Below are 58531 nucleotides of genomic sequence, written 5' to 3' on the forward strand. Positions count from 1 at the left end.
GGGGGACGTAGACGGGTAAGGGAGGGGACGTAGACGGGCAGGGGGATCACGGGCAGGGGAGGGAGACGTAGATGGGGAGGGGGTCATAGACGGCAGGGGAGGGGGACGTAGATGGGGAGGGGGACGTAGACGGGCAGGGGAGGGGTCGTAGACGGGCAGGGGAGGGGTCGTAGACGGGCAGGGGAGGGGGACGTAGACGGGTAAGGGAGGGGACGTAGACGGGCAGGGGGATCACGGGCAGGGGAGGGAGACGTAGATGGGGAGGGGGTCATAGACGGCAGGGGAGGGGGACGTAGATGGGGAGGGGGACGTAGACGGGCAGGGGAGGGGTCGTAGACGGGCAGGGGAGGGGTCGTAGACGGGCAGGGGAGGGGGACGTAGACGGGTAAGGGAGGGGACGTAGACGGGCAGGGGGATCACGGGCAGGGGAGGGAGACGTAGATGGGGAGGGGGTCATAGACGGCAGGGGAGGGGGACGTAGACGGGCAGGGGAGGGGTCGTAGACGGGCAGGGGAGGGGGACGTAGACGGGCAGGGGAGGGGGTCGTAGACGGGCAGGGGAGGGGGTCGTAGACGGGCAGGGGAGGGGGACGTAGACGGGTAAGGGAGGGGACGTAGACGGGCAGGGGGATCACGGGCAGGGGAGGGAGACGTAGATGGGGAGGGGGTCATAGACGGCAGGGGAGGGGGACGTAGACGGGCAGGGGAGGGGTCGTAGACGGGCAGGGGAGGGGTCGTAGACGGGCAGGGGAGGGGGTCGTAGACGGGCAGGGGAGGGGGTCGTAGACGGGCAGGGGAGGGGGTCGTAGAAGGGCAGGGGAGGGGGTCGTAGACGGGCAGGGGAGGGGACGTAGACGGGCAGGGGAGGGGACGTAGACGGGCAGGGGAGGGGGTCGTAGACGGGCAGGGGAGGGGTCGTAGACGGGCAGGGGAGGGGACGTAGACGGGCAGGGGAGGGGGTCGTAGACGGGCAGGGGAGGGGTCGTAGACGGGCAGGGGAGGGGGTCGTAGACGGGCAGGGGAGGGGACGTAGACGGGCAGGGGAGGGGACGTAGACGGGCAGGGGAGGGGACGTAGACGGGCAGGGGAGGGGGTCGTAGACGGGCAGGGGAGGGGTCGTAGACGGGCAGGGGAGGGGACGTAGACGGGCAGGGGAGGGGGTCGTAGACGGGCAGGGGAGGGGTCGTAGACGGGCAGGGGAGGGGACGTAGACGGGCAGGGGAGGGGTCGTAGACGGGCAGGGGAGGGGACGTAGACGGGCAGGGGAGGGGGTCGTAGACGGGCAGGGGAGGGGTCGTAGACGGGCAGGGGAGGGGGACGTAGACGGGTAAGGGAGGGGACGTAGACGGGCAGGGGGATCACGGGCAGGGGAGGGAGACGTAGATGGGGAGGGGGGTCATAGACGGCAGGGGAGGGGGACGTAGATGGGGAGGGGGACGTAGACGGGCAGGGGAGGGGTCGTAGACGGGCAGGGGAGGGGTCGTAGACGGGCAGGGGAGGGGGACGTAGACGGGTAAGGGAGGGGACGTAGACGGGCAGGGGGATCACGGGCAGGGGAGGGAGACGTAGATGGGGAGGGGGTCATAGACGGCAGGGGAGGGGGACGTAGATGGGGAGGGGGACGTAGACGGGCAGGGGAGGGGTCGTAGACGGGCAGGGGAGGGGTCGTAGACGGGCAGGGGAGGGGGACGTAGACGGGTAAGGGAGGGGACGTAGACGGGCAGGGGGATCACGGGCAGGGGAGGGAGACGTAGATGGGGAGGGGGTCATAGACGGCAGGGGAGGGGGACGTAGACGGGCAGGGGAGGGGTCGTAGACGGGCAGGGGAGGGGGACGTAGACGGGTAAGGGAGGGGACGTAGACGGGCAGGGGGATCACGGGCAGGGGAGGGAGACGTAGATGGGGAGGGGGTCATAGACGGCAGGGGAGGGGGACGTAGATGGGGAGGGGGACGTAGACGGGCAGGGGAGGGGTCGTAGACGGGCAGGGGAGGGGTCGTAGACGGGCAGGGGAGGGGTCGTAGACGGGCAGGGGAGGGGGACGTAGACGGGTAAGGGAGGGGACGTAGACGGGCAGGGGGATCACGGGCAGGGGAGGGAGACGTAGATGGGGAGGGGGTCATAGACGGCAGGGGAGGGGGACGTAGATGGGGAGGGGGACGTAGACGGGCAGGGGAGGGGTCGTAGACGGGCAGGGGAGGGGTTGTAGACGGGCAGGGGAGGGGGACGTAGACGGGTAAGGGAGGGGACGTAGACGGGCAGGGGGATCACGGGCAGGGGAGGGAGACGTAGATGGGGAGGGGGTCATAGACGGCAGGGGAGGGGGACGTAGATGGGGAGGGGGACGTAGACGGGCAGGGGAGGGGTCGTAGACGGGCAGGGGAGGGGTCGTAGACGGGCAGGGGAGGGGGTCGTAGACGGGCAGGGGAGGGGGTCGTAGACGGGCAGGGGAGGGGGTCGTAGAAGGGCAGGGGAGGGGGTCGTAGAAGGGCAGGGGAGGGGGTCGTAGACGGGCAGGGGAGGGGGACATAGACGGGTAAGGGAGGGGACGTAGACGGGCAGGGGAGGGGACCTAGACGGGCAGGGGAGGTGTCGTAGACGGGCAGGGGAGGGGGTCGTAGACGGGCAGGGGAGGGGGTCGTAGACGGGCAGGGGAGGGGGTCGTAGACGGGCAGGGGAGGGGTCGTAGAAGGGCAGGGGAGGGGGTCGTAGAAGGGCAGGGGAGGGGGTCGTAGACGGGCAGGGGAGTGGGTCATAGACGGGCAGGGGAGTGGGTCATAGACGGGAAGGGGGATCACGGGCAGGGGAGGGAGACGTAGATGGGGAGGGGGTCATAGACGGCAGATGATGGGGATTGGGGGGTGGAGGTGGGGAGATGATAGGGGCGGAGGCGGGGAGATGATAGGGGTGGAGGAGGCAAGGAGATGATGGGGATGGAGGGGTGGAGGCGGGGAGATGATGGGGAAGGAGGGGTGGAGGCAGGGAGATGATGGGGAAGGAGGCGGGGAGATGATGGGGAAGGAGGGGTGGAGGCAGGGAGATGATAGGGGTGGAGGAGGCAAGGAGATGATGGGGATGGAGGGTTGGAGGCAGGGAGATGATGGGGATGGAGGGGTGGAGGTGGGGAGATGATGGAGTAACAGAGGCGGGGAGATGATGGGGGTGGAGGTGGGGAGATGATGGAGTGACAGAGGCGGGGAGATGATGGGGATGGAGGGGTGGAGGTGGGGAGATGATGGGGAAGGAGGGGTGGAGGCAGGGAGATGATGGGGAAGGAGGCGGGGAGATGATGGGGAAGGAGGGGTGGAGGCAGGGAGATGATAGGGGTGGAGGAGGCAAGGAGATGATGGGGATGGAGGGGTGGAGGCGGGGAGATGATGGGGAAGGAGGGGTGGAGGCAGGGAGATGATGGGGAAGGAGGCGGGGAGATGATGGGGAAGGAGGGGTGGAGGCAGGGAGATGATAGGGGTGGAGGAGGCAAGGAGATGATGGGGATGGAGGGTTGGAGGCAGGGAGATGATGGGGATGGAGGGGTGGAGGTGGGGAGATGATGGAGTAACAGAGGCGGGGAGATGATGGGGGTGGAGGCGGGGAGATGATGGAGGGGTGGAGGTGGGGGAGATGATGGGGATTGGGGGGTGGAGGTGGGGAGATGATGGAGTGACAGAGGCGGGGAGATGATGGAGGGGTGGAGGCGGGGAGATGATGGGGATGGAGGGGTGGAGGCGGGGAGATGATGGGGATGGAGGGGTGGAGGCAGGGAGATGATGGGTTTGGAGGCAGGGAGATGATGGGGATGGAGGAGTGGAGGCGGGGAGATGATGGTGATTGGGGGGTGGAGGCGGGGAGATGTTAGGGGTGGAGGACGCGGGGAGATGATGGGGATGGAGGGGTGGAGGCGGGGAGATGATGGGGGTGGAGGCGGGGAGATGATGGGGAAGGAGGGGTGGAGGCGGGGAGATGATGGGGAAGGAGGGGTGGAGGCGGGGAGATGATGGGGAAGGAGGGGTGGAGGTGGGGAGATGATGGGGAAGGAGGGGTGGAGGCGGGGAGATGATGGGGAAGGAGGGGTGGAGGCAGGGAGATGATGGGGATGGAGGGTTGGAGGCAGGGAGATGATGGGGGTGGAGGTGGGGAGATGATGGGGAACTAGGGGTGGAGGCAGGGAGATGATAGGGGTGGAGGAGGCAGGGAGATGATGGGGATGGAGGGGTGGAGGCAGGGAGGTGATTGGGGGGTGGAGGCGGGGAGATGATGGGGATGGAGGCGGGGAGATGATGGGGGTGGAGGCGGGGAGATGATGGGGGTGGAGGCGGGGAGATGATGGGGAAGGAGGGGTGGAGGCAGGGAGATGATGGAGTGAAGGAGGCAGGTAGATGATGGGGGTGGAGGTGGGGAGATGATGGGGAAGGAGGGGTGGAGGCGGGGAGATGATAGGGGTGGAGGAGGCAGGGAGATGATGGGGATGGAGGGTTGGAGGCAGGGAGATGATGGGGGTGGAGGTGGGGAGATGATGGGGATGGAGGGGTTGAGGCGGGGAGATGATGGGGATGGAGGGGTGGAGGCGGGGAGCTGATGGGGATGGAGGGGTTGAGGCGGGGAGATGATGGGGAACTAGGGGTGGAGGCAGGGAGATGATAGGGGTGGAGGAGGCAGGGAGATGATGGTGGGGTGGAGGCGGGGAGATGATGGGGATTGGGGAGTGGAGGCGGGGAGATGATGGGTGTGGAGGCGGGGAGATGATGGGGAAGGAGGTGTGGAGGCAGGGAGATGATGGAGTGAAGGAGGCAGGGAGATGATGGGGGTGGAGGTGGGGAGATGGTGGGGTGGAGGCGGGGAGATGATGGGGATTGGGGGGTGGAGGCGGGGAGATGATGGGGGGTGGAGGCGGGGAGATGATGGGGATGGAGTCACAGAGGTGGGGAGATGGTGGGGGTGGAGGCGGGGAGTGGATGGTGATGGAGGCGGGAAGATTATGGTGATGGGCGGGAGAACAATGGGGGGAGGTGTGGCTTGCACAGGGTCAGTGATGTCTCCTGTGATCCTTCTTGCAGGTAATCCTCTCGGAGTGTGTCAGTAAATGTGATCGCTGTCAGTAAATGTGATCGCTGTGCGGAGAGGACCTCTCATAGAGGACCACCATGTCTGGGGCAGGAAGTAAGAGATCAGCGGGGGATGGGGGTGCTGGTCCTTCAGAGAAGAAAGCCAACCATGAAGAGAAGACGCAGACTACACTCATTGAGCCGATCCGCCTGGGAGGAATCTCTTCTACGGTCAGTGCACGGGGGGGGGGGGGGGGGTTGCTGTGTGGGATGTCAGGCACACAATGGGGGGTATAAGGCTGATGGGTACGGGGGGAGAGGTGCTGTGTGGGATGTCGGACAAACTGTGGTGTGTATAAGGATGACAAATACATGGGGAGGTTGGGGAGTGCTGTGTGGGATGTCAGGCATACTATGAGGGGTGTAAGGATGACGGGTACTGGGGGGGGGGTGCTGTGTGTGTGGGGGGGGGGGGAGTGCTGTGTGTGATGTCAGCCCACTATGAGGGGTATAAGGATGATGGGTACGGGGGGGGGGGGTGCTGTGTGTGTGTGTGGGGGGGGAGGGGTGCTGTGTGTGAAGTCAGGCACAAAATGAGGGATATAACGATGACAGGTATGGGGTGGGGGGCTGCTGCGTGGGGCAAAGTGCACAGAGGTATAAGGATGATGGGTACGGGGGGTGGGGTAGCTGTGTGTGTGTGTGGGGGGGGGGTGCTGTGTGTGACGTCAGGCACACTATGAGGGGTATAACGATGATGGGTATGGGGTGGGGGGGGTTGCTGTGTGGGGCAAAGTGCACAGGGGTATAAGGATGACGGGTACGGGGTCATTCTGCTCTCATACTGCCCCCCTCAGGAGGAGATGGATATGAAGGTTCTGCAGTTTAAGAATAAGAAGCTTGCGGAACGGCTGGAGCAGCGGCAGGGATTTGAGGACGAGCTGCGGGAGAAGATAGAGAAGTTGGAGAAGAGACAGGCCACTGATGACGCCACTCTGCTCATCGTCAACCGATACTGGAGCCGGGTACGTGCAGCGCCTGCGAGGAGGGATCACTGACCAAATTCTCCCTTCTCTGACCCAATACTCTCCCTTCTCTGACCCAATACTCTCCCTTCTCTGACCCAATACTCTTCCTTCTCTGACCCAATACTCTCCCTACTCTGACCCAATACTCTCCCTACTCTGACCCAATACTCTCCGTACTCTGACCCAATACTCTCCGTACTCTGACCCAATACTCTCCCTTCTCTGACCCAATACTCTCCGTACTCTGACCCAATACTCTCCCTACTCTGACCCAATACTCTCCGTACTCTGACCCAATACTCTCCGTACTCTGACCCAATACTCTCCGTACTCTGACCCAATACTCTCCGTACTCTGACCCAATACTCTCCGTACTCTGACCCAATACTCTCCGTACTCTGACCCAATACTCTCCCTACTCTGACCCAATACTCTCCGTACTCTGACCCAATACTCTCCGTACTCTGACCCAATACTCTCCGTACTCTGACCCAATACTCTCCGTACTCTGACCAATACTCTCCCTACTCTGACCCAATAATCTCCCTACTCTGACCCAATAATCTCCCTACTCTGACCCAATAATCTCCCTACTCTGACCCAATAATCTCCCTACTCTGACCCAATACTCTCCCTACTCTGACCCAATACTCTCCCTACTCTGACCCAATACTCTCCCTACTCTGACCCAATAATCTCCCTTCTCTAACCCAATAATCTCCCTACTCTGACCCAATACTCCCTACACTGACCCTTTACTCCCTACTCTGACCCTATACTCTCCCTACTCTGACCCTATACTCTCCCTACTCTGACCCAATACTCTCCCTACTCTGACCCAATAATCTCCCTTCTCTGACCCAATAATCTCCCTACTCTGACCCAATACTCTCCCTACTCTGACCCAATACTCCCTACACTGACCCTTTACTCCCTACTCTGACCCTATACTCTCCCTACTCTGACCCTATACTCTCCCTACTCTGACCCTATACTCTCCCTACTTTGACCCTATACTCTCCCTACTTTGACCCTATACTCTCCCTACTCTGACCCTATACTCTCCCTACTCTGACCCTATACTCTCCCTACTTTGACCCTTTACTCTCCCTACTTTGACCCTATACTCTCCCTACTTTGACCCTATACTCTCCCTACTCTGACCCTATACTCTCCCTACTCTGACCCAATGCTCCTTACACCGACCCAGTATTCCCTACACCCACTGTAACGGATCCGCGACCCACACTGTGTTTGTGGGCTTCCGTCAGTGTTGAACATATATAGAGATTCCAGTCGCCCCCCCATACAAAGCTTGCCGACAACTTAGCTTGTATGTGTCTGAAAACAACAACTCCTTTATTGAACAAGAAACAGACTTTTTATATACTTGAGAATTATGTCAGTCACTACAGCCGAATATTTACCCAAAACATCACACAATGGTTCAATAACGAGGTACAGCTGACTCATGGCTAATCCCATCTAGACAAGGTTATCATTAACATGCTAATTAACTCAGCGTACTTATACCAGCCTGGAGGACCAGACTGCCGGCACCAAGGCTAAAACAAAATACAAAATTACACATTATTATAAGTATAAACACAGAACATCCTATTACACAGACAATAGGAAAAGACCACCAGTGACAGACTGTCCGTCTCCTACATTGAAGTACATGGAATCATGGAATACACATCTAAGCATTGCTTTGAATATTTAGGAGTCAGACTTCATGGCAACACGCTATAGGTCTCACAGTGTAAAGTGGGAATAAATCTGCATAGTTCTTGAGAGATATTGTTGATAAATATTACTCTCCCATTTGAGTAATCCAAACCATATTCTCATGAAGTCCATCATTTCCTTGGTCACCCTGTTTTCGGTGTCCTTAATAGACACAGAGTGACTTACACATAAGAGGGGGCTGACACAGGGATTTCTCAACCCCTCTAAGGTAATCTGGGTTCCACAGGCCCCCCAACCAAAGTGACTCCCGTTACATCCCATACGTCCTCTGTCCATACAGGTCAGTCTATGGTCCCATGCGTCCTCTGTCCATACAGGTCAGTCTATGGTCCCATACGTCCTCTGTCCATACAGGTCAGTCTATGGTCCCATACGTCCTCTGTCCATACAGGTCAGTCCCATACGTCCTCGGTGACCTCTTCCTGAACTCGTTGTCCTTTTCTCTCCTCTCAGTTAGATGAGAATGTGCAGCTCCTGTTAAATCGGTATGATAATGAGCCGCCACCCCCCCAGCCCGGGGCCCCGGAGGAGAAGGAGGAGCCAAAGGAGAGCCATGCTGGAGCTGAGGGCCCCCAGGCCACAGAGGAGACTGACCGTAAAGGTAATGGGGGATTGGAGGCGGAGCCCACTGTCTGTAGTCGATGTTATGGGGGGCAGAGTGATTGGAGGCGGAGCCCACTGTGTGTAATACATTTTATGGGGGGGTGGGTGATTGAAGGCGGAGCCTGCTGTTAGTAGTACATGCTATGGGGGGGCGGGGTGATTGGAGGCGGAGCCTGTTGCGTGTATTACATTTTTATAGGGGGCGGTGGGGTTAGAGGAGGAGCCCGCTGTTTGTAGTACATGTTATGGGGGCGGGGTGATTGGAGGCGGAGCCTACTGTTTGTAGTACATATTATGAGGGGTAGGGTGATTGGAGGCGGGGCCCGCTGTGTGTAGTTCATATTATGGGGGTGGGGTGATTGGAGGCGGGGTCTGTTGTGTGTAATACATGTTATGGGGGCGGGCTGATTGGAGGCGACCGCTATGTGTAAAACATGTTATGGTACATTGGGTGATTGGAGGCGGAGCCTGCTGTTTTTAGTTGTAACAGAACAGCGACCCACACTTTGTTTGTGGGCTTCCGTCAGTATACGGCTTCCTGCAGTCTGAACATAGATATCAGATATACCAGCCGCCCTACATACAAAACTAGCCAACAACTTAGCTTGTATGTATCTGAAAACATCAACTCCTTTATTGAACAGTCTCTCTCAGAATATATACTCACAGGAGGACCCCCCTCCTGATCAAACTACCCCATCAGGTCACGTGCCTGATTACATTATCATATGCAGATGAAATTGTATACAGAGATAGAATTAACCTGAACTAATTATCTAACCATCTGGACAGAAACAATAGGTGAGTTCATTAACAATGGGACAGACAGGCTTAACAGAATCCACATCACACCTTAATATACAGACAATAGGAAGAGACCACCAGTGACAGACTGTCCGTCTCTGACATTGAAGAACATGGAACAGAGGCCAATGTGATTGGCTCTTTCAATGAACATGTTCAGAATCAAATCGGCCAGGAATATTCTTCATATATTTCTTGAGATATATGGATGATAAATATTATTGTCCCATTTGAAGTAATCCAAACCATATTCTCAGTGTCCATTAAGTACCTGTCCATCATTTCCTTACACATAGGAGGGGCTTAGGGGGCAGAGACAGGGATTTCCCAACCTCTCTAAGGTAAGCAGTGTTCCACAGACCCCCAACCAAAGTGACTCCCATCACATCTCTCCCCTTTCCAAACGCAGGAGGAGACCCCAAACGGGTTGACTTCGAAGTTAGTCCATAGTTCCCATCCCCCAATGTCTGCACCCACACAGTACTCCAAACAAATTGTCCCAAACACAGCGTTACTCACCCAGCCAACCTCTGCCTCTCTCGTAGATTATACCCGCCGCTGGGGAGAAGCGTGGACTGGCCCTTCCCCTGGGAGTCTATTCAGCTGCTGGAGAGAGGACAGGGTGGCTGGGCTCACTCCCTCAGGCTGTTGGGGATCTGGACTGACTGCCCAGCATCTCTGGGATATAAAGGCAGAGTCTGCAGTCCCATCCACTTTCTCAGGAAACCCATCCTTTGTTAGTTGAGGGCAGAGCTCAGTGATATACGGCCCTGATGCCCGCTGTGCCGCAGGGAAGTAAATTGAAAAGTCAGTGGCCTTGCACACATCTTCCTGGGTCACCGATTATTGCAGGCAGAGGTCAGCAGTGCTAGGCCTGGATGCCGCTCTTCTCCTGTAGGCTCCCTGGGATGTTCCTCCTCAGCAGAAAAGTCTATTATATCCTCAGTCTCTGGGATTGCTGAAAGTCCAGGGCACAGGCAGGTGGCACTCGGGCTCAGTGCCAACACTTTGGCAGGTGATTTATCATCCATATCATGAAAAGTCAGGTAAATCTGTAATCCGTGGCTGGGGCTGGGTAGGGGGACCAACCATCTCCACCCCCAGTGCTGTTGGCTGTTGCTGGGATGAGGGACCTACAATCTCCTCTTCCGGTAACACTGGTTGGTGCTGAGCAGAGTCTAGCAGCCATCTGTAGGCGATCTCCCATTCCTGAATGGCCAGAAACTCCAAATCTTCCAGTGCCCAGAGAACTTCCGAGATGTTCAGAATCTTTTCTCTGGAATCCATCATTTCCTCTAACCGCCACTCCAAATCCCTCCCAAAGTTGGGGTCCTCTGACCATTTCTCTAATGACAGTCCCAGGCCGCCATAGCCAAAGCCTTCCATTGGGCTGTCGTCCGCTGTCCATGGGCACACTTGTGTCACATACCAGCAGAGAGCTCTATAGCTCCCGTCCAATCGTATCTCCTCCTAGACAAGCCGGCTTAACTCAGCTTTCCATTCCTTGTGCGGTTTATCTCCCAAATCCAGCGCCCACAATCCATACTGGGACCAGTACCCACAATCCATACTGGGACCAGCACCCACAATCCATACTGGGACCAGCACCCACAATCCATACTGGGACCAGCACCCACAATCCATACTGCGACCAGCACCCCCAATCCATACTGCGACCAGCACCCACAATCCATACTGCGACCAGCACCCACAATCCATACTGGGACCAGCACCCACAATCCATACTGGGACCAGCACCCCCAATCCATACTGGGACCAGCACCCCCAATCCATACTGGGACCAGCACCCCCAATCCATACTGGGACCAGCACCCCCAATCCATACTGGGACCAGCACCCACAATCCATACTGGGACCAGCACCCACAATCCATACTGCGACCAGTACCCACAATCCATACTGCGACCAGCACCCACAATCCATACTGGGACCAGTACCCCCAATCCATACTGCGACCAGTACCCACAATCCATACTGGGACCAGCACCCACAATCCATACTGCGACCAGTACCCACAATCCATACTGGGACCAGCACCCACAATCCATACTGCGACCAGCACCCACAATCCATACTGGGACCAGTACCCACAATCCATACTGCGACCAGCACCCACAATCCATACTGCGACCAGCACCCACAATCCATACTGCGACCAGTACCCCCAATCCATACTGCGACCAGCACCCCCAATCCATACTGCGACCAGCACCCACAATCCATACTGCGACCAGCACCCCCAATCCATACTGCGACCAGCACCCACAATCCATACTGGGACCAGCACCCCCAATCCATACTGCGACCAGCACCCCCAATCCATACTGCGACCAGCACCCCCAATCCATACTGCGACCAGTACCCACAATCCATACTGCGACCAGCACCCACAATCCATACTGCGACCAGTACCCACAATCCATACTGGGACCAGCACCCCCAATCCATACTGGGACCAGCACCCCCAATCCATACTGGGACCAGCACCCCCAATCCATACTGCGACCAGCACCCCCAATCCATACTGGGACCAGCACCCCCAATCCATACTGGGACCAGCACCCCCAATCCATACTGAGACCAGCACCCGCAATCCATACTGGGACCAGCACCCGCAATCCATACTGGGACCAGCACCCGCAATCCATACTGGGACCAGCACCCGCAATCCATACTGGGACCAGCACCCGCAATCCATACTGGGACCAGCACCCGCAATCCATACTGGGACCAGCACCCGCAATCCATACTGGGACCAGCACCCGCAATCCATACTGGGACCAGCACCCCCAATCCATACTGGGACCAGCACCCCCAATCCATACTGGGACCAGCACCCCCAATCCATACTGCGACCAGCACCCACAATCCATACTGGGACCAGCACCCACAATCCATACTGCGACCAGTACCTTTCCTGGAAGGAGGAGAGGATTCTTCCCTTCTCTGACACCGGTCCCCTGTGCTGAGGACCTTCTCTGACACTGGTCCCCTGTGCTGAGGACCTTCTCTGACACCGGTCCCCTGTGCTGAGGACCTTCTCTGACACCGGTCCCCTGTGCTGAGGACCTTCTCTGACACCGGTCCCCTGTGCTGAGGACCTTCTCTGACACCGGTCCCCTGTGCTGAGGACCTTCTCTGACACCGATCCCCTGTGCTGAGGACCTTCTCTGACACCGGTCCCCTGTGCTGAGGACCTTCTCTGACACCGGTCCCCTGTGCTGAGGACCTTCTCTGACACCGGTCCCCTGTGCTGAGGACCTTCTCTGACACCGGTCCCCTGTGCTGAGGACCTTCTCTGACACCGGTCCCCTGTGCTGAGGACCTTCTCTGACACCGGTCCCCTGTGCTGAGGACCTTCTCTGACACCGGTCCCCTGTGCTGAGGACCTTCTCTGACACCGGTCCCCTGTGCTGAGGACCTTCTCTGACACCGGTCCCCTGTGCTGAGGACCTTCTCTGACACCGGTCCCCTGTGCTGAGGACCTTCTCTGACACCGGTCCCCTGTGCTGAGGACCTTCTGACACCGGTCCCCTGTGCTGAGGACCTTCTCTGACATTGGCCCCCTGTACTGTATCCGCATCTCTCGCAGCCTCCTTAAGAATTCCTCTTCCATGGCGGCTGATATCTGTACCTCTCCTCTTCTGCAACCCTGGATCCTGGTGGAGGTTTGGATGTCCCAGACTGCAGGAAGCATCCCACCGCTGCCACCAATGTAACAGAACAGCGACCTGGCTTCCTACAGTCTGAACATAGATATCAGATATTCCAGCTGCCCCCATACAAAGCTAGCCGACAACTTAGCTTGTATATATCTGAAAACATCAACTCCTTTATTGACAGTCTCGCACAGAATATATACACACATGAGGACCCCCCCCCCCCCTCCTGATCAAACTACCCCATCAGCTCAGGTGCCTGATTACATTATCAAATGCAGATGACATTGTATACAGAAATGGAATTAACCTGAACTAATTATCTAACCATCTGGATATAAACAATATGTGAGTTCATTAACAATGGGACAGACAGGCTTACCACAATCCACATCCCACCTCAATACACAGACAATAGGAAGAGACCACCAGTGACAGACTGTCCGTCTCTGACACTGAAGAACATGGAACAGAGGCCAATGTGATTGGCTCTTTCAATGAACATGTTCAGAATCAAATCGGCCAGGAATATTCTTCATATATTTCTTGAGATATATGGTTGATAAATATCACTGTCCCATTTGAAGTAATCCAAACCATATTCTCAGTGTCCAGTACGTAGCTGTCCATTTTCCCGGTCACGCTGTGCCCCTAATAGACACAGGGTGACTTACACATAAGAGGGGCCTAGGGGGCTGAGCGAGGGATTTCCCAACCTCTCTAAGGTAAGCTGGGTTCCACGGGCCCCCAACCAAAGTGACTTCCATCCCAGTAGTACATGTTATGGGGGGGGGGGTGATTGGAGACGGAGCCTGCTGTTTGTAGTAAATGTAATAGGGGAGAGGAGCCCCCTGTGTGTGATGCATGTTAACGGGGGCGGGGTAATTGGAGGCGGAGCCTGCTGTTTGTAGTTTGTTATGGGGGGCGGAGTGATTGGAGGCGGAGCTTGCTGTTGTACATGTTATGGGGGGTGGGGTGATTGGAGGCGGAGCCTGCTGTTTGTAGTAAATGTAATGGGGGGAGGAGCCCCCTGTGTGTGATACATGTTATCGGGGGCGGGGTAATTGGAGGCGGAGCCTGCTGTTTGTAGTATGTTATGGGGGAGCGGAGTAATTGGAGGCGGAGCTTGCTGTTTGTAGTACATATTATGGGGGCGGGGTGATTGGAGGCGGAGCCTGCTGTTTGTAGTACATGTTGCGTTCTTTCCAGCTCTCAGTTCCTTCCTTCCATCCTTGCAGACACCCCCGCACCTCCAGCTGTTCCCTCGACACCCGAACCCTCCGGATCGCTCCCAGAATCCTCTCTGAACTTCCTGGCTACACTTGCCTGCAGTACTCCTGAGGAGATCGAGCTGCAGCTACAAGAACGCATGGAGTTCAGTAAGAGAGCCGTGTCCTGGGTCCTAGAGACCTCTAGCAAACTGCACCGCCGGGTGCAGGAACTGTGTGAGCGCATTCACAGCAGAGGTAAGGCACTGACGGAAGCTGGGATTGGGTTCTGTGGTCAGACGTGGGCGGGGCAGACAAACATTTATAATGAGCTACTCATTACTCTCCCTCAGTATAGAGTATGTGTGAAATATAAGGGGGACCCCCCCCATACACACAATGCTGCATGACCGACCCCCATATGTCACTGAGGTGGAGCCCAGGGGAAGGCGTGGCTAACCTCTGACCTATAAGTGGGGGTTGCTGTGACGTAATATGTACTTTTCAGTGACAGGTTCTCTTTCACAGCATTACGATATACTCACAGTACACCAAACATGGGGGGCGGTAATTCCAGATTCCTCCAGAAATAATCGCTGGACACCTGACTTCACTGACCTGGTACAAGCATGTAGCCAGTGACGTCACTGACCTGGTACAATGGTACAAGAATGTAGCCTGGGTTGTCACTGACCTGGTACAAGCATGTAGCCAGTGACGTCACTGACCTGGTACAAGAATGTAGCCAGTGATGTAAGTCAAGTGGCTGTCCTATGTACCCCCCCCCCCGTATGTGTATGATGGGTCTCCCCTCCCCCTGGTTTAGCAGTACCCCGGGCTGAGGACACTGGAGGGGAGTTATATTTAGGAGGGGGAGGGGCTCTTCATGTCATGTGACTCCTCTCTCATGTCTCTCTGAGCAGCGCCTGAGCAGCTGGATGAATCCCTGCGCAGCCTCAACAAGGAGCTGATCACAGAGAACCACAGACTGCAGGACCTGGCCATCGTCCTGCAGGAGAAGCACCATCGGATCTCCCTGCAGGTGAGAGTCCCCTTCCATAATGACACACGGTGGGGGGGGGCATCCCCTTCCATAATGACACACGGGGGGGGGGGGCGTCGCCTTCCATAATGACACACGGCGGGGGGGGGGGCGTCCCCTTCCATAATGGCACACGGTGGGGGGGGGCGTCCCCTTCCATAATGACACACGGTGGGGGGGCGTCCCCTTCCATAATGACACACGGCGGGGGGGGGCGTCCCCTTCCACAATGACACACGGCGGGGGGCATCCCCTTCCATAATGACACACGGCGGGGGGGGGGCCTCCCCTTCCATAATGACACACGGCGGGGGGCATCCTCTTCCATAATGACACACGGTGGGGGGGCGTCCCCTTCCATAATGACACACGGCGGGGGGGGTGTCCCCTTCCATAATGACACACGGCGGGGGGGGCATCCCATTCCATAATTACACACGGCGGGGGGCATCCCCTTCCATAATGACACACGGCGGGGGGGGGCGTCCCCTTCCATAATGACACACGGCGGGGGGCATCCTCTTCCATAATGACACACGGTGGGGGGGGCGTCCCCTTCCACAATGACACACGGCGGGGGCGTCCCCTTCCATAATAACACACGGCGGGGGGGGCATCCTCTTCCATAATGACACACGGTGGGGGGGGCGTCCCCTTCCACAATGACACACGGCGGGGGCGTCCCCTTCCATAATAACACACGGCGGGGGGGGCGTCCCCTTCCATAATGACACACGGCGGGGGGCATCCCCTTCCATAATGACACACGGCGGGGGGCATCCCCTTCCATAATGACACACGCCGGGTGGGGTGTCCCCTTCCATAATGACACACGGCGGGGGGGGGCGTCCCCTTCCATAATGACACACGGCGGGGGGGGCGTCCCCTTCCATAATGACACACGGCGGGGGGGGTGTCCCCTTCCACAATGACACACGGCGGGGGGGGGTGTCCCCTTCCATAATGACACACGGCGGGGGGGGGCGTCCCCTTCCACAATGACACACGGCGGGGGGCGTCCCCTTCCATAATGACACACGGCGGGGGGGGGGCGTCCCCTTTCATAATGACACACGGCGGGGGGGGGGCGTCCCCTTTCATAATGACACACGGCGGGGGGGCGCCCCCTTCCATAAAGACACACGGCGGGGGGTGGTGCATCCCCTTCCATAATGACACGGCGGGGGGGGGGTGTCCCCTTCCACTGTGATACCCAGGACGGTGGGTGGGGCGTCCTGTTCCGCTATGATACCCGGAAGGGTGGGGGGGGGTCCCTCTTTCGCTGTGATACCTGGGACGGGGGGTCTCCTTCTGTTTTGATACCCACGACGGGGGAGAGGTGCCCCCTTCCACCATCACACAGGGGGGTGAAGGGGGTGTGGGACAGAGAGCCTGAGCACTGTAATGCAGCAGTCAATACAGACTGGGGGTTTAGCAGAGAGGGGGAGCCCATGGCTAGGATTGGCAGAGCAGTGCAGGGAAGCATACTTTTGTTTACTGCTCTGTCCCCCACAGGTCCTCCTCTTCTATTCCAGGCTCTTCTATGTGATATCACCTGGGATGGACGAGAGGAGAGCTAGTGGAGATCAAGGGGAAAAGTTTGTTACAACAGCAGCTTCCCTGCGCTGCTCCTCTGATCAGACCCAATGTTCCATGAGCTGTAGATGTGAAAATTTTATTCAGGGCGTCCCCGAGATCTCAAACTCTCTGCCAAGGGTTCCTCCAAGGTAAAAAGGTTGAGAAACGGATTTAATTCATTGGTTGTGTCCCCCACCAGCACCATGAGCTCCAGGACCGCGCCGTCTCCTCCGAAACCAAAGTGTCTGAGATGGAGAGGAGCATCGAAGATCTGCAGTGGGACATCGAGAAGCTGAGGAAACACGAGCAGAAGCTGAACCGGCACCTGGCTGAGGCCCTGGAACAGGTTGGTGGCAAAGCATGGGAATTACTGTAATGCCCAGACCGGCCCTCAACTCTGCTCATTATAAACCTTTTCTCCTGCAGCTGAACTCCGGATGTCACATCTCAGGAAGTTCTGGAGGTTTCCAGGGAGGACAAACCACGCTGACAGTGCAGAAGGTGATGTCATCCATATTGTCTCCACTCTGACCCCAGTCACTGGCTATCCTCCGACCCCCCCCCCCCCCCCCAACGCGTCTTCCCTCTGACCCCCCCTCCCCTCACGTGTCTCCCCTCCGACCACCCCTTCCCTCACGCATCTCCCCTCCCTCATGCGTCTTCCCCTCCGCCCCCCCCCCTCCCCCTCCCCTCACGCGTCTTCCCCCTCCGACCCCCCCCCCCCTCCCCTCACGTGTCTTCCCCTCCGACCCCCCTCCCCCTCCCCTCACGCGTCTTCCCCTCCGACCCCCCCCCCCTCACGCATCCTCCCCTCCAACCCCTCACGTGTCTTCCCCTCCGACCCCCCTCACACGTCTTACCCTCCGACCCCCTCTCCCCCTCACGCTTCTTCCCTCCGACCCCCTCTCCCCCTCACGCGTCTTCCCTCCGACCCCCCTCTCCCCCTCACACGTCTTCCCTCCGACCCCCCCCACCCTCACGCGTCCTCCCCTTCAACCCTTCACGCATCTCCCCACCGACCCTCCCCCATGCATCCCCCCCCACGCGCCCCCCCCCTCACGCATCTCCCCTCGGACCCTCTCACGCGTCTCCTCTCCCAACCCCCCCCCCTGCTCATGCGTCTCCTCTCCCACCCCTCACACGTCTTCCTTCCACAGTTTGAGATGCTGAACGCAGAGCTGGAGGAGAACCAGGAACTGGCCAACAGTCGCCTGTGTGAGCTGGAGAAGCTGCAGAACGAGTTACAGGCGGCCGTACGGCTCAAGGAGAAGCTGAAGGTATATAGAAGTGTGGTGAGCAGAGGATGTCTGTTGTAGGTATAGCTCTACGTAAGGCTGAAGGTACAGTTGTGCTTAAAAGTTTGCATCCCCAGGCAGAAATAGTGAAAATTTGGCATTGATATGGAAAATAGGACCGATCATGCCAAAACACTTGGGGAACAGAAAAGAACTGTCAAAAGACCTGTGTAACAAGGTAATGGAGCTTTATAATGATGAAGAACATTTTAAAAAACATTTTTAAAAAGAAATCCAAAGATTTGTATATGTCAGTCAGTACTGTTCAATCGCTTATTAGGAAGTGGAAAATTCGGGGATCTTTTGATATTAAGCCAAGGTCAGGTAGACCAAGAAAGACTGTTCCTCTGGCAGTTGTGGCTGCAAAGAAAACGCCACAGGTAACTTCCGGAGACATATAGGCTGCTCTGGAAAAAGACGGTGTGGTTGTTATAAGGAGCACAATTTGAAAATACTGGAACAAAAATGACCTGCATCGTTGAGTTGGCCAAGCTGACCCTTCAGCACGACAATGACCCCAAGCACAGGGCCAAGCTGACCCTTCAGCAGGACAATGACCCCATGCACAGGGCCAAGCTGACCCTTCAGCAGGACAATGACCCCATGCACAAGGCCAAGCTGACCCTTCAGCAGGACAATGACCCCAAGCACAGGGTCAAGCTGACCCTTCAGCAGGACAATGACCCCAAGCACAGGGCCAAGCTGACCCTTCAGCAGGACAATGACCCCAAGCACAGGGCCAAGCTGACCCTTCAGCAGGACAATGACCCCAAGCACAGGGCCAAGCTGACCGTTCAGCAGGACTATGACCCCAAGCACAAGGCCAAGCTGACCCTTCAGCAGCACAATGACCCCAAGCACAAGGCCAAGCTGACCCTTCAGCAGGACAATGACCCCAAGCACGGGGCCAAGCTGACCCTCCAGCAGGACAATGACCCCAAGCATGGGGCCAGGTTGACCCTCCAGCAGGACTGTGATGGGAGTCACTTTGGTTGGGGGGCCTGTGGAACCCAGCTTACCTTAGGTAAGTCAGCCTGTGTCTATTAGGGGCCCATGGTGACCAAGGAAATTATGGACTTAATGGACACAGAATATGGTTTGGATTACTCAAATAGGACGGTAATAATTATCAACAATATATCTCAAGAACTATGAAGATTTAATCCTACTTTACACTGGGAGACCTATAGACTGTTGTAGACCATTGCCATGAAGTCTGTGACTGACGGACAGACTGATACTGGGGTCTCTTCTTATTGTAACATAGTAGTTGAGGTTGAATAAAGACAACAGTCCATCCAGTTCCCCCTGTGTAGGTGTGTGTGGCTGTAATCATCTCTCATACCCCTGAATGTTCTGATCCTGAGATGTACGTCCTAAGAGTTTTTTTAGAAGTAGCCATACTCCCCACAGATGCAACCATTTGTGGCAGAGAATTCCACAATCTTGTAGCCCTTGCTGTAAAGAACCTCCCACGTTGCCTGAGGTTAAATCTCTTCTCCTCTAATCGCATTGTACGGCCTCGTGTCCTCCTACATTCTTTGCGACTGAATAATTTTTTTTTTTTTTTTCTGTGTTGATATCACCATTGAGGTATTTATAAATTGCTATCATGTCCCCTCTCAGGCGTCTCTTCTCCAGGGAGAATAAATCAAGCGATTGCAGCCGCTCTTCATAACTAAGGTCCTCCAATCCCCTAATCAGTTTAGTTGCCCTTCGCTGGACTCTCTCCAGCTCCAATAATAAGGTGTTCTGTTTTTATACTCCTAAATAATGTGTAATTTTGTTTTACCTTTGGTGCCGGCAGTCTGGTCCTCCAGGCTGGTATAAGTGCGCTGAGTTAATTAGCATGTGAATGATAACCTTGTCTAGATGGGATTAGCCAGGAGTCAGCTGTACCTCGTTATCTAACCATTGTGTGATGTTTTGGGTAAATATTCGGCTCATTCTTTATGTAGTGCAAACAATAAACAAACACAGGGGTGCACGGGCCTAGTGCATTATCCTTTGATTGGTTTATTAAAAGAAAAAAGATTAAAAATACTCACAAACGAGTTCTTGGTTAAAAGCATGTCACATAAGGAGCGCAGTCCTCAGTTGTGTGATCCGAGGGTAAGTTGTCCCTTGAATTCGTAATGGCTAACGCGTTTCGAGGCTTAGCCTCTTCCTCAGAGCCTAGAAAGGCATGTCTAAGCCCTTGCTTAAATACTATACAATGATATTTGAAACAAAGACACATATTGGGGTCAGACCCTCCTCCTGTGGGGCGTGTACAAAAAACGCCCACCCACCTCGTCAATGCATTGTGATCATCTAGAGACATTTTTGGGTCAAAGCAATACCTGATGTATATATTAAAAAAAAAAAAATATATATATATATAGTGGAAAGACCCTAATAAGGAGGACTAGCAACTACACCCCTCTGAGCGCAGGGAACTGGTGCCTTGTACCAAAAAATTCTTATTGTTCATGTAGTGACTGACATACTTCTCAAGTGTATAAAAGTCCTGTAACGGAAGTGTAGCTGGGACAGAACGGAGAGCAGGAATGCCAACAAAGCCTTTTATTGAACGGTAGCGGGTAGGCTCACAAAGATGTAAAGGCATCGGTGTTGGCATGGCTTCACCTGACACACACCAAATGGAATAACACACCGCTTACTGACATTGTCTTACCGATCACAGGTAGTCCCTGACATTGACCTGAATGCGTGGCATCGATCTCCCCCTATATGCTTGAACAATTTATATAGAGGTGACACCCTGAAACCCTTCCTGATGCTTGCGGAGGAACTACACCTAGACCACAAGGAATGGTTCAGATCTAGTCAAATCACCTCCTGTCTCCGCCATAACCCGCAACTACGAGCTAAAATCCCTGTGAGAGCCTGGCATTATCTAACCACGCCCCACCAAACAGCTAAAGGCATATCGTTTTTTTACCCCCCTACTAGGTGAAAAAGACACGTTTACCAAAATCCACCCTATCACAAAATGGGAAGAAGATCTGGGGGAAACCTTTTCCCCGTCCCAGTGGAAAAAGGCATTAGTATCAAGCTATAAGGCCACGCATCTCTGAGAGAACTTCACCTCAAATTATTCCTCAGGTGGTCTCACGCCATGCGGGACCCCGAAATTTGCCCCCCTCAGCCCCATCCACTTGTTGGAGAGGTTGCGGAGCACAGGGCACTCTTAAACACATCATGTGGGCGTGCCCTCCCATCCTTGCTTAATGGGAGGAACTGTTTGCACTGATTTCCAAAATTAAGATTCTAATATTACCACCCCCTGCCTTAGCTCTGCTTCACCTGTCAATTGACCAAATCCCGATAACGTTCCGTAAACTAGTGATTAACATACTACTAGCTACCAAAATCAACATCGATGGAAAGATGCACAACCACCGTCCCTCATTGAGGTGATACACACCACCCAACTGCACACCACCCAACTGCACACCACCCAACTGCACACCACCCGACTGCACACCACCCGACTGCACACCACCCAACTGCACACCACCCAACTGCACACCACCCAATTACACACCACCCAATTACACACCACCCAACTACACACCACCCAATTACACACCACCCAACTGCACACCACCCAATTACACACCACCCAATTACACACCACCCAATTACACACCACCCGACTGCACACCACCCGACTGCACACCACCCAACTACACACCACCCAACTGCACACCACCCAACTACACACCACCCGACTGCACACCACTCAATTACACACCACCCAACTGCACACCACCCAACTACACACCACCCGACTGCACACCACCCAATTACACACCACCCAATTACACACCACCCGACTGCACACCACCCGACTGCACACCACCCGACTGCACACCACCCAACTACACACCACCCAACTGCACACCACCCAACTACACACCACCCGACTGCACACCACTCAATTACACACCACCCAACTGCACACCACCCAACTACACACCACCCGACTGCACACCACCCAATTACACACCACCCAATTACACACCACCCAACTGCACACCACCCAACTACACACCACCCAATTACACACCACCCACCTACACACCACCCGACTGCACACCACCCGACTGCACACCACCCGACTACACACCACCCAATTACACACCACCCAATTACACACCACCCAATTACACACCACCCAACTGCACACCACCCACCTACACACCACCCACCTACACACCACCCACCTACACACCACCCGACTGCACACCACCCGACTACACACCACCCAACTACACACCACCCAACTACAAACCACCCAACTGCATAAAACATTTGAACTACTAATGGCTCCTTCCCATGAGCGGTACCAAAGAGAGCTACTTTGGTGGAATCCATGGAAACAATGATACTCTACGTACCTAGCCCCATGACTTAATAATCTGTAGACAATACTATGTTATACCACTAGATGGCACTATGGGTGTTTGAATCCTAATATGAGAAATGTTGATACTGACTCTTGCAGATACTGTTAAGGGAATGCATAGTTATGTATTATGCCTGCATATTTTCTTTTCTTTCTGTTACCGTTTGACAAAGCGCAATAAAAACTATTTGAACGAGGTAGGCTCACAAAGAAAGGGGCCAAACAAAGGTGCCCAGGGTCAGACCCAACGTGGGTAGGACAGAGTTCCAGATAACAGGGGTAGTCCGCAACAGGGGCTCCCGATAGAAGGGGCAAAGTCCTGGCCAGTGAGGGATTGGGCCACACACGGATCGGAGCAAACAAGGAGGTGACAAAGTCCAGGCAGAGTTTTGGTAGGCCCAGGGTTAATCCACTCACCAGCAGGCAGGGACGGGGTAAATCCACACTCCAGGTTGTAGGAAGGGATGGGGTAAACCCACACTCCAGGTTGTAGGAGGGGACGGGGTAAACCCACACTCCAGGTTGTAGGAAGGGACGGGGTAAACCCACACTCCAGGTTGTAGGAAGGGACGGGGTAAATCCACACTCCAGGTTGTAGGAGGGGACGGGGTAAATCCACACTCCAGGTTGTAGGAAGGGACGGGGTAAATCCACACTCCAGGTTGTAGGAAGGGACGGGGTAAATCCCCACTCCAGGTTGTAGGAGGGGACGGGGTAAATCCCCACTCCAGGTTGTAGGAAGGGACGGGGTAAACCCACACTCCAGGTTGTAGGAGGGGACGGGGTAAATCCACACTCCAGGTTGTAGGAAGGGACGGGGTAAACCCACACTCCAGGGTGTAGGAAGGGACGGGGTTAACCCCCACTCTGGGTTGTAGGAAGGGACAGGGTAAATCCACACTCCAGGTTGTAGGAAGGGACGGGGTAAATCCACACTCCGGGTTGTAGGAAGGGACGGGGTAAATCCACACTCCAGGTTGTAGGAAGGGACGGGGTAAATCCACACTCCAGGTTGGCAGGCAGGTTTGAAGAGGCCCGCAGGAACCAGTGGGGGAGTCTGTGTTGTCCGGCCGCAGCCGAGGGACACAGTCTTACAAGCAGCAGAGATGAACAACCCAGGAGGGATATGTTGTATGATGTATGAAATATGTTGTATGATGTATGAAATATGTTGTATGATGTATGAAATATGTTGTATGATGTATGTACAGCTGTAGGAGAGGCTGACGGTACAGTAAACCCCCCTCCATTGCGGGGGTTACGTTCCGGACCCAGCCGCGAAAAGTGAAATTCCGCAAAATAGAAAAACCCTATTGAAATGCATTGTAGGCGGGGTTTATTTTACTGTCACTGTACGTGTAGAAGCATTTTAAGGTCTTTAAACACACTTTTAAAACAATAGAAACTCATTTAAACACATAAAAGATACTGAGAGACAGAGCAAGAGCCATGGAAACACAAAAATATTTCATTTTTAATGATTTATATAGTAAAATAACATTACAAAAAAAGCCGCGAATTACCGGGACCGCAAAAACTGAACCGCGATGGAGCGGGGGATTACTGTATATAGAGGTGTGGTGGTCAGAGGAGACGGTGGTTGTATGATGTATGTTGTATGATGTATGTTGTATGATGTGTGGTGTCTTCTAGCTGGATCTGCGGACCCTCCCGGAGGAGGCTGTGAGGGGCACACAGGACTTCCGCTGCCTGCAATCTCAGTTCTCACTCCTCTACAATGAATCCTTACAAGTCAAGACCCAGCTGGATGAGGCCCGAGCTCACCTCCTCAACACGAAGAACAGTCACCTGCGACAGATCGAACGCATGGAGGTCAGTGACACCCCCCCCCCCTTCTCACACTTCTCTCTTCTATAATCCTGCAGACTACCCCCACCCCCCAGTCAGAGGAGATGGTGCTGTATTGCCCCGGATCTTCCCGCCCCTGTGCTGTATTGGCCCGGGTCTTCCCACCCCTGTGCTGTATTGGCCCGGCTCTTCCCGCCCCTGTGCTGTATTGGCCCGGGTCTTCCCGCCCCTGTGCTGTATTGGCCCCGGGTCTTCCCGCCCCTGTGCTGTATTGGCCCCAGGTCTTCCCGCCCCTGTGCTGTATTGGCCTGGGTCTTCCCGCCCCTGTGCTGTATTGCCCTGGGTCTTCCCGCCCCTGGGCTGTATTGCCCCGGGTCTTCTGCCCCTGGGCTGTATTGCCCCCCCCCACGGGTATTCTCCGCCCCTGTGCTGTATTGCCCCCCGGATCTTCCCGCCCCTGTACTGTATTGCCCCGGGTCTTCCGCCCCTGGGCTGTATTGCCCCCCCCCCACGACTTCGCCGCCCCTGGGCTGTATTGCCCCCCCGGATCTTCCCGCCCCCGTGCTGTATTGCCCCCCCCCAGGTCTTCCTGCCCCTGTTTCTGTATTTGGGAGGCCCCGTGTACTAGGACTGCTTTGTCTCTTGCAGAGTGAGGAGCTGTCTGTGCAGAAGAAGCTGAGGACGGAGGTGATCCAGCTGGAGGACACCTTGGCTCAGGTGCGGAAGGAGTATGAGATGCTGAGGATCGAGTTTGAGCAGAATCTGGCCGCCAACGAGCAGGCAGGTGAGGAGAGACCGAGGAAGTACCGGGGGGGGGGGGGCGACAGGTGAGGAGAGACCGAGGAAGTACCGGGGGGGGCGACAGGTGAGGAGAGACCGAGGAAGTACCGGGGGGGGGGGGGGGGCGGCAGGTGAGGAGAGACTGAGGAAGTACCAGGGGGGGAGGGCGGCAGATGAGGAGAGACCGAGGAAGTCCTGGGGGGGGGGCGGCAGGTGAGGAGAGACCGAGGAAGTACCGGGGGGGGCGACAGGTGAGGAGAGACCGAGGAAGTACCGGAGGGGGGAGGGCGGCAGGTGAGGATAGAACGGGGAAGTACCGGGGGGGGAGGGTGGCAGGTGAGGATAGAACGGGGAAGTACCGGAGGGTGGCAGGTGAGGATAGAACGGGGAAGTACCGGAGGGGGGAGGGCGGCAGGTGAGGATAGAACGGGGAAGTACCGGAGGGGGGGAGGGTGGCCTCGTCTCAGGGAAATCTCACTTCCTTTCTGTTCCTAGGGCCGATTAATCGTGAGATGCGACATTTGATTGGAAGTCTGCAGAACCACAACCACCAGCTGAAGGGAGACGTCCAACGCTATAAACGCAAGGTGCGAGACGCCCAGGGAGAGGTGAGCAAGGTGAGGGAGACTCCCAAACAAAGTCCTAATATTTTCCCTCACCTTCCATATCCTGTACAGCCAACCTCAGTCCTGGACACCGCATAGTCCTGACTGAGGACTAGGACCAAAGTTCTCCTCACTGAAGATGAGGACCTAGGACCCCACCTCAGACCAGAACACAGCATTCTCCTGACTAAGGACTAGGGCCTAGGACTACACCTCACACCCGGATGTAGCAGTCCCCTGACATGACCAGGACCACACCTTAAACCCAGGCTGCAGCATTCTCCTGAGGACCAGGACCTAGGACCCCACCTCAGACCATGATGCAACATTCTCATGACTGTGGACAAGGGCCTATAACCCTTCCTCAGACCAGGACATTGCGTTCTCCCGACTGAGGAGCAGGACCTGACGTTCTCCTGACTGAGGAGCAGGACCCGACGTTCTCCCGACTGAGGAGCAGGACCTGACGTTCTCCTGACTGAGGAGCAGGACCTGACGTTCTCCTGACTGAGGAGCAGGACCCGACGTTCTCCTGACTGAGGAGCAGGACCCGACGTTCTCCTGACTGAGGAGCAGGACCTGACGTTCTCCTGACTGAGGAGCAGGACCCGACGTTCTCCTGACTGAGGAGCAGGACCCGACGTTCTCCTGACTGAGGAGCAGGACCTGACGTTCTCCTGACTGAGGAGCAGGACCTGACGTTCTCCTGACTGAGGAGCAGGACCTGACGTTCTCCTGACTGAGGAGCAGGACCTGACGTTCTCCTGACTGAGGAGCAGGACCTGACGTTCTCCTGACTGAGGAGCAGGACCTGACGTTCTCCTGACTGAGGAGCAGGACCTGACGTTCTCCTGACTGAGGAGCAGGACCTGACGTTCTCCTGACTGAGGAGCAGGACCTGACGTTCTCCTGACTGAGGAGCAGGACCTGACGTTCTCCTGACTGAGGAGCAGGACCTGACGTTCTCCTGACTGAGGAGCAGGACCTGACGTTCTCCTGACTGAGGAGCAGGACCTGACGTTCTCCTGACTGAGGAGCAGGACCTGACGTTCTCCTGACTGAGGAGCAGGACCGACGTTCTCCCGACTGAGGAGCAGGACCCGACGTTCTCCCGACTGAGGAGCAGGACCTGACGTTCTCCTGACTGAGGAGCAGGACCCGACGTTCTCCTGACTGAGGAGCAGGACCCGACGTTCTCCTGACTGAGGAGCAGGACCCGACGTTCTCCTGACTGAGGAGCAGGACCCGACGTTCTCCTGACTGAGGAGCAGGACCCGACGTTCTCCTGACTGAGGAGCAGGACCCGACGTTCTCCTGACTGAGGAGCAGGACCTGACGTTCTCCTGACTGAGGAGCAGGACCTGACGTTCTCCTGACTGAGGAGCAGGACCTGACGTTCTCCTGACTGAGGAGCAGGACCTGACGTTCTCCTGACTGAGGAGCAGGACCTGACGTTCTCCTGACTGAGGAGCAGGACCTGACGTTCTCCTGACTGAGGAGCAGGACCTGACGTTCTCCTGACTGAGGAGCAGGACCTGACGTTCTCCTGACTGAGGAGCAGGACCTGACGTTCTCCTGACTGAGGAGCAGGACCTGACGTTCTCCTGACTGAGGAGCAGGACCTGACGTTCTCCTGACTGAGGAGCAGGACCTGACGTTCTCCTGACTGAGGAGCAGGACCTGACATTCTCCTGACTGATGTAAGGACTATGGGTATACCCCCCGGACAGCGTCTGGTGATCATCGCTGACCTCTGCTTTTCCTCTATAGATTCGTTTATCAGCTGGAGCCCCCCCAGGCCCCCCACCCAGTGTCTCCAGTACTGAAGTGCCGTCCACACCAGTAAAAGAGGAGGAGGTAGAAGTGAAGAAGGAGCCGCCCCCCACCCCAGTACGTGACCCTGAGACCCCTACTACACCAGAGGTGAAGAAAGAGGAGGAGGAGCCAAAGAAGGAACCAGAGAGAAGTAAAACGCGTGACCGGGAGATAGATAGGGACCGGGAGAAGGAGCGGGACCGGGAGAAGGAGCGGGACCGGGACAGGGACAAGCAGAAGACCGACGACAGCAAGAGGAAGGATGCGGACATCCTCAAACCACTGCGGACAGAACTCAAGTGAGATCAACCATTCGTTTCCATTTGTTTGGTCATTGTCAGCCCCACCCCCATCCAACTTCTTCCTTGTCCCCTCCCCTGAGCTCCTGGACTCCATTGTCAGCCCCACCCAACTTCTGCTTTATCACCTCCCCTGAGCTCCTGTACTCCATTGTCAGCCCCACCCCCATCCAACTTCTGCCTTATCCCTCCCCTGAGCTCCTGTACTCCATTGTCAGCCCCACCCCCACCCAACTTCTGCCTTCTCACCTCCCTGAGCTAGTGTACTCCATTGTCAGCCCCACCCCCATCCAACTTCTGCCTTGTCCCCTCCCCTGAGCTCCTGTACTCCATTGTCAGCCCCACCCCTATCCAACTTCTGTGGTGTCCCCTCCCCTGAGCTCCTGTACTCCATTGTCAGCCCCACCCCCATCCAACTTCTGCCTTGTCCCCTCCCCTGAGCTCCTGTACTCCATTGTCAGCCCCACCCCTATCCAACTTCTGTGGTGTCCCCTCCCCTGAGCTCCTGTACTCCATTGTCAGCCCCACCCCCATCCAACTTCTGCCTTGTCCCCTCCTCTAAGCTCCTGTACTCCATTGTCAGCCCCACCCCCATCCAACTTCTGCCTTATCACCTCCCACCAGCTCCTGTACTCCATTGTCAGCCCCACCCAACTTCTGCCTGATCACCTCCCCTGAGCTCCTGTACTCCATTGTCAGCCCCACCCCCATCCAACTTCTGCCTTGTCCCTTCCCTGAGCTCCTGTACTCCATTGTCAGCCCCACCCCTATCCAACTTCTGCCTTATCACCTCCCACGAGCTCCTGTACTCCATTGTCAGCGCCACCCAACTTCTGCCTTGTCCCCTCCCCCGAGCTCCTGTACTCCATTGTTGGTCTCTCTCCCCTCCCCCAAGCTCCTGTACTCCATTGTTGGTCTCTCTCCCCTCCCCCGTGCTCCTGTACTCCATTGTTGGTCTCTCTCCCCTCCCCCGAGCTCCTGTACTCCATTGTTGGTCTCTCTCCCCTCCCCCGAGCTCCTGTACTCCATTGTTGGTCTCTCTCCCCTCCCCCGAGCTCCTGTACTCCATTGTTGGTCTCTCTCCCCTCCCCCGAGCTCCTGTACTCCATTGTTGGTCTCTCTCCCCTCCCCCGAGCTCCTGTACTCCATTGTTGGTCTCTCTCTCTTCCAGGAAGGCTCAGGAGAGTCAGAAAGAGATGAAATTATTGCTGGATATGTATAAGTCCGCCCCCAAGGAGCAACGAGACAAAGTGCAGCTCATGGCAGCCGAGAGGAAGACCAAAGCTGAGGTGTCTGTCTGCAGTGTTCTGTGTCTGTCACACGGGGGGTCTGTCTGCAGTGTTCTGTCTGTCACACGGGGGATCTGTCTGCATTGTTCTCTGTCTGTCACAGGGGGGATCCGTCTGCAGTGTTCTGTGTCTGTCACACGGGGGATTTGTCTGCAGTGTTCTGTGTCTGTCACACGGGGGATCTGTCTGCAGTGTTCTGTGTCTGTCACACGGGGGATCCGTCTGCAGTGTTCTGTGTCTGTCACACGGGGGATCCGTCTGCAGTGTTCTGTGTCTGTCACACGGGGGATTTGTCTGCAGTGTTCTGTCTGTCACACGGGGGATCTGTCTGCAGTGTTCTGTGTCTGTCACACGGGGGATCTGTCTGCAGTGTTCTGTGTCTGTCACACGGGGGATTTGTCTGCAGTGTTCTGTGTCTGTCACACGGGGGATCTGTCTGCAGTGTTCTGTCTGTCACACGGGGGATCTGTCTGCAGTGTTCTGTCTGTCACACGGGGGATCTGTCTGCAGTGTTCTGTGTCTGTCACACGGGGGATCTGTCTGCAGTGTTCTGTGTCTGTCACACGGGGGATCTGTCTGCAGTGTTCTGTGTCTGTCACACGGGGGATCTGTCTGCAGTGTTCTGTGTCTGTCACACGGGGGATTTGTCTGCAGTGTTCTGTGTCTGTCACACGGGGGATCTGTCTGCAGTGTTCTGTCTGTCACACGGGGGATCTGTCTGCAGTGTTCTATGTCTGTCACACGGGGGATCTGTCTGCAGTGTTCTATGTCTGTCACACGGGGGATCTGTCTGCAGTGTTCTGTGTCTGTCACATGGGGGATCTGTCTGCAGTGTTCTGTGTCTGTCACACGGGGGGTCTGTCTGCAGTGTTCTGTGTCTGTCACACGGGGGAACTGTCTGCAGTGTTCTGTGTCTGTCACACGGGGGCGCTGTCACACTTGTTTCATACCTGCAATCCGATGTATCCCAGGTGGAGGAGCTGCGGGTACGGGTGCAGGCTCTTGAAGAGAAGGATCGTAGGGAGCGGAAGAAGTTGGCGGATGAGGAAGCTCTGCGGAAGATAAAGATTGCAGAGGAACAGATTGAACATTTACAGAGAAAACTCAGCGCCACCAAGCAGGTGAGTCTTCCCCTGTCATAGCGCCTCCTTCCCTCTGGGGGGCCATAGAGGTCACTGGGGGGCTGTACAGACCCTGCTGGGGTATTAGTAGTGTTCAGTCTTCTCCTGGATATATCGGGGGGTATAGAGGGGGTCTCTGGGGTGTATTAGTAGTATACATTCTTAATGGTATGGAGGGGTCCCGCTGGGGTATAATAAGGGGGGGGGGGGGGTATAGAGGCTTCTTTCTCTGGGGTATACATTTATGGAGGGGTTTCTCTGGGGTAAAATGCGGGGGGGGGGGTGGAATAGAGGTTTCTTCCTCTGGGGTATACATTTATGGAGGGGTCCCTCTGGGGTATAATGGGGGGACATGGAGGGGTATGTTAGGGGCACACAGTCCTGTGTGGGGTATAATGGGGGGACATGGAGGGGTATGTTAAGGGCACACAGTCCTGTGTGGGGTATAATGGGGGGACATGGAGGGGTATGTTAGGGGCACACAGTGCTGTGTGGGGTATCATGGAGGGGTATGTTAGGGGCACACAGTCCTGTGTGAGGTATAATGGGGGGACATGGAGGGGTATGTTAGGGGCACACAGTCCTGTGTGAGGTATAATGGGGGGACATGGAGGGGTATGTTAGGGGCACACAGTCCTGTGTGGGGTATAATGGGGGGACATGGAGGGGTATGTTAGGGGCACACAGTCCTGTGTGGGGTATAATGGGGGGACATGAAGGGGTATGTTAGGGGCACACAGTCCTGTGTGAGGTATAATGGGGGGACATGGAGGGGTATGTTAGGGGCACACAGTCCTGTGTGAGGTATAATGGGGGGACATGGAGGGGTATGTTAGGGGCACACAGTCCTGTGTGGGATATAATGGGGGGACATGGAGGGGTATGTTAGGGGCACACAGTCCTGTGTGGGGTATAATGGGGGGACATGGAGGGGTATGTTAGGGGCACACAGTCCTGTGTGGGGTATAATGGGGGGACATGGAGGGGTATGTTAGGGGCACACAGTCCTGTGTGGGGTATAATGGGGGGACATGGAGGGGTACCCCGGTACTCACGGGGAGTGTGTGCATCATATAAGCTTCCCTTGCTCAGTAACAGAACGATCCAAGATCCCGTATCCCATCCAGTCACTTGTCAGGACACCGCGTAGGGGGTGTAAAACAGCAACTGTTTATTGAAACACAGGTATAAGGAGATCTACACTCTAGGACAATCCCCCCCCCCCCTTCTTTGCATAATGACACAGGGCGGGGTAAACTGTACATCCAATAACATGAGACACAGGGCGGGGTAAACTGTACATCCAATAACATGAGACACAGGGCGGGGTAACCTGTACATTCAATAACATGAGACACAGGGCGGGGTAACCTGTACATCCAATAACATGAGACAGGGCGGGGTAACCTGTACATTCAATAACATGAGACACAGGGCGGGGTAACCTGTACATCCAATCACATGAGACAGGGCGGGGTAACCTGTACATCCAATCACATGAGACATGGCGGGGTAACCTGTACATCCAATCACATGAGACACAACTAATAGCTGACAGTAATATAATATATAATTATCGGATTTCACTCATTTTCTGATTTTATTGAGGACACGGAGGCGAATATTATGTTTAATCTCTTTCTTTATTCCTCAGCAGCAAAGAAATGATATTGTAAATATTAAAAAAGAAAACAAAAAGCAGAATGTACCCAAAAGGGTTAACCACATGTAACATGTTATCCAATGAGAGTGTTCCTAGTACAATAAAGCCCCATGTGACCTTAAGCCACGCCTCTTTCTTGATGGTGCCAATGAACATCCCAATAGACTGAAGAACATATGACCACTTAGATGTGCAGAGCAGCGACTTCGGAAACCTCCGGAGAAACTGGCCATCACCCGCTTGAACTTGGTATGGACTGACATGGACCAGTGTGCTAACCAATCAGGAGGCTGGAAGAGACAGAGAACCAAATGGCCAAATATGTTCCTGCATAATAAATTCCACCTCCACAGTGTAATAGTAATCATAATATGTACATTTATACAAAAAAACATCAATAATATCAACAGTAACCATCGACCAGATGAATGCCCAACATTACCATGAGGACTGTACACCCATTACATGTAAATATTCCCAGGAGGGCGGAACATACCTGGACTGGGCGGGATAATACTCGCCTCCATGTCCTTATCAAATCATCACTTTACCTCGAGAAATTAGTAAAATCCGGTAATTTTATTACAGGACATGGAGGCAGGTATTATACTAGTTCAAAACTGTGCAATCACTGTAGGAAGTCTTCCAGTCTGCACCCCAAGGAGAAAGCTTTGGGTGCCATAGCACCCTGAGCAGAATGGGCTCCGTACGTGGAAGTGTCAGCTGACGCCATGATCCATTTAACCCAACGAGATAAGGTAACTGTAGAAACCTGATGATGTGGATGTCTAATCGCTGGAAACCGATCCGGATACCTGAGATCTCGAACTGAAGAGGTCCTTGCTTCATATTCCATGAGACAGGCCACTGGACATAGGTTAACGTTATGTGGAAAAACTGGATAAAAATACTGATGTAATGGATGTCTTCGTACGTCTCGATATATCGAAGGAAACGCCCCTTGGCGTAAATTATCGTGTTGTAAGGTCCAGTGCAAAAACATCTGAGACACGTTTACAGGAGATTGGATAAAACAGCATAACCAGTTTAGCAGTGAGTTGCTTGATTGAAAGGTCCTAATTCTTTGGTCAATTTTCAAAAAATCGGAGAATGAAGCCAACATCCTTATAGTGAGAAATATTTAGGACGTGGTGGATGTGCAGATCTGTTGCCACGCTGGAGTCGGCACACCAATGGATGTTTACCTGCTTAAAGACCGTTCCAGCCTTGGTGACCTGCTGAGATCGCTAATCTATATAAATTATTTGTATGATAGGCTAGGCCATGTTCGAAAAGTGAAGCAAGGAACCTCAAAACATGACTCAGGTGCAGATATGGGATCACGGGTTGTTCCATGCACCAACCAGTCCATGAGTTCCAGGCATGTAGGTAGGATTTTCTTGTTCCTGGAGCCCAAGCTCTCACCAGAAGGTCTAGAGTTGCTTGTGGAACATTTGGGATGAAACAGAGTCCCCAGGGAAGAGCCATGCCAATAGCTTGAGATGTCCCTGGAGTAGAAGGGGATGGGAGTTCCAGTTGGGGTCCAGTAAAAGGTCGGAAAATACTGGTAGTAACCTCGGGAAGTCTATGGACATTTCCATGAGTTTAGGGAACCATGGTTGAGTCCTCCAGAAAGGATATGAGGATCAAGGAGATTCGGTAACGCTTGAGATGTAATAGAGTCCAAACAATGAGAGAGAAAGGGGGAAAGGCGTAATGGCGAGCATTCAGCCACGGTTGAAGAAAATAATCTCATGCTGGAGCTTCTGGATCTGGTCTCCAGCTGAAGAACTTTGGTCGTTGGGAGTTTAAACGTAATGCGAAACGGCCGATATTTAAGGGGCCCCAAAGTGACTGTAAACCGCTGAAGATGGAAGTGTTCAGTCATCAATCGCTGGTATCTAGTAGGTGTCTGTAATTCCAATCCGCCACTAGGTTGGACATCCCCGGAATGTACTCCGCCTGTACCGAAATATTGCAATCCAGGCAGAATTGCCAAAATTCCTTCCCCAGATCCGCTAAGACTGTTGACTTTGTGCCCCCGAGATGGTTGATGTAACAAACCACTGATACATTGTCCAATGCGTAACAGGATGTAGCAGTTGGTTGATACACCTAAAGCCCTGTACACACGAGTCGCAATTCGGCCGGGAATTTTCTTCCGACCGATCTGCCGATTTTCGGCTTGTTAGTATGGTGCTTCCGACAACCGACTCCGACTTTTCGGCCGAAAAAATCCTGGTGTGCAGGCTATATAATTTTTGTCGACCATCAAAACACGTCCGATTTTCGTCTCATTAGTACAGATTTAGATGGGGAAAAATCTTATGAGCAAGACTAGGCATGCTCAGAGATGAAAGAACACATAGAAAGCAATCCAACACATCACTTCTGAAGTAGAATTTTGTCGTAAGGGAAAATTTGTGTGCAGTCTAGGCACATTCCAACCAACAGACACCACTCTGGACAAAAGACGGACGACCGGTCGGCGGAAATTCGTTGCATGTGTACGAGGCTTTAGAGGCTTCATAGGGCAAATGAGCCTGCTAGCAGTTTGAGGCAATTGATATCTAGTTCCTGTTCTTCCAGGGACCATTTTCCCCCGGTGGAGGTAGGCCCGCAGCGCGCACCCCACCTGAGCATACTTGCATCCGATTCCACTACGAAGTCTGGGGGGGTTCCGAAGATAGCTCGCCTGTTCCATGCCTCCATGTGTTGTAGCCTTCATGAGTTCTTCTTTGGCTGTGCAGTTGAGAGGAACAGAGTCTGAATAAGAGTGACCCAAGCAAAGGTACTTGGCCTTCAGAAGTTGTAGTGCAGGGGGCCGGGAAATATAGCTTGGATTGATGCTGAGAAAAGGCCAATTAATCCTGGCCAGCTTCCTCAGGGTAAGAACAGGACGTGTTAACGTCCGGCGGATTTCCTTTTTGATGGACTTGACTTTGGATGTTGGCAGTAGGAGTGCTCTATTCACTGAGTCTATGGTGAATCCTAGAAATTCTATTGCAGTAGGAGTGCTCTGTTCACGGAGTCTATGGTGAATCCTAGAAATTCTATTGCAGTAGGAGTGCTCTGTTCACGGAGTCTATGGTGAATCCTAGAAATTCTATTGCAGTAGGAGTGCTCTGTTCACGGAGTCTATGGTGAATCCTAGAAATTCTATTGCAGTAGGAGTGCTCTGTTCACGGAGTCTATGATGAATCCTAGAAATTCTATTGCAGTAGGAGTGCTCTGTTCATGGAGTCTATGGTGAATCCTAGAAATTCTATTGATCGAGAGGGTTCGATGACTGACTTTTCCCAAGTGATTAGGAAACCCATGTTGTCCAGCAGAGTCCTTGTCCAAGACAGGTGTTCACGGAGCAGGTGAGGATCCTGTGCCATGATGAGGATATAGTCCAAATATATTATGAGTCGAACTCCTCTGCTGCAAAGAAGGACAACCACTGGTTTCATGAGCTTTGTGAATCCCCAACCTGCCAAAAAGAGACCGAACGGATAGCATTTGAACCGCCACATGGTCTCCTCCCACTGAAATTGTTAGCAATGTTCGGCTATCGAAAAACAGTGAGGTACGCGTCCTTCAGGTCGAGTTTGACCATCCAGTCCCCTGAGAGCAAAAGGTCCCGAAGAGAGTATATACCTTCCATCTTGAAATGGTGGTATGTGACAAAAGCGTTTAGGGGCCGTAAGTTGATGACCGGTCAAACGCCTCCACCTTCCTTGGGGACCACAAAGAGGTTGCTTAGGAAACCTGGAGTGTGAGGGTGAATTGCTATGATTGCGCCCTTGGAGGCTAAGGATTGTATTTCCTTTGTCACCAGGTATAGATTGTGTGTGGAAAACACAATGCGGTTGAAGAATTGCATTTGAACAGGGTGTTGCATAAAATCTATAGAGTAACCCAGGACAGTGTGGAGGACCCAAGTATCTGCAGTGAGCTAGCATCAATAAAATGACAGTCTGCCCCTCACTGTTGTTATAGAGGACCGGTGGTATGAAATGGAACTTACCATAAGGCTGTTGGCCATATGAAGAACCTCTGGGTCCAGGAGACTGCCAAGGCCCACCCCTAACTGGGAAGAACGGTGACGCGGACTCGGGCGCTGGAAACCTGGAGTGGATGGAGCCTCGAGAAGCTTGGTATGAGCCCCAGGATGAACGGCCAGGCAGACGGCCCTGATAATCTGCCAGCCCTGCCAAAAACTTTGTGAGAACACTCGTTTCATGATGGCTCGCGCCTTATCAAGTGCCATAAAGGTACCTACATATGTGCCCATGCAAAGAAAGAGGCGTGGCTCTCATTGGATAACATGTTATATGTTGTTAACCCTTTTGGGTACATTCTGCTTTTTGTTTTTCTATGAATATCTACAATATAATTTCTTTGCTGCTGAGTAATAAAGAAAGACATAATACTCGCCTCCGTGTCCTGTAATATAAATTTTCCCCATGCTAGGTGCTCCTCTCTCTGTGTTCCTTCCTGTTTTCAGAGCGCAACTCGGCTGTCACGTGACCCGCTGCCTCTCTCCTCTCCCCGCCTGACAGCTGCAGTGGGCGGGGCCGAGATTCCCCTGCTGACGTCAGTGAGGAGAGAGTCGGCTGGTCACGGCGCTCTGAAAACAGGTAGAAACTGCATTTAAGAAAAAACACATACAGGAGCACCTAACATTGGGGGGAAAAAAAGGATTATTTAAGATATTAAAAGGTTTTTCTGCAGCAGAAGGGGAGGGGGCGAGCACCTGACACAGGACACAGGCAGAGAGAGGAGGGGGCCAACACTGACACAGGAGACGGGTAAAGAGGGGCGGGCACCTGACACAGGTTGAGAGGGGAGGGGGCGGGGAGCTGACACAGGCAGGGAAGGGAGGGGGCCAACACTGACATAGGAGACGGGTAGAAAGGGGAGGGGGCGGGCACCTGACACAGGCAGGGATGGGAGGGGGCCAACACTGACACAGGAGACAGGTAGAGAGGGAAAGGGGGCGGGGAGCTGACACAGCAGACAGGGAGGGAGGAGGCAGACACCTGACACAGGAGACAAGCAGGGAGGGAGCAGGCACCTGACACAGCAGTCAGGCAGGGAGGGGGCGGCACCTGACACAGGAGACAGGCAGGGAGGGGAGGGGGCGGACACCTGACACAGGACCGGGGAGGGGACAGGCACCTGACAAATGAGCAGGGAGGGGAAGGGGCAGGCATCTGAGACAGGCAGGGAGGGGAGGGGGCAGGCACCTGACACAGGAGGGGAGGGGGCAGACACCTGAGACAGGCAGGGAGGGGGCGGGTACCTGACACAGGAGGGGAGGGGGCAGACACCTGAGACAGGCAGAGAGGGGAGGGGGTGGGCACCTGACACAGCAGGGAGGGGAGAGGGGGGGGGAACCTGACACAGCACCGGGGAGCAGACAGGCACCTGACAAATGAGCAGGGAGGGGAAGGGGCGGGCACCTGACACAGGAGCAGGGAGGGGCGGACACCTGACACAGGAGCAGGGAGGGGAGGGGGCGGGCACTGACACAGCAGAGAGGGGAGGGGGCAGGCACTGACACAGCAGACAGGGAGGGGAGGGGCGGGCACTGATACAGGAGACAGGCGGGGAGGGGGCGGGCACTGACAGGAGACAGGGAGGGGAGAGCGCAGACACTGACACAGGAGACAGGCGGGGAGGGGGCGGGCACCTGACACACCAGACAGGCAGGGAGCGGAGGGGGCAGGCACCTTACACAGCAGACAGGCAGGAATGGAACGGGCACCTGACACAGCAGCGAGGGGAGGGGGCGGGCACTGACACAGCAGACAGGCAGAGAGGGGAGGGGGCGGGCAATTGACACAGCAGACTGGCAGGAATGGGAGGGGGTGGGCACTAGCACAGCAGACAGGGAGGGGGGCGGGCACTAGCACAGCAGACAGGGAGGGGGGCGGGCACTGACACAGCAGACAGGGAGGGGGCGGGCACTAGCACAGCAGACAGGCAGGGATGGGGCAGGCACTCACGGCAGGGAGGGGGCGGGCACTCACGGCAGGGAGGGGGCGGGCACTGACAGCAGACAGGCAGGGAGGTGAGGGGAAGGGAGACAGAGGAGGACAGGAGGGCTGCAGATGATGGAGACATGTATGCTGACCACGGTGTCAGGGCTCAGCAGCCATGATATACCGTGGTCAGTGTACAGGGGGAGGATAGAAACTGGCAGGATTAGACGGGTATTTTATGTGATAGAAGGGGCCAAATTACACAGCACAAGCACTATGTCGTATAACACGCTTTGAATGAACAGGATCTTTATTTTTTATTTTATTTTGGGGGTAACAAACGCTTTAAACCAGCCAAGGTGACCAGACCATTCGGCACCTACAACCCTGAATACAAAGTACTAAAATAGACATTATTACAAGTATAAACACATAGATGACAAGACAAAAAATAGGGGGTCCAATTAACAGTGGGAGATACATATCAAAACTCACCCCACCCCACCCCACCTCACCCCATCCCACCTCACCTATATTGGAGGGGTATGTTGGGAGCGCACAGTCCTGTGTGGGGTAAAATGGAGGGGTATGTTGGGGGCGCACAGTTCTTTATGGAGTATAACGGCGGACATGGAGGGGTATGTTGGGGGCGCACAGTCCTGCACGGGGTGTAATAGAGGGGTATGTTGGAGGCACAGGGTGTAACAGGTCCCCGTTGCCATCCCCCAGGAGGAGGAAGCCCTGTTGTCGGAGATGGATGTCACCAGGCAGGCCTTTGAGGACATTGAGGGGTATGTTGGGGGCACACAGTCCTGTACAGGGTATAATGGAGGGGTATGTTAGGTGCGCACAGTTCTGCATGAGGTATAATGGAGGGGTATGTTGGGGGTGCACAGTCCGGCATGGGGTATAATGGAGGGGTATGTTGGGGCACACAGTCCTGCACGGGGTATAATGGAGGTGTATGTTGGGGGTGCACAGTCCAGTGTGGGGTATATTGGGGGACATAGTGGAGTATGATTGGGGCGCACAGTCCTGCACAGGGTATATTGAAGGGGTATATTGGGGGCGCACAGTCCTGCAAGGGGTGTAACGTGTCTCTGTTGCCGCCCCCCAGGAGGAGGAGGCCCTGTTGTCAGAGTTGGATGTCACTGGGCAGACCTTTGAGGACATGGAGGGGTATGTTGGGGGCACGCAGTCCTGCACGGGGTATAATGGAGGTGTATGTTGGGGGCACACAGTCCTGCACGGGGTGTAACAGGTCCCATTGCCATCTCCCAGGAGGAGGAGGCCCTTTTGTCGGAGATGGATGTCACCTGGCAGGCCTTTGAGGACATGGAGAGGTATGTTGGGGGCACACAGTCCTGCACGGGGTATAATGGAGGGGTATGTTAGGGGCACACAGTCCTGCATGGGGTATAATGGAGGGGTATGTTGGGGGTACATAGTCCTGCACGGGGTGTAACGGGTCCCCGTTGCTGTCCCCAGGAGGAGGAGGAGGCCCTGTTATTGGAGGTGGATGTCACTGGGCAGGCCTTAGAGAACATGGAGGGGTATGTTGGGGGCACACAGTCCTGTGTGGGGTATAATGGGGGCACACAGTCCTGCACGGGGTGTAACGGGTCCCCATTGCGGTCCCCCAGGAGGAGGAGGCCCTGTTGTCGGAGATGGATGTCACTGGGCAGGCCTTCGAGGACATGCAGGAACAGAACATCCGGCTGATGCAGCAGTTGCGGGAGAAGGACGACGCCAACTTCAAGCTGATGTCCGAGAGAATCAAATCCAACCAGATCCACAAACTGCTGAGAGAGGAGAAGGAGGAGCTAGCCGACCAGGTGCAGGGCCTGAAGACTCAGGTACACCAATCACAGGGTATCCCCCCCTCATTCTTCTTCACTTCTCTCTTCTCTGATTGGCTGCTTGGTGTGTGAGAGCAGAATCCGCATTGATGTCACAGATCCATTCATAGGGGTGTGAGAGTGACAGAGTGGTCCTCTGAGGGCCGAACATCACCCCGGGTGACTGGTGCAGGAGGACGTTCGCTGTGTGTGGTGCAGGAGGACGTTTGCTGTGTTAGGTGCAGGGCGCTCGCTGTGTAAGTCTCTGTAGCTGGGGTGACTGTGGTGCTCGCTGTGTGGGTCTCTGTATCTGGGGGTGACTGTGTGGGTCTCTGTATCTGGGGGTGACTGTGGTATGCTCTGTGGTGCAGGTGGACGCACAGCTGCTGCAGGTACAGAAGTTGGAGGAGAGGGAGCGGGTGCTGCTCGCTGTGTGGGTCTCTGTATCTGGGGGTGACTGTGGTGTGCTCTGTGGTTCAGGTGGACGCACAGCTGCTGCAGGTACAGAAGTTGGAGGAGAGGGAGCGGGTGCTGCACGCTGTGTGGGTCTCTGTATCTGGGGGTGACTGTGGTGTGCTCTGTGGTGCAGGTGGACGCACAGCTGCTGCAGGTACAGAAGTTGGAGGAGAGGGAGCGGGTGCTGCACGGCTCTCTGGCGGGGATAGAGAAGGAATTGACGCTCCGCATTCAGTCTCTGGAGATACAGAAGAGGAAGGTGAGTGGCTGCCAGATGCAGATAGATGGGAAGGAGGCGGAGTCTGATAAGTCGCATGATAATGTGAGATTGGATTGGTTGCAGGCAGTGGAGGCGGCTCAGCTGTCGGAGGATCTGAAGGTTCAGGTGGAGCAGATTGTCAGCACGCTGCGTGACACCCAGAGCCTGGTGTGTGACAACCGAAGCGCCAAGGAGAAGGAGTCCTTCAGCCTCAAACGTGCACAGGTACTGTGACTACTGTCTCCCCCCCCCGTGTGACTACAGCCCCCCCTCTGTGTGACTACAGTCCTCCCCCCCCCCGTGTGACTTTAGTCCCCTCCCCCCCTCTGTGTGACTACAGCCCCCCCTGTGTGACTACAGCCCCCCCCCTGTGTGACTACAGCCCCCCCCCTGTGTGACTACAGCCCCCCCCCTGTGTGACTACAGCCCCCCCTCTGTGTGACTACAGCCCCCCCTCTGTGTGACTACAGCCCCCCCTCTGTGTGACTACAGCCCCCCCCTCTGTGTGACTACAGCCCCCCCCTCTGTGTGACTATAGCCCCCCCCCTGTGTGTGACTATAGCCCCCCCGTGTGTGACTACAGCCCCCCCCCCCCGTGTGACTACAGTCCCGTCCCCCTCTCTGTGACCACAGTCCTTGTCCCCTGTATGACTACAGTTCCCCCGTGTGACTACAGTCCTCCTCTCTGTCTGCGCGGCGCTCCTCTCAGTGGCTGTCAGTGGGGCGCTCCTCTGGGTGTCGGTGCGGTGCTCCTCTGGGTGTCGGTGGGGTGCTTCTCTCGGTGTCGGTGGGTCGTTCCTCTGGGTGTCGGCGGGGCGTTCCTCTGGGTGTCGGCGGGGCGTTCCTCTGGGTGTCGGCGGGGCGTTCCTCTGGGTGTCGGCGGGGCGTTCCTCTGGGTGTCGGCGGGGCGTTCCTCTGGGTGTCGGCGGGGCGTTCCTCTGGGTGTCGGCGCGGCGCTCCTCTCAGTGGCTGTCAGTTGGGCGCTCCTCTGGGTGTCGGTGCGGTGCTCCTCTGGGTGTCGGTGGGGTGCTTCTCTCTGTGTCGGTGGGGCGTTCCTCTGGGTGTCGGTGGGGCGTTCCTCTGGGTGTCGGCACGGCGCTTCTCTGGGTGTCGGTGGGGCTTTCCTCTGGGTGTCGGCGCGGCGCTCCTCCGGGTGTCGGCGCGGCGCTCCTCCGGGTGTCGGTGCGGTGCTCCTCTGGGTGTCGGTGGGGTGCTTCTCTCGGTGTCGGTGGGGCATTCCTCTGGGTGTCGGTGGGGCGTTCCTCTGGGTGTCGGTGGGGCTCTCCTCTGGGTGGCGGTGGGGCGCTCCTTTGGGTGTCGGCGCTCCTCTGGGTGTCGGCGCGTTGCTTCTCTCGGTGTCGGCGCGTTGCTCCTCTGGGTGTCGGCACGGCGCTTCTCTGGGTGTCGGTGGGGCGTTCCTCTGGGTGTCGGCGGGGCGTTCCTCTGGGTGTCGGCGGGTCGTTCCTCTGGGTGTCGGCGGGTCGTTCCTCTGGGTGTCGGCGGGTCGTTCCTCTGGGTGTCGGCGGGGCGTTCCTCTGGGTGTCGGCGGGGCGTTCCTCTGGGTGTCGGCGGGGCGTTCCTCTGGGTGTCGGCGGGGCGTTCCTCTGGGTGTCGGCGGGGCGCTCCTCTGGGTGTCGGCGCGGCGCTCCTCTGGGTGTCGGCGCGGCGCTCTTCTGGGTGTCGGCGCGGTGCTTCTCTCGGTGTCGGTGGGGCGCTTCTCTGGGTGTCGGCGCTTCTCTGGGAGTCGGCGCATTGCTCCTCTGGGTAAAAGAAAAGGAATTGGCAGCACTCCAGGTTGAGTCAAAATCCAGATTTATTGACTGGACATCCAAATAGGACAATCGTGACAAGGTAGACGCGTTTCACACACTGACTGTGTGCTTAATCATTATGATTAAGCACACAGTCAGTGTGTGAAACGCGTCTACCTTGTCACGATTGTCCTATTTGGATGTCCAGTCAATAAATCTGGATTTTGACTCAACCTGGAGTGCTGCCAATTCCTTTTCTTTTATCAAGTTTCCACGGAGACGAGCCGGGGCATGCACCGGTGTGAGTCATCAGGCAATTACACCACCTTGAGCAGTGAGTTCTTGTCTCTTCAATTGCAGCTCCTCTGGGTGTTAGTGCGGCGCTCCTCTGGGTGTCAGTAACGGATCAACTGGCACCCCGACTGGGTGCCTCCATTGACGGATGCTCCTAGTGCTTCCCGAGGGCTCCAAGCACTCCACCAGACACCATAACCACTTCAGACCCCACGAACCCCTGCAGCTTGGTTGGGGTCTCGCCGTCTCCTACCCACCCTGGACCTCAAGGCTCCAGGTTCCCGTGGGTGAACCTCTCTTTCCCCAAGAGCTTAGTGATTATCTAAGGGAGTATGGAAGACATAGCAATCCCTTGTAGCATATTCTCCCAACGAGAGACAGAACTCTAGATTGAGGGTGAACAAACTCTACTTTCTTGAACAAGAAACAGACTTTTATACAGTTTTCCCCCACAAGGTTACCGCCCAGGTGGACCTTGTTGAAAACCGGCCCTGACATTCACAATCCAATGAAAACAGAGTTTTACACTCCCATACAGTGTACACTGTGGGACAATCCCCCCTCCCCCTTAGCAGCCAATCCACATACACATATACATCCCATAATAAGCTTATCTTAAGGCAGACAGAACAATGTGAGGTCATTAACATTTAACAATGGGACAGGCACAATCCACATTCCCTCCCAATACACAAACAATAGGGAAGTCTGCCAATGACAGTCTTTGTGTCTCTCTCACAGACAAGCATGGCATACACTGTATAAGGTGGTATTAAATCTTCATATTTCTACATGAAGATATTGCTGACAAATATGATCGTCCCATCTGAAGCATTAATTATCTGCTCCTCACCTCCAGTGACGGTGAATACCATCACAGTGTCGGTGCGGCGCTCCTCTCTGTGTCAATGCGGCGCTCCTGTCGGTGGCGGTGCTCCTCTCGGTGTCGTAGGCGGCGCTCCTCTGGATGTCGGTGCTCCTCTTGGTGGCGGTGCTCCTCTGGGTGGCGGCGCTCCTCTGGGTGGCGGCGCTCCTCTGGGTGGCGGCGCTCCTCTGGGTGTCAGTGCTCCCCCCTCATGCAGTGATTGTGTTGCTCTTCAGGAGGAGATCTCGCGGTTGCGGAGGAAGTTGGAGAAGCAGAAGAAGATGGAAGTTTATGCCGATGCCGACCAAATCCTGCAGGAGGAGATCAAAGAATATCGGGTACGAGGGGGCGGTGCTGGCTGTAGTATGTGGGGGAGGTGCTGTGTGGTTACCGTGGAGATAGCAGAATAAACATTCACAGGAGCAAATAATACGATCCCTATATCCGAGACTGAAGGGGAGGGGGTGAGGGATCTAAAGGTGTGTGTGTGTGTGGGGGGGGGGGTGATGAGGAAACTGATGGTGTGGGGGGGGGGTGATGAGGAAACTGATGGTGTGGGGGGGGGGGGTGATGAGGAAACTGATGGTGTGGGGGGGAGATGAGGGATCTGATGGTGTGGGGAAGAGGGGTAATGGGGGATCTGGTGGTGTGGGGGAGAGGGGTAATGGGGGATCTGGTGGTGTGGGGGAGAGGGGGGATCTGGTGGTATGTCAGACGTCCTCCTGTGATATCGGGGGGAGGGGGGATCTGGGGGTATGTCAGTCGTCCTGTGATATAGGGGGGGGGGGAGATATGGTGGTATGTCAGTCGTCCTCCTGTGATAGCGGAGGTTGCTCAGTGATTGTGTCTCTCTCTATCTCCCCTCCCCCAGGCCCGGCTGACCTGCCCGTGCTGTAACACCCGGAGGAAGGACGCCGTGCTCACAAAGTGTTTCCACGTGTTTTGCTTCGATTGTGTGAAGACGCGATACGATACCCGGCAGCGCAAATGTCCCAAATGTAACGCCGCCTTCGGAGCGCACGACTTCCACCGAATCTACATCAACTGATGGGACACAGCGGGGACCGCCCACTGAGGGGGCGGAGATGTGGACGTGGCTGGACATTAAGGAGACCAGCGCCATGGCGAGGTCATGTGACCACATCAGACTTTACTCCCCCCAACTACAGCAGAGCCGCCATTGGCTCTCCCCTGATGGCGCCCGGGTGTGCGGGTCTGTGGGAAGTGCTGGGTGTGTGAGGTCATACATGGTGATGTCACAGATGTGCGATGATATTTTTATTTTGGGGAGATGAATACAGACGGCTTCGGATTGGACCTGAGGGGGGCGCTGTATTTATCTCCAGAGATCAGAGAGACCTCAGCCAGTAATAAAGGAGAGTTTGTCTAATTCTGGGTGGAGTCAGTCTCTCTGTAATCTACAATAAGCCTAAACTCCTCCCACCACAGGATTGCAGAATGTGATTGGATGAAGTGGACAACGTAGACTGTTCTTGGCCCCTCAGTCCCATCCTGGCTTGAGTGCTAGCCCCCTCCCGCCTGTCCCATCCTGACTTGAATGCCCCCCCTCGCCAGTCCCATCCTGGCCTGAGTGTGCTCCCCCACCGCCAGTCCCATCCTGGCCTGAGTGTGCCCCCCCCACCCGCCAGTCCCATCCTGGCCTGAGTGTGCCCCACCCGCCAGTCCCATCCTGGCCTGAGTGTGTCCCCCGCCAGTCCCATCCTGGCCTGAGTGTGTCCCCCGCCAGTCCCATCCTGGCCTGAGTGTGTCCCCCGCCAGTCCCATCCTGGCCTGAGTGTGCCCCCCCGCCAGTCCCATCCTGGCCTGAGTGTGCCCCCCCGCCAGTCCCATCCTGGCCTGAGTGTGCCTCCCCCCTAGTCCCATCCTGGCCTGAGTGCCCCCCCCCCCACCAGTCCCATCTTGGCCTGAGTGTGCCCTCCCGCCAGTCCCATCCTGGCCTGAGTGTGCCCCCCCCCCCGCCAGTCCCATCCTGGTCTCAGTGTGCCCCCCGCCACTCCCATCCTGGCCTGAGTGCTCACCCCCGCCAGTCCCATCCTGGCTTGTGTGCCCCCCCGCCAGTCCTATCCTGGCTTGAGTGTGCCCCCCCCGCCAGTCCTATCCTGGCTTGAGTGTGCCCCCCGCCAGTCCTATCCTGGCCTGAGTGCTCCCCCCCAGTCCCATCCTGACCTGCTCACCTGAGTGTGCCCCCCCCCCGCCAGTCCCATCCTGGCCTGTGTCCCCCCCGCCAGTCCCATCCTGGCCTGTGTCCCCCCCGCCAGTCCCATCCTGGCCTGAGTATGCCCCCGCCAGTCCTATCCTGGCCTAAGTGTGCCCCCCGCCAGTCGCATCCTGGGGCCTGAGTGTAGTGTACCCCTGCCAGTCCCACCCTGACCTGAATGCTTCCCCCCCGCTAGTCCCATCCTGGCCTGAGTGCTCACCTCCCCAAGTCCTCTCCTTGCCTGATTGTGCCCTCCCCTCCCCCAGTCCCATCCTGGCCTGAGTGTGCCGCCACCCCCCAGTCCCTTCCTGGCCTGAGTGTGCCCCCCCGCCAGTCCCATCCTGGCCTCAGTGCCCCCCCGCCAGTCCCATCCTGGCCTGTGTCCCCTCCGCCAGTCCCATCCTGGCCTGTGTCCCCCCCGCCAGTCCTATCCTGGCCTGAGTGTGCCCCCCCACCAGTCCCATCCTGGCCTGAGTGCTCACCTCCCCAAGTCCCGTCCTTGCCTGAGTGTGCCCTCCCCTCCCATCAGTCACATCCTAGCCTAAGTGTGCCTCCCCCCACCACCAGTCCCATCCTGGCCTGGTTGTGCCCCCCCTCCTCCGCCAGTCCCATCCTGGCCTGAGTATCCCCCCCCCAGTCCCATCCTGACCTGAGTTTGCCTCTCCCCCCCCGCCAGTCACATCCTGGCCTGGCCTGGCCTGAGTGTGCCCCCTCCCCTGCCAGTCCCATCCTGGCCTAAATGTGCCCCCCTGGCCAGTCCCCTCCTGGCCTGAGTGTGCCCTCCCCTCCCGCCAGTCCCAGCCTAGCCTAGGTGTGCCGTTCTGGCCTGAATGTGCCCCCCTGCCAGTTCCGTCCTGGCCTGAGTGCTCTCCCCCACTGCCAGTCCGACCCCGCCCTGAGTGTGCCTCCCCCCCCCGCCAGTCCCATCTTTGCTTGAGCGTGCCCCCCCAGTACCATCCTGGCCTGAGTGTGCCCCCCCCCCGCCAGTCACATCCTGGCCCGAGTGCTCCCCCCCAGTCCCATCCTGACCTGCTGACCTGAGTGTGCATCCCCACCTCGCCAGTCCCATTCTGGCCTGAGTGCTCCCCCCCTAGTCCTATCCTGAGTGCCCCCCCACGCCAGTCCCATCCTGGCTTGAGTGTGCCCTCCCCTCCCGCCAGTCCCATCCTGGCTTGAGTGTGCCCTCCCCTCCCGCCAGTCCCATCCTAATTAGAATGCTCTCCCCCGCCAGTCCCATCCTGGCCTGAGTGTGCCCCCCCACCAGTCCTATTTTGGCCTGAGTGCTCCCCCCCCATTCCCGCCAGTCCCATCCTGGCCTGAGTGTGCCCCCCGCCAGTCACATCCTGGCCGGAGTGTGCCCTCCCCTCCCACCAGTCCCATCCTGGCCTGAGTGCTCCCCCCCACCACCAGTCCCATCCTGACCTGAGCGTGCCCTCCAATTCCGCCAGTCCCATCCTGGCCTGAGTGTTCCCCCCCCCCCCCCCCCCCGCCAGTCACATCCTGGCCTGAGTGTGCCCCCCGCCAGTCACATCCTGGCCTGAGTGTGCCCCCCGGCCAGTCCCATCCTGGCCTGAGTGTGCCCTCCTGCTAGTCCCATCCTAACCTGAATGCTCCCCCCCCCCCCGCTCTGCAGTCCCATCCTGACCTGAGTGTCCCCCCCCCCCCCTGCTTGTCCTATCCTGGCCTGAGTGCTCGCCCCCCCCACAAGTCCTATCCTGGCCTGAGTGCTCCCCCGCCAGTCCCATCCTGGCCTGAATGTGCCCCCCTGGCCAGTCCCGTTCTGGCCGGAGTGTGCCCTCCCCTCCCACCAGTCCCATCCTAGCCTAGGTATGCCTCCCCTCCACCAGTCCTATTCCGGCCTGGGTGTGCCCCTCCCTTGCCAGTCCCATCCCGGCCTGGGTGTGCCCCTCCCTTGCCAGTCCCATCCCGGCCTGGGTGTGCCCCCCACCAGTCCCATCCCGGCCTGAGTGTGCCCCCCTCCGCCAGTCCCATCCTGGCCTGACTGTGCCTCCCCCCCGCCAATCCCATCCTGGCCAGATTGCCCCCCCTAGTCCCATCCTGGCCAGAGTTCCCCCCCCAGTCCCATCCTGGCCAGAGTGCACCCCCAGTCCCATCCTGGCCAGAGTGCCCCCCCAGTCCCATCCTGGCCAGAGTGCCCCCCCAGTCCCATCCTGGCCAGAGTGCCCCCCCAGTCCCATCCTGGCCAGAGTGCCCCCCCAGTCCCATCCTGGCCAGAGTGCTCCCCCCCGCTCCGCCAGTCCCATCCTGACCTGAGTGTTCCGCCCCCCCCCCCTGCTTGTCCTATCCTGGCCTGAGTGCTCGCCCCCCCCCCCCCAAGTCCTATCCTGGCCTGAGTGCTCCCCCGCCAGTCCCATCCTGGCCTGAATGTGCCCCCCTGGCCAGTCCGTCCTGGCCGGAGTGTACCCTCCCCTCGCACCAGTCCCATCCTAGCCTAGGTATGCCCCCCCCCCCACCAGTCTTATCCCGGCCTGGGTGTGCCCTCCTGGCCGGAGTGTGCCCTCCCCTCGCACCAGTCCCATCCTAGCCTAGGTATGCCCCCCCCCACCAGTCTTATCCCGGCCTGGGTGTGCCCCCCTTGCCAGTCCCATCCCGGCCTGGGTGTGCCCCCCTCCGCCAGTCCCATCCCGGCCTGAGTGTGCCCCCCTCCGCCAGTCCCATCCCGGCCTGACTGTGCCTCCCCCCGCCAGTCCCATCCTGGCCAGATTGCTCCCCCCAGTCCCATCCTGGCCAGATTGCTCCCCCCAGTCCCATCCTGGCCAGATTGCTCCCCCCAGTCCCATCCTGGCCAGATTGCTCCCCCCAGTCCCATCCTGGCCAGAGTGCCCCCCAGTCCCATCCTGGCCTGAGTGTTCCCCCCCGCCAGTCCCATCCTGGCCGGAGTGTGCCCCCCTGCCAGTCCCATCCTGCCTGGCCTGAGTTTGCCCCCCCCCCCCGCCAGTCCCATCCTTTCCTGAGTTTGCCCCCCCCCCCCCCGCCAGTCCCATCCTGGCCTGAGCATGCATCCCCCCCCCCCCCCGCAGTCCTATCCTGGCCTGAGCATGCGTCCCCCCCCAGCAGTCCTATCCTGGCCTGAGTGCTCCCCCTCCCCTGCCAGTCCCATCCTGGCCTGAGTGTGGACCTCCCCAGACCCAATTCCCACCTGGGGCTGAGTGCGCCCACGCACTGGTCCCATCCTGGTTTGTGTGTAGGAGAATGGGCTATGCTATAGAGCTGATTGATTGGCTACACCTCCGCTCCCTTCCATTAACAGGCCACACCTCATCTGCTTCAAACATGATCCGTCTGCCAATCAATGTTTTGGCTCCGCCCTACCATCTCGCCTCTTCTGCCTACGAGACCCTCTGCAGGTAGTGGGGGGAGGGGCTGTGTGTGCTTCGGGTCTTGGTTCTCTGCTCAGCTCATCTCTAGGACTCTGAGCTCCTCGTCTCTCTGGCGGAGGACCCCCCCCCCCCCCCCCGCTCTCTGCTCATAGTCCTGGAGGAAGAAGTTCCCTGCAGTGAGGAGTAACCCTTCCCCACTCACCCTTCTACAATCATCCTTCAATCACCTCCCTCCACCCACTCCCACCTCTCCACTCCCCCTCCCTACCTTCACTCACCCTACACTCCTTCACTCCTGTCACCCTCCCTCCGCATACCCTACTTGAATCCCCTTCACTCCACTTCCCTCTGCTCACCCTCCTCCAATCCCCTTCCCTCCGCTCGCCCTCGCCTTACCCCACTCCACTCGCCCTGACTCTGCTTGGCCTCCCTCCCTCCACTCGCCTCTACTCACCCTCCCTCCACTCGCCTCTACTTACCCTCCCTCCACTCGCTTTCCCTCCACTCCCGCCCCTCCTTTCACCTTCCATCTGCTCCCCCCTCCTCCGCTCGCCTCTACTCTGCTCACCCTCCCTTCGCTAACCCCCCTCCACTTTCCTTCCCTCTGTTCTCCTCCTCCGCTTGCCTTTCCTCCTCTCCCTCTCCTCCACTCGCCCTCCCTCCCTCCGCTCGCCTTCCCTCCGCTCACCCTCCTCCACTTCCTCACTCACCCTCCCCTCACTCCGCTCTCCTCTACTCACCCTCCCTCCCCTAACCCTTCTTCACTTGCCTTCCCTCCGCTTGCTTTTCCTCTGCCCTTTCTCCCTCTGCTCGCGTCCCCTCCACTCGTCATCCTCCACTTGCCTTCCCCCCAATCACCTTCTGTCACTCACCCAAAAGCCTGCTCACTTTAGGCCCTATCTCTCTGATTGAAGCCTAATTTGGAGTCCTGAAGTGGGTGGAGTCAGAGTTCAGAAGGGAACAGGGTGACACCCTGACTCATTTTACCGCCCCCCTCCTCCCCATACTTGCCCCCCAATATGTTCCCTCCCATACACGTTCTCAATATCTGTCCTCTTCCCCTTCATATACCTCTTCAGTATCTGTCCCCTCCCCCCATACCGGTCACCTATGACGGAATCTGGACACCCGCGTTGGGTATCTCCGCCAAGAAGCTGCTTCCTAAGCTCTGGAACACGAGATCCATGAATCTGGCTATAGTTACCCCAAGAACTAGACAGTACAAGTTTTGGAGTCAACCAGAATCAAACTGTTTATTGAAACACAGGCACAAAGAGATATACACTGTGGGACAATCCCCCCTCCCCCTAGCAGCCAATCCACATACACATACACATCCCATAATAGGTCGATCTTAAAGCGGAGTTCCAGCCATTTCACTCACCTGTCCAAAGGTCCAGGGATGCGGCCGCCCGAAGTCTCGATCCTCTCCCTCGGCGCTGGCATCACTGCTGTGGGCACCCGGCTGTGACAGTTTGCGGCTTCACAGCCGGGTACCCACTGCGCATGCGCGAGTCGCGCTGCGCGTCGTGATTGGCCGGCAATCTTCTGGGACCTCTGACATGTCCCAGAAGATTGAAGGGAGGGAGGGGGAGAGGAGAACCTCCGTTCAGGGTGCCGCGGCGCTCCGAGCGGAAGTGGGAGCTGGTACCTGTCAAAACTAGGTACCCGCTCCCCCCCAAACAAATGACATGCCAAATGTGGCATGTCAGGGGGTTAGAATACTTAAAGCGGAAGTTCCACTTTTGGGTGGAACTCCACTTTAAGGCAGACAGAAACAATAGAACAATGGGATACAGGTGAATAATAGTGAAAAATAAACCACTAGCTGCGCACATATAATTAATCAAAAATAGTGACGTGTGTATAAATACATGTTCAATCAAAATAACATGAGATATTGAATTGTGGTGCATAAAAAAAGTCCAATTCCACTGTGAATAACTCAACAGGAGAAAAAAAGAAACCGTCCACAAAAAATCTGAAAAGTGATAATAAGATGATCCGGTGAGATTCCAGTGCCCACTGAATGGAGAAACACCCAGAAGATCCGCCACCTCTGTGCTCCACTCCCCTCAGCCAAGTCACTCACCCCCACTTATTGCCCTCCACTCTCATGGACCGGGCTAATAGCGCTCAGATATTCCACCACGGCAAACAGGATGCAGATGATAATAGGTCCCTGGTAACTAGGCAGCCTCCCTTCCGCTCAAAGCATGTAAAAACAGAAGAGCCCCACTAGTGCAATAACGTAAAAGACCTTTAATTCGACCAAACATCCACTAAAATACACGTACATGAAAAAATACTTGAAAAGCACATCAATCAATCAATCAAAGATGCAATATAAGTGGGGATTGGGGTGCTCACTTTGGCCCTTATGCCGTGGCGTTGTAATGGTGTAATGCTGGAACCCAGGAGACACCTCCGCTCACCCGACCGATTCTCCGGTACGTCGTGTGGCCACGCCACTGACGCGTTTCGTCACTTCCTGACTTTATCAAAGGGGGTCTTTTTCTTTGAATATCTGAGCGCTATTAGTCCGGTCCATGAGAGTGGAGGGCAATAAGTGGGGGTGAGTGGCTTGGCTGAGGGGAGTGGAGCACAGAGGTGGCGGATCTTCTGGGTGTTTCTCCATTCAGTGGGCACTGGAATCTCACCGGATCATCTTATTATGACTATTCTTTTCAGATTTTTTGTGGACTGTTTCTTTTTTCTCCTGTTGAGTTATTCACAGTGGAATTGGACTTTTTTATGCACCACAATTCAATATCTCATGTTATTTTGATTGAACATGTATTTATACACACGTCACTATGTTTGATTAATTATATGGGCGCGGCTAGTGGTTTATTTTTCACTATTAGGCTCCTTTCACACACTCCGTCCGTTGGACGGAGTCCGTTTTTCTCAGCGGGGGATCGAGCCGCCGATCCCCCGCTGAGCAGCAGGAGGACAGCTGTGTCTCCGCGCTGTGTGCAGAGACACAGCTGTCAGTTCCCCATGCAGCTCTATGGGGGAAATCGTTTCCATCCGTCCAGATTTGACGGATCGGATCGGGTGTCAGCGGACATGTCTCCGCTGACATCCGATCCCCCATAGAGATGCATGGGGGGACCGTTCAGATCCGCCAAAAAAACAGACAGGCGGATCTGAACGGTCCACCTGTGTGAAAGGGGCCTTACTCACAGGTTATATTGGTTCAAGTTGCAGCACATTCATTCATTTATTTATTTGCTTCATTTTGTCACGATTTTGGAGCAGGAATTGTCTTTTAAGTGCGAGAACCTGCCATAAATTGAATGGGATACAGGTACTTAACAATAACAACCCCCACCCCACCTCACTATCTAGCAAGAGTCTATGAGACTCTCCTACAATATTCTATCAATCTGAAAAAACAATCTGTTCATCTTCATATATTTCCAGAAATATTATTGTCCCAAGTGAAAGAGGCCCTTCATTCTTTCAACACAAACCACACATATAGAACCCAGGATAACCGGGGTAACAGGAAATGGTGAGTCCGGTGTGGTTGTACAGCGAGTCTGATTAGTGCAGACCAGACTGGGGTTCTTGGTCACCCTGTGCCCCTAATAGACACAGGGGACTTACATATAAGAGGGGGCCGGGAAGCTGGACAAGGAGTTTCCTGACCTCTCTAAAGTAATCTGGGTTCCACAAGCCCCCCAACCAAAGTGACTCCCATCACATATCTTCCCTTTCGACAGGAGACTAACACAGAAGAAGACCCCAAACGACTTGACTTCGAAGGTAGTTCAGAGTTCCAGTCCCCCAATGTCTGTACCCACACAGTACCCCAAACAAATTCTCTGGAACAGATCGTTACTCACCCAGCCATTCTCTGCCTCTCTCATAGAACATAACCCCTGTTGGGGAGAAGTGTAGACTGGTCTCCTCCCTGGAGTCTATTTAGCCGCTGGAGAGTAGACATGATAGCGATTTACAAATACCTCAACGGTGATCTCAGCATAGAAAAAAAACTATTCAGTCGCAAGGAATGCATGAGGACACGAGGCCATACAATGCGATTAGAGGTGAAGAGATTTAACCTCAGGCTACGCAGGGGGTGCTTTACAGTAAGGGCAATAAGATTGTGGAACTCTCTACCACAAATTGTAGTTACTGCGGTGAGTATGGCTACTTTTAAAAGACTTGGACATACATCTCCAAGATCAAAACATTCAGGGGTATGGGAGGTGAATACGTCCACACACACCTACACAGGTTGTCCACACATACCTACACAGGTTGAACTGGATGGACTATTGTCTTTATTCAACCTCAACTACTATGTAACTATGTAACAAGGCTGACGTCCTCCTGTCCCAATGCCAGACCTTTTTCTGGGGTTGTGTTAGTGGAAACCAAAGTCCAATCCGCTGCCACAGGAAATCCATCTGCTGTAAGTTGGGGACAGAGGCCAGCAGCACTCTGCCCTGTTGCCAGCTCTTCTGCTAGATTGCTGTCAGTGAATACCGCAGTCCTATCCACCAATATCAGCTCAAGTTGCAGTTGTGAGGGGCTGATTGCTTTCTCTCCCTGGAGCTCCTGCAGAGTTGATTGTTGTGGGCAGAGGCCAGTAGCGTTCTGCCCAGCTGCCAGCTGTTCCACTGGGAAGTAAATTGAAACATCGTTGGCCTTGCACACATCCTTCAGGGCCACGGATTGTTGTATGCAGAGGTTAACAGCGCCATGCTCTGAAGTCAGCTCTTCTGCTGGGTTGCTGTCAGTGAATACCGCAGTCCCATCCACCGATATCAGCTCCAATGTGATGGAATCCGGACACCCCGGTTGGGTATCTCCGCCAAGAAGCTGCTTCCTAAGCTCTGGAACACGGCTTTCGTGAATCTGGCTATAGTTACCCCAAGAACTCGACAGTACAAGTTTTGGAATCAACCAGAATCAAACTGTTTATTGAGATACAGGCACAAAGAGATATACAATGTGGGACAATCCCCCCTCCCCCTTAGCAGCCAATCCATATACACATATACATCCTATAATAAGTTTATCTTAGGGCAGACAGAAACAATAGAACAATGGGATACAGTTACTTAACAATAACAAACTAGTGATGTCGCGAACCTAAAATTCGCCGTTCGCGAACGGCGAACGCGAACATCGGCAAATGTTCGCGAACCGGCGAACCGGGCGAACCGCCATAGACTTCAATAGGCAGGCGAATTTTAAAACACACAGGGACTCTTTCTGGCCACAATAGTGATGGAAAAGTTGTTTCAAGGGGACTAACACCTGGACTGTGGCATGCCGGAGAGGGATCACGCAAAAAAAAGTTCTTAAAAATTATAATTTTTTGATAGAGAGCCAATTATTGGAAAAATTAAAAAAAAAAAAAATAAAAAATTTCTTTGGATTTAGCATCTGGGGGGTCTAAAAGGTGTACCTGTGAAGTTTCAGCTCTGTAGCATGTCCAGAACCCCTAAAAAACAGCATTTTTCTTATATTTTCAGGGATATGGCTTCTCTGCGGCTGGCTTTTTCTCTTGCAGGCATTTAGCGGGCATTTTTTTAGGCAGGCATGTAATTTTTTGTATTTAGTGTCTGGGGGGTCTAAAAAGTGTACCTGTCAAGTTTCAGCTCTGTAGCATGTCCAGAACCCCTAAAAAACAGCATTTTTCTTATTTTCAGGAATACGGCTTCTCTGCGGCTGGCTTTTTCTCTTGCAGGCATTTAGCGGGCATTTTTTTAGGCAGGCATGTAATTTTTTGTATTTAGTGTCTGGGGGGTCTAAAAAGTGTACCTGTCAAGTTTCAGCTCTGTAGCATGTCCAGAACCCCTAAAAAACAGCATTTTTCTTATATTTTCAGGAATACGGCTTCTCTGCGGCTGGCTTTTACTCTTGCAGGCATTTAGCGGGCATTTTTTTAGGCAGGCATGTCATTTTTTGTATTTAGTGTCTGGGGGGTCTAAAAAGTGTACCTGTCAAGTTTCAGCTCTGTAGCATGTCCAGAACCCCTAAAAAAACAGCATTTTTCTTATATTTTCAGGAATACGGCTTCTCTGCGGCTGGCTTTTTTTCTTGCAGGCATTTAGCGGGCATTTTTTTAGGCAGGCATGTAATTTTTTGTATTTAGTGTCTGGGGGGTCTAAAAAGTGTACCTGTCAAGTTTCAGCTCTGTAGCATGTCCAGAACCCCTAAAAAACAGCATTTTTCTTATATTTTCAGGAATACGGCTTCTCTGCGGCTGGCTTTTTCTCTTGCAGGCATTTAGCGGGCATTTTTTTAGGCAGGCATGTCATTTTTTGTATTTAGTGTCTGGGGGGTCTAAAAAGTGTACCTGTCAAGTTTCAGCTCTGTAGCATGTCCAGAACCCCTAAAAAAACAGCATTTTTCTTATATTTTCAGGAATACGGCTTCTCTGCGGCTGGCTTTTTTTCTTGCAGGCATTTAGCGGGCATTTTTTTAGGCAGGCATGTCATTTTTTGTATTTAGTGTCTGGGGGGTCTAAAAAGTGTACCTGTCAAGTTTCAGCTCTGTAGCATGTCCAGAACCCCTAAAAAACAGCATTTTTCTTATATTTTCAGGAATACGGCTTCTCTGCGGCTGGCTTTTTCTCTTGCAGGCATTTAGCGGGCATTTTTTTAGGCAGGCATGTAATTTTTTGTATTTAGTGTCTGGGGGGTCTAAAAAGTGTACCTGTCAAGTTTCAGCTCTGTAGCATGTCCAGAACCCCTAAAAAACAGCATTTTTCTTATATTTTCAGGAATACGGCTTCTCTGCGGCTGGCTTTTACTCTTGCAGGCATTTAGCGGGCATTTTTTTTAGGCAGGCATGTCATTTTTTGTATTTAGTGTCTGGGGGGTCTAAAAAGTGTACCTGTCAAGTTTCAGCTCTGTAGCATGTCCAGAACCCCTAAAAAAATAGCATTTTTCTTATATTTTCAGGAATACGGCTTCTCTGCGGCTGGCTTTTTTTCTTGCAGGCATTTAGCGGGCATTTTTTTAGGCAGGCATGTAATTTTTTGTATTTAGTGTCTGGGGGGTCTAAAAAGTGTACCTGTCAAGTTTCAGCTCTGTAGCATGTCCAGAACCCCTAAAAAACAGCATTTTTCTTATATTTTCAGGAATACGGCTTCTCTGCGGCTGGCTTTTTCTCTTGCAGGCATTTAGCGGGCATTTTTTTAGGCAGGCATGTCATTTTTTGTATTTAGTGTCTGGGGGGTCTAAAAAGTGTACCTGTCAAGTTTCAGCTCTGTAGCATGTCCAGAACCCCTAAAAAAACAGCATTTTTCTTATATTTTCAGGAATACGGCTTCTCTGCGGCTGGCTTTTTTTCTTGCAGGCATTTAGCGGGCATTTTTTTAGGCAGGCATGTCATTTTTTGTATTTAGTGTCTGGGGGGTCTAAAAAGTGTACCTGTCAAGTTTCAGCTCTGTAGCATGTCCAGAACCCCTAAAAAACAGCATTTTTCTTATATTTTCAGGAATACGGCTTCTCTGCGGCTGGCTTTTTCTCTTGCAGGCATATATATCAGTGGTGGGTGGGCAGTGGCACAGTACACTCTCTGTGGACCTGGCAGCAGTCACTGGCACCCAGGCAACTGCAATTTAAAAAATATATATATATTTTTTTTACTTTGCAAGCTACTGTGCCACTTTATATATCAGTGGTGGGTGGGCAGTGGCACAGTACACTCTCTGTGGACCTGACAGCAGTCACTGGCACCCAGGCAACTGCAATTTAAAAAATATATATATATTTTTTTACTTTGCAAGCTGCTGTGCCACTTTATATATCAGTGGTGGGTGGGCAGTGGCACAGTACACTCTCTGTGGACCTGACAGCAGTCACTGGCACCCAGGCAACTGCAATTTTAAAAAAATATATTTTATTTTACTTTGCAAGCTGCTGTGCCACCTTATATATCAGTGGTGGGTGGGCACACAGTGGCACTGCAGTGGGCACAGTACACTCTGTGGACCTGACAGTAACTGGCAGCCCAGGCAACTGCAATAATAAAAAATATTTTTTTTTTTTCAATTTATTGCAACAAGATGCTGTGCCACCGTATATATATCAGTGGTGGGCAGTGCACTGCAGTGGGTACAGTGCACTCTGTGGACCTGACACAGCACTCACTGCAATTATGACAGAGGAAAAAAAAAATATTTTTTAAAATGCCAGGTACTGTGCCTGTGCCACCCAAAATGAGTGTGGTGTGCACACAGTACAGTCTGTGGTAGGTCTGTGGCCTCTCACACACAGCGGGCAGGCAACTGCAGTGTACAATAGATATATATATATATATATATATATAAAGAAAAAACTCTATTACCTTACCAGCCCTTAAAAGGGCTTTTGGGGACACTATATATATATATGTATATATATAAATAAAAAAATCCTCAATTACCAGCCCTTAAAAGGGCTTTTGGGGACGCTAGGTATATACAGTGGGTACGGAAAGTATTCAGACCCCTTTAAATTTTTCACTCTTTGTTATATTGCAGCCATTTGCTAAAATCATTTAAGTTCATTCTTCTTCCTCATGAATGTACACATAGCACCCCATACTGACAGAAAAACACAAAATTGTTGACATTGTTGCAGATTTATTAAAAAAGAAAAACTGAAATATCACATGGTCCTAAGTATTCAGACCCTTTGCTTTGACACTCATATATTTAACTCAGATGCTTTCCATTTCTTCTGATCATCCTTGAGATGGTTCTACACCTTCATTTGAGTCCAGCTGTGTTTGATTATACTGATTGGACTTGATTAGGAAAGCCACACACCTGTCTATATAAGACCTTCCAGATCACAATGCATGTCAGAGCAAATGAGAATCATGAGGTCAAAGGAACTGCCTGAAGAGCTCAGAGACAGAATTGTGGCAAGGCACAGATCTGGCCAAGGTTACAAAAAGATTTCTGCTGCACTTAAGGTTCCTAAGAGCACAGTGGCCTCCATAATCCTCAAATGGAAGACGTTTGGGACGACCAGAACCCTTCCTAGAGCTGGCCGTCCGGCTAAACTGAGCTATCGGGGGAGAAGAGCCTTGGTGAGAGAGGTAAAGAAGAACCCAAAGATCACTGTGGCTGAGCTCCAGAGATGCAGTCAGGAGATGGGAGAAAGTTGTAGAAAGTCAACCATCACTGCAGCCCTCCACCAGTCGGGGCTTTATGGCAGAGTGGCCCGACGGAAGCCTCTCCTCAGTGTAAGACACATGAAAGCCCGCATGGAGTTTGCTAAAAAACACCTGAAGGACTCCAAGATGGTGAGAAATAAGATTCTCTGGTCTGATGAGACCAAAATAGAACTTTTTGGCCTTAATTCTAAGCGGTATGTGTGGAGAAAACCAGGCACTGCTCATCACCTGTCCAATACAGTCCCAACAGTGAAGCATGGTGGTGGCAGCATCATGCTGTGGGGGTGTTTTTCAGCTGCAGGGACAGGACGACTGGTTGCAATCGAGGGAAAGATGAATGCGGCCAAGTACAGGGATATCCTGGACAAAAACCTTCTCCAGAGTGCTCTGGACCTCAGACTGGGCCGAAGGTTTACCTTCCAACAAGACAATGACCCTAAGCACACAGCTAAAATAACGAAGGAGTGGCTTCACAACAACTCTGTGACTGTTCTTGAATGGCCCAGCCAGAGCCCTGACTTAAACCCAATTGAGCATCTCCGGAGAGACCTAAAAATGGCTGTCCACCAACGTTTAC

General features: G+C 54.9%; 1 protein-coding gene across 2 annotated transcripts; it reads left to right on the forward strand.

Moving 5' to 3' along the window:
- The first annotated feature begins 5094 nt into the window (after positions 1–5094).
- On the forward strand, positions 5095–44393 carry RNF40 (ring finger protein 40). Of its 2 annotated transcripts, none has more exons than XM_082262288.1 (19): positions 5095–5271; positions 5898–6065; positions 8274–8421; positions 14146–14373; positions 15039–15157; positions 16935–17081; positions 17162–17236; positions 17893–18012; positions 24098–24277; positions 24902–25037; positions 25529–25650; positions 27409–27752; positions 28924–29041; positions 30013–30162; positions 39441–39653; positions 40225–40350; positions 40435–40575; positions 43497–43598; positions 44132–44393. In XM_082262288.1, exons 1-19 carry the CDS (start codon positions 5140–5142, stop codon positions 44306–44308), a joined length of 2946 nt encoding a protein of 981 aa, XP_082118414.1. In that variant the 5' UTR covers positions 5095–5139; the 3' UTR covers positions 44309–44393. The 2 variants fall into 2 exon arrangements, with proteins under 2 accessions (XP_082118414.1, XP_082118415.1); XM_082262289.1 differs by having other exon boundaries at positions 25529–25620.
- Positions 44394–58531: the final 14138 nt, after the last annotated feature.

Source organism: Pelophylax lessonae, assembly GCF_965119305.1.
Source record: "Pelophylax lessonae genome assembly, chromosome: 6".
NCBI lineage: Eukaryota > Metazoa > Chordata > Amphibia > Anura > Ranidae > Pelophylax > Pelophylax lessonae.

Excerpts from the sequence above, each read along its gene's own strand:
- RNF40 (XM_082262288.1), top strand. The coding sequence starts at position 5,140 with ATGTCTGGGGCAGGAAGTAAGAGATCAGCGGGGGATGGGGGTGCTGGT. Across the intron at positions 14,374-15,038 it reads TGAGCGCATTCACAGCAGAG|CGCCTGAGCAGCTGGATGAA; the intron begins GTAAGGCACTGA and ends CTCTCTGAGCAG. Across the intron at positions 40,576-43,496 it reads TCAGCCTCAAACGTGCACAG|GAGGAGATCTCGCGGTTGCG; the intron begins GTACTGTGACTA and ends GTTGCTCTTCAG.